Source organism: Trachemys scripta, chromosome 20 (assembly GCF_013100865.1).
Source record: "Trachemys scripta elegans isolate TJP31775 chromosome 20, CAS_Tse_1.0, whole genome shotgun sequence".
NCBI classification, from domain to species: Eukaryota; Metazoa; Chordata; order Testudines; family Emydidae; genus Trachemys; species Trachemys scripta.
The window spans coordinates 12,017,325-12,086,566 of record NC_048317.1 but is presented as its reverse complement, the minus strand read 5'-3'; the positions used below and the strand labels follow the sequence as shown (position 1 = coordinate 12,086,566).

At 55.9% G+C, this 69,242-nt stretch overlaps 1 protein-coding gene and 1 long non-coding RNA gene across 3 annotated transcripts in view; both read left to right on the top strand.

Moving 5' to 3' along the window:
* Window positions 1-13,468: 13,468 nt before the first annotated feature.
* Window positions 13,469-55,365, top strand: LOC117868390 (peptide methionine sulfoxide reductase MsrA-like). Of its 2 annotated transcripts, none has more exons than XM_034754293.1 (6): window positions 13,469-13,620; window positions 30,588-30,656; window positions 31,418-31,537; window positions 40,664-40,768; window positions 45,880-45,986; window positions 53,121-55,365. In XM_034754293.1, exons 1-6 carry the CDS (start codon window positions 13,548-13,550, stop codon window positions 53,295-53,297), a joined length of 651 nt encoding a protein of 216 aa, XP_034610184.1. In that variant the 5' UTR covers window positions 13,469-13,547; the 3' UTR covers window positions 53,298-55,365. The 2 variants fall into 2 exon arrangements, with proteins under 2 accessions (XP_034610184.1, XP_034610185.1); XM_034754294.1 differs by lacking the exon at window positions 13,469-13,620 and adding an exon at window positions 24,337-24,580.
* A 12,781-nt stretch (window positions 55,366-68,146) lies between these two features.
* The window catches only part of LOC117868130, a 16,287-nt gene continuing 15,191 nt past the window's right edge, over window positions 68,147-69,242 (top strand). Inside the window, exon 1 of the long non-coding RNA XR_004643571.1 lies at window positions 68,147-68,210. This is a non-coding gene — a long non-coding RNA (uncharacterized LOC117868130). The remainder of the gene's footprint in view (window positions 68,211-69,242) is intronic.

The following is a 69,242-nucleotide window of genomic DNA, read 5'->3' as shown; positions in this document are numbered from 1 at the left end:
GCGAGGGAAGCTTCCCTTCTAGGCCCTGCTGCTCCCAGGGCTGGATGAAAGACTTTTGGGGTACTCTGCACTATGGAAATGGAGGCCCCCACCTTCCCCGGTCCCAGGGGGGTTGGGAGGCCCAAGGGAGGGGTCGGGTCCTGTCTCCTGGACTGTGACATGGCGGGTTGGATCCTGCCCCGGGGCGGGGGAGAGAGAGAGTACTTGTGCAGCGGTGGCTGCAGTGCCATGGGGCTGGTCCGGCTCCCCTCTATGGTCCATTGGCTCTTTCCACAGCATGCCAAGCAATGCCCCACCCTGCCTCCTTCCTGTCCCTGGCATGGCTTGATGGCTGGCCCCGCCCTGGGCTGTGGGGTGGGGTGTTAATTGGGGCTGGCTGAGGGAAGTTTTGGGTGGGTGGGTTGCTTTTGTATTTTTTTTCCCAATGGCCTCCCTGAGCTGGGGGCCCTGTGCCAGTGCACTGAGTGCACGTTGGTGAGTTTGGGCCTGGACACCCCCCTCCCCTCCCGCCTTCTGGGGGTTGGGGTTATACAGTATCCTGGGGCTGCTGGTAAATGTGCCCCAGGCCACACTGAGTGCACATGGCTGAGTCACTCGGAGCATCACGGAGGTGCCAGAGAGCTGGGTTCATTTTTTTTCTGGGTTGCTTTGTAATTCTGCAGCTGCTTCTGTATGTCCTGGCCCGCGGCCAGGAAGTGCCCAAACACCAAGGCAAAGGCCCATCTGGGGGTACCTCTGTGTGATCTGCCTCGAGGCAGAAAGAACCTGATACCTTGCTAGACAAAATGATCTCACATGATCTACAGCCCAAGTCCTAGACCCAAGAGATTCAGGAGTCTGGAAATGAACCTGAACAAGATTCGTGAGAAGAATGGGCTGGTGGCTAAGGCACTAAACTGGGACCCAGGAGACGCTAGTTCAGTTTCCAGCTCTCCCACAAACGCCGTGTAACACATTGGGTGAGTTGCTCTGTACCTCAATTTCCCCATATGTAAAATGGGGATGATAATCATCCTTCCTTTTTCTGTTTAGACTGTAAGTTTTTGGGGGACTGTCTCTGTGTGTGACATACAGCACCTAGCCTAATGGGCCCCAATCTCAGCTGTGGCCTCTAGGTGTTACTGGATTATTATTAATAATAATCATACCTAACCTAGATGCTCATTCCTCGGTCACAGAGTATCCTTCTGTTATAGATTTTTGGTGCATTCTTTGCACAGCTTTTTCTCTGCATTCACAGATCTGTTCCTTTAAGTTGACCTGCCACTGCCTGAACAAAATATATCTAATGAGATGGCAGAGGAGAGGAATTGATTCTCATCTGCAAAGCCAGATCTTCATGACTCGTTCCCTGCCTCGGCCCCTTTCATGCATGTCTGAAGCAGGATAAAATCCCGCTGACACAAATTCACAACCGGTTTTGCCTTAGAGGTAGCTTACGAGGCAGGGGCATTTTCTTAAGGGGGACCTTGGGTCTTTGTCTCTCCTTCAAATTGCTGAAGAAGAAATCCTGAGAAATGCAGTATTTCCCCTGAGTCCCCAGCCCCTCCATGCCAGTCCCAATGTCGCTGAAAGAATAGAATATAGTGATGCTGGATGTACAGGTATTGGTACATAGAACAATAGCATTTATAGTAATACCAGTGTATAGGCAGAATGGGATGTCTAGGATGCATCCAGAGAATTAGAGGTGTTGGATGAATATGGAAAGATGGATGGGTATTGTTCAGCTGAACAATAGGATGAGCAAGACATTGTGGGGGGATGGTCTTACAATAGGTTTCTTCCTTCTCCTACGTGCAAGATCCTATATCGATAGAAGGCTGGGGTTAGAGCATGCCGGTAGATAAGGCTGCAGCGAATGGATAAGCCTCTCGAAGGGATGTCTAGTGGCAAGGCAGAGCGAACAATGGAGGGGTAGGAGAAGGTGGACGGAATGTATAAGGTTGCAAAGAGGTTGTGTAGGCATCAGACTAGGGCAGGGCAGAAGGAACAAGGGGACATAAAGAGAATGTATAGAAACAGGCTGGCCAGGCAAAATAGGCGGTGACTAGCAGGGATATGGAGAAGGCGCCAATAAATTACTGAACACAAGGAGGTATTACATCCAACGACAATAAGACGCGCATATGGAGAGAACTGTTTCCCTTTGGCTACCAAAACAATTCCTGACAGGTCCGTCTGTACATGCGGCTATAGGTGCGTCTATAGGTATGCCGCTGCCCGCATGAAGAGCTCCATAACCACCAGCTCCCCATTTGCCACTTGAAGCCAGATCAGAGCCCCCCCTGCATCAGCCCCTTCCCAGAAAATCCCACCAGGTCCCCCCACTGTTCCCACCCCGCTTTCCAAATTTTCCATCTAGTCATTGAAACAATAGGGCATTGCAGGACAGTGTATAGCCATTTCCCCCCCCCCCCCAACAACCCCACCCACTCCCCCTCCCCAACGCCCACTGCATCATAATTACCTTAATGTTTGAACTGCAGAGCTCTCCAAGCTGCTGCTTTCTGGCAGAGAGAGAGAGGGGGAGAGCGAGGGAGAGCAGGAGGGAGGGAGGAGGAGGCTGGCTTGTAGACAAATGAAGCCCCAGTGAGAGCGCGAGCTTAGCGGTGAGCTGATGGGTGACATACGGGGGTGTCAGTGTTGCCTTTCGAACCAGAATGAGGCCACCACCGTTGTTAGGTTGTTGGGTCCCGTCCCCCCCCGCACCACCACCACCACTACACACCTGCCTGATGTGTGTGTAAATTTAACCTGTTCGTGACAGGCAGCTGCAGGCAGCATCTTTCATCTCACACCAAGCAAGACCAAGGCTGCAGTATTTGGGGCCCGAAGGGGGGAGAAAAAGCAAAGAGGCCGCTGAAAGCTCTGTTGGCTCACACACTGCACGAGTTTCCCCAGGTCTCAGCTCAAATTCCATGGGATTGTATATTCTCCCTGCATTTGGGGTACATCCCTGTTTAGCAGGGACGACGTTTTTAATGAGCTTGCTCCTGCAAGAAATGGTGATGTTATTATATTATATTTTATATTATCATCACCTACATGCCACAGCCGAGATCTGTGCCCTATTGTGCTAGGCGCTGTACGAACACAGCGTGAGACAGTCCTTGCCCTGAAGAACTTGCAGCCAAAGGGCGGGAGGGGAAATAGCTGCAGAGAGGTGCAGTGACTCACCCAAGGCCACACCAGCCGTCACGGGCACAGCTGGGACTAGACCATGTGTCTCCTGATGCTCAGGGCTGTGTTCTGGATCATGTCAACCCTCAAAAGGTTGGGGGTTTGGGAGCGAGATCTCTGTCTGATCTAATAGGGAACAATACCGCGCCAGCAGGGAGGTGGACTGGATCATCTAGGACCTGACCTATAGGCCACTGAAGTGGCTCGACATCTTTCCATTGATTCCAGTGGTTCTTGGCTTGGGCAGCTGTGAGATTTTGTTTGTTTGTTTGTCTAGATCCAGTGGGCTGGTATAAATCAGAGACCCAGCAGGTCCTCCTAACTCCATCCCACCAGGCAGGCCCCTGTGCTTGGAAATTACCCACGAGCCCCTACTCCTTGTGACAATGCTGGACGCTATAAGATGGGTGTCCCAGAATGCACTGCAGTGGCCCCTGAGAACTGGATGTGCCCAGATGGCTCCATCCATTGTCTCCAGCTAAACCAACACCAAGGACCCGCCGCGCTGTCACTGTCCCTGCAACAGCGTCCTTGCTTCGGCACTGAGCCGGAGCCCACTGAAATCAGCCAGTCTTTCCATGGACCTTAATGGGATCAGCCCCTTAGCGCAGCTGCAATCTCAGAGGCTCGACCCTGATCTAGGGCCCCACGGCTCTGAGCAGAGGAGGGAGCCTGTTCTGTAGCCACTTCCATGGCTCCCCCTGGCCAGAGACTTGCAGAGGGGCTCTTATCACAAGGTTCAGTGGTTTGCTGCCCTGGAGTTGGGAGGCCCGTGTGAATTGTTGAGAACGCTCCTGCAGCTGGAGACGTGACCACTGCAGCTAGCTAGGCCAGGAATACAGGCTCACGCCCCTCTCCCGAACGCTTCTGCTTCTGGCCTCCGCGGGAAGCAAATGAGCCAGCAGAAAAATGTGATATTTCTGGGCTTTGAAGGATGCCGAGCAGGGTTTGGTTCAGGTTTTCCAGGGAAGTTCCTGGTCTGTTCTCAGCTTTAGCGAAAGCGGGAGCTGAATCAAACTCCTCTCCTGTTTAGGGGTATCTGCAACCTGATCCCAGCTTGGGCACTGCCCTCTCAAGAACGGCCGAAGGAAAGCCCTAGATCACAAAATCCTGCCTCTGGGGAAAACGTAGAACCAGATCGAAATGCATCCCACCCCAATCTGGATTTGCTCCTTCTCCTCACCCCCGCCCCTCCAGAGACACTGGGAGTGGCCGGGTCTCAGGAGAAGGCAGAAGGGGGATGGAAAGGAAGAAAGAAAAGAGGAGAGTGAAAAGGAAAGAAGGGAGAGGGAACGGAAGAGAGTAACAGGCGCAAGATGGCAGCTTGATAAAGGCCCTAAATTTTCGGGCAGCGCCCACCCCTGGAATATATACGCTCCTCTGAGCCCAACACGCATTTGCTCCTTCTGTGTTACTTTCTGAGCACGTTGTTTGTGAATAAATTGCTTGCACTGGGATTTTAATTCATTCTCAGCTGCAATAATCACTTGAATTTAAGATTCTCCCCCCCCCCACCTAACACACACTTTTACCCTGCAATTTAATCCACAATGCAATTCCCTATTGATGGCTCCTTTAATGACACAGTTTCTCCCGCTACGCAGCTTTCCCCCAGCCTTTCCTCCCCCGCCGAGCGGCCTTTATGCTTTTCATGTCATTTCAATATTATTGGAGAATCTAATGAACTTGGAGCTGTCTGGCTTGGTTTCCATTGTGTGGGGCGCTCCTCTGTTTCCTTCATCCCCTTCCCCCTCCACCGCTTTGTCTTTCCTTCCTTTTATTTTAAATTGATTTATAGGTACCTCCCCCCCCGCCCCCATTTTATTTATCTGCTTCTTTTCCTCATTTCTTCCTTTGTCCTTGGTTATAACAACGTTGGGGGAGGGGGGAAAGTGAGGGAAGGAGGAAGCATTGGCAAAGGAAGATGGGAATCTCAGAATGTCCTGAAATCAATCCTGCACCCAAAGTTTCTGCAACGGGGGTTGAGTCGGGTTCTGCTCTCCGCCCTGCTGGTGGCAATCCAGAGTAAACTCAATGCAGACGCTCTGGATTTACACCCGGATCAGCCTCCTCTGCTCTGCAACCACGTGTTTATTAAGGAAGGACTAGATGACTCTGGACTCGCTGCGCCGATTCCCACGATAGTGCGTCGCGACGGCTTGTGCTGCTGCTTTTTGGTGCCCTGGGTTTTGAGGCCCAGCCGTAGCAGCGGATAAAGCCCAGACGCTGGTGTAATCGCCTAGCCCTTTCAGCTGTCCTGCTTCTCCTCCTCTTCTCCCCTGGGCATTGCAACCAAACCCTGCAGCCAGCAAATATATTTTTAATGCCCTCTGCATCCTCTTACACCCGGGCTGACGCTCCACTAATGGCAGGCTGCTCCCTTTTGGGGGCTGAGCCAAAACCCACCGGAGTCAGTGAAAACGCAGTGGCTTTGGATTAGGCCCTAAGTCGAAATCCGGCCCATTGGGTGTGCGGAGGGGAGAGCGTCCATCTTTGTAGCTGGGTTGGTGTGTGTGGCATTGCGTGCGTGTATGTCTGGGGGGGAGGGAATGTCTGGTGCTGGCTGTGTGGCGCTGTAGGGTTTGTGTGTATTTCTCTGACCGTGTCAGAGGGTTTGCATGTGTCTGCGTCTGACTGGCAGCATGCACAACACGAGAGGGGCTCTGTCTCCGGGGGGGTGCGGCTGTGTGTGTTAATAGCGAGCGTCCCAATTTCATTCCCTCGCCAGCCCCCAGCTCTCCATGGGGCTGGCTGGGGTGTGGTGAGTGGAGCCCCCCAGCTCTCCGTGGGGCTGGCTGGGGTGTGGTGAGTGGAGATCCCAGCTTTCTGTGGGGCCGGCTGGGTCATGGTGGGGACTGGCTGGAGCTTAGAGCCCCCAGCTCTCTGTGTGGTTGGCTGGGGTGTGGTGAGTGGAGCGCCCAGCTCTCCGTGGGGCGGGCTGGGGTGTGGTGAGTGGAGATCCCAGCTCTCTGTGGGGCCAGCTGGGTCATGGTGGGGACTGGCTGGAGCTTAGAGCCCCCAGCTCTCCGTGGGGCTGGCAGGGGTGTGGTGAGTGGAGCTCCCCAGCTCTCCATGGGGCTGGCTGGGGTGTGGTGAGTGGAGCTCCCCAGCTCTCCATGGGGGCTGGCTGGGTCTTAGAGCACCCAGCTCTCCATGGGGCTGGCTGGGGTGTGGTGAGTGGAGCCCCTCCAGCTCTCCGTGGGGCTGGCTGGGGTATGGTGAGTGGAGCCCCCCAGCTCTCCGTGGGGCCGGCTGGGTCATGGTGGGGGCTGGCTGGGGCTTAGAGCCCCCAGCTCTCCGTGGGGCCGGCTGGAGCGTGGTGGGGGGCATGCCCAGAGTCCAGAGAGATGACTGGAGGGGAGCTCTGATGCCAGTTCTCCCCATTCTATAGTTTGCCACTGAATCTCTCAGCAGGAATGTTGGGACGTGGCCCATAGGTCAGCCCTGCAGCACCACATGGGTAGCTCGTGGCGACCTAAGCGATTGCTCCCACTTACCCCAGGGCTGTGTTTGGCCCGCTCTCCTCGTGCACCAGCTGGGACTTGTCTTTTCAAGGCTTTGGGCTCCTTCTCCAAGATTTCATTTAATTTCTAAAAAAAAAAAAAAGAATGAAATGGAAACAAAGGAGTTGCAAGTGCAATTAATGGAGCACCTGGGGAAGAAAGAGAGGAGCTGTGCCGGGGTCTCTCCCTCCATCAGCAGAGTGTTCTCAAGCACTCACAAAGAGCCCTTATTAATCACCTTTCGACATCAAGTAGGAAATTATAGGACACGGTTACACGCCTTCATTCAGGTGACAACCCAGCCTGGGCCACCAAGCACAGTCATGGGGAAATTCAACAAAGAGGAGAGGAAAAAAAGAGGGCAGGTTTATACAACAGCCTGGGTCCAACGGCTGTTGTCTGAGCAACACTATGCCCTGGAGTTGAAACACGGGAGGGGAAAGTGAGGCAGGGATGGCATGAGCATGGTCAAGGGCACTGCTGGGAGGAAGTTCCCCACCGTAGGGCACTGCTTTGGCAAAGCTCACATTGCTTAGGTCAGTCGCTGGCATGGCACCGCTGGAGGAAGTTTGCCACACCAGGGCACCGCTGGGAGGAAGCTCCCGCTGCTGGAGCGCTAGCTGGCATTGGCAGGTTATGGGTGTGGGGGGAGCTGGCGTTAGATTAAAATTCTTCTTGGTACCAGTGATGGCTAGGAGAAAATAAGCCCTGCGTGGTGGGAGGGCACAGGGGGGAGAGCTCTGTAGGGCTTGAATGGTAAGATAAGGAATCCAAGAGCAGAGACTGACTGGGGGGGCGGGGGGGGTTGAGGACTTCGGAGAGGACAGGGCAGGAGGCCAAGAGGGAAGGACAAGGATTAGAGGCTGAGAGGGAGTTTGAACCAGACTGGGAATTAATGGGTTACGAAACCCGGAGAAGGAAACAAAGCTGCTGACACTAAAGTCCAAGGGTAACCTCTGTCTGGCTGAGCTGCCGAGTAAGCGCATTGGGGAGCTCAGCCCTGCCCCTTCAGGTCACGGCCTTGCTGATGATTGAAAAGTGCCCGGGGATGGTTATTGAGTCTCCAGGGCTCGATGTTCTCCCTTGTTTTTGCTCGCTGGAGCAGTGCAGTGGAACAGCTGCTGGTGCCCTCCTGATAGCGATCACTGGTGGGAGGCCTAGGTGGGAATCCAACCTTCCCCCTATGGGATAAAGCTCTAAATCCTCCCTAGGATACCCCTGCCTCCCCCTCCTGACTGGTCACGGGTCGGTGAGATGCTGCTTCTTTCCCACAATGGGTCCTGGACGGAGCATTTCCAAGCTCAGCCCCTGGGGGGCAGTCAGTCCTTGGCACGAGGTGCTGAAACGGCCACCAAGGGATCACACAAGGTGCTGAGATCCCATAGGCATGAAAGCGGCACTTCAGGCCAGGCCTGGTTCTCAGGGCTAAGCAGGCCCCACTGGGAATGAAGGGGGCGCAGCATCCTATAGGATCAAGCCCTTAGAACCGTGGTCACTTTGTGGTTTGGACATCTGGCTAGCAGAAACTCAACGGAGACCCACCCAACTTGTTTCACATGAGTCTCCAACCGGGCATCAGATGGGTGTGATTTTTGCTCACTACTTTTCTGGGCTAGATTGGTGCAGTTGAGCCAGCCAGACCCCCTGGGAAGGAGTTACCAATACTGAGAGGGTATTATTTTTTAGGGAAAAATGACACATCTAAATTATTTGATGGAGGGGGGGAATTTGAGCTGCAAAATTTACATTAAAAAACCTCAGTGGCACCAATGTATTTTAATTTTATTTTGTTTTATTTATCTGCTTTTAAAGAATCAAGGATATAATCCTGGTAGGGTTGCATTAGAGCAAACAGATGCTTTCAGTCTTAATGGCTTTTACATAGATTAAAAGAACAGCAGAAGAAGAAAGAACAAATGTAAAGTCTCCATGAATGAGAGAGCAAAGTGTGGGCTTCCCTTCTGTAACTGCTCTGAAATGAATGCAACACTGCTGCCGGATTCTACAGCCAGCAGAGAGAGTTCTTAATGGTTTAAAGGTGCAGGACACAGAAACATAATCCTAATATCATGGTGTCAAGTATCAGGGGATAGCCATGTTAGTCTGTATCCACAAAAACAATAAGGAGTCTGGTGGCAGTTGTGGAAGCAGAAAAAGAACTGTCATGCATTGCATCCCCTTCCTGTCAGTTCTTTCTCTGCTTCCACACACCTTAAAGACTAAGGGATTTATTTGGGCATAAGCTTTCGTGGGTAAAAAACCTCGCATCTGAAGAAATGAGGTTTTTTACCCACGAAAGCTATGCCCAAATAAATCCCTTAGTCTTTAAGGTGCCACCGGACTCCTTGTTGTTTTTATAATCCTAACAGTTACCTGGCTAAACACAGCATCATTAGAGTAAATTATTTTGGGATAATCCTGAAATTATGCCAGGATCCACCAATTGTTGGTTCTTCGTAGCTCCAGAAGTCCCTGGTACCTCGCCTGTTAAAATAGAGCAGTTTCTTTTCCACCAAAACACCAATGAATCTCTGTTTATTTTGACTAGGCCTCATCTGGTATTTGATACATGGGCTAGGAATTAAATTAAGGCCACAGTTAGTCTGACGTGCCAGAGGCTGATTTTAAAGAGAAGCTGATGCCTAGTGAGGGGAAATCCTTAATTATAAGTGCCTTCCATGCAGAGGACCCAAAGTACTTCACAAACATGAATTAAACTCACACTACCCTGGGAGGTAGGTAGGTGATCTCTAATCCCTTGCAAAGAATCTAGATTAGTTCGAATCTACCCATAGATCACTGGACGTGGGTATATTGTCCCCATGGGAGAAGCTGAGGCCCAGAGAGAAGTGACTTGCTCAATGCCAAAGAGCATGACAGAGGAGGGGGACAGAACACAGGAGTCCTGGTTCCTTGCTCTAACCATTAGGTAACACCGCTTCTCTGTTCAGTTGCTAGAGCAGGTTTCATTAGTTAGACCAGCTCGCTAGTACACTGCTTTCGAAAGGGCTAAGCAGCATGTCTGTCTTCTGCACCTTCCCTTCCCGGTATTTTCCCAGCAGGGATATGTGCATGTCAAGCCAGCTCTTTGTTTCTTAAGAGTCAATCTGCAGCCCCTTCTGTTGCTTCTTCCTCCACCTCGCATCATAATCCTCTGCTGGTGACATCACTGTTGGTTGCCATGGAGATGATTATGTCACCAACACAGGATTATAATTACTTCAGTAAGCAGCCGGAGCAGCCAGGCTCATTTAAAATTGGACATCTGAGCTGTAAGCCCTTCTCCTGGGTTCGGACCAGTGTGTGGATTGATACCATTCTCAGAGCACGCATCCAAACAACAGGAAGCAGATTTATGTCATGTCTTCCTATACAATCTAACATTATTACATCCAAGAGAGTGCTGAATTGCGTGCAGAATACACCTTTACCCCGATATAACGCTGTCCTCGGGAGCCAAAAAATCTTACCGTGTTATAGGTGAAACCGCGTTGTATCGAACTTGCTTTGATCCACCGGAGCGCGCAGCCCCACCCCCCGGAGCGCTGCTTTACCGCATTCTATCCGAATTCGTGTTATATCGGGGTAGAGATGTATATAAGTAAATACCCTGATATGGTGCTATAGCATACAGATGTCAGGAAGAGGCACAGATTTATGATCAAGAGGCAAAAACGATGGCTGGGTTCCCATCACGGCTTTGGCACTGACTCGCTGTGTGAGCTTGGGCAGATCACCTTCTTTCTCTATGCCTCAGTTGCACCATCTGTGAAATGGGAACAGTGATCCTGCCCGTCTGCACGGTGAGAAATAATTCAGTGCTGCTCATTACCCTCCCATGAACACATGACGCTCTGTGTAGGTTAAGGTGACCAGACAGCAAGTGGGAAAAATCGGGACAGCGGGTGGGGGGTAATAGGAGCCTATAGAAGAAAAAGACCCCAAAATCGGGACTGTCCCTATAAAATCGGGACATCTGGTCATGCTAGTGTAGGTGCTATTGTAACTCTCTGGTGAGTGTGTGTTACGAGACCCCCTCTGGGCTGATCCACAGAGGAGATGAGGTTTTTTTCAGTCTCCAGCTACACAGTTTTGGCTCTTTAGTTCATGCTGTAGTAGCTCACGTTTTTAGCTTTGGAGGTCCCCAGTGAGTTGGCCAACAGGGCAGCCAACATCACACTATCATTCTTAGATGCTACTAATAATCCTCCAGCAATGTGCATGACATTGAAGAATACCTCTGTGAGGCATGGCTAGAAAGGGTTAAACAGCCTGCAAAATAAATAACCCTCAAAAGATATGTAGGGAGAGCATGTTTGTGTTTTTGTGTATTTCCATGTGTATGAGTAGGTGACAATGTAATCAACAGTCCCTGAGGTCTGTCTAATTCAGAGGTCAAAAGAACATCCTAGCATTTTAATTAATTGTAAATGTGGGGTATCTCGGTATTCATCTCTCTTTGAAATGTATAGCAAATAATCTGAATGGTGGAGGAACAAGCAAATTGCCTTATGTTAATTCTATAGCTAAGTACTGGTGACGGACCTCCTTCAAAGTCATCCTAATTACCTTTTGAACTCCAACTTGTCAAAAGACACGAATTGTATAAAAGTTCCTTGGGTCCTGATTCTGTCATCTCAGATCCACTTAGGCTTCGTCAGGGGAAGTTTGAGTCGCAAGACTGAGGTACCAGTTACGCTGGTACGCCCTGAATATGAGATTTGGACATCGGACTATGAACTATTTCTGAAAGAACTCTTTGCAACCACAAAGCTCGCCATCTCTGCTATGAATCTGATCTTCAATGAATTAAACTCATGTCTGTATGTATATTGATTTTTTTTAACCATACTCCCTCTCTCTTGTTTTTGAATAAATTGTAGTGTAGTTACTAATGTTACTAAAGTTACTAAGAATTGGCTGTAGTGTGTATTTAGTTAAGATCTAGAATATCCAATAACCTGCGAGGTAATGTGTCTGATCCTTTGGGATTGACAGAACCTTTTCTTTTATATAATGAAATAAAATTTTCAGAAATCATCATATTTGACTTAGGCACCTGGATGGAGGAGGTGTGAGGCTGGATCACTTTAAGGGAACCGTGTTGTTTGGATTTCTGAGTAGCCAGTAAGGTAATAAAGAAGCTGGTTTATGCTGGCTTGGTAAATCTAAGTATTGGAACATCCACCGGCTTTTTGGGGATTGTCTGTCCCATTCTTTGCAGTTCACCCTAATTGAGTGACCATAGCTGGCTCCCCACTAGGACCCTGGTCACAAGCTCAATGAAAAACAGGAGAATATATTTGAATCTAAGGCTTTTCAAACTGAGATGTTCCTAAGTGACCAGTGATTGGAGGGTGGCGGGGGGTGAGGAGAACTCTTGAAAGGGATTGTCAAACAGCATTGGGCAACCACCTCTGAAAATCAGGTATCTCAAGTTAGCCATCCAAACCATGAGGCTGCAAATATTACTAAAAGAAGAACAGGAGTACTTGTGGCACCTTAGAGACTAACAAATTTATTAGAGCATGCTCCTGTTCTTCTTTTTGCGGATACAGACTAACACGGCTGCTACTCCGAAACCTGTCAAATATTACTAGGCATTTTTGAAAATCTCATCTGAGCCCATAAACTTATGGGCCTGGAAATTCCTCATTCTTCTGGAGGAGGGAAGGGGGATGACCAAAGCTGATCAGGTTTTTAAATCTGAAAATGGCGATGCCTCGAAACCAAAACGGTTTGCGGAAAAGAGTGGGGTTTGGCAAAGGGGTTTTTTTTCTTGACATTTTGGGGGGAAATAAAAAAAACGTTTTGAAATTGCCAAAAGGTTTTGTTTCTAAATGAAAAAAATCCCATTTGTCCAGCTTGAAGCGACTTTTCAGTTCAAAACCGAAGCGAATTACAGTAAAAATAAAAAAAATTGGTCAAAATTGAAACATTTCAAAAGGATCAAACCAAAACAGTTTGATTAACCCAAACCAATTTATTTCTTCAGATTTTCCGTTGGTGAAGATTTCCTGAGATTTTTACTCTTTGTCTCAATTCAGGAGCATTTTTCTGTATCGGGGGTAGGCAACCTATGGCACATGTGCTGAAGGCGGCACGTGAGCTGATTTTCAGTGGCATTCACACTGCCTGGGTCCTGGCCACTAGTCCGGGTGGGGGAGCTCTGCATTTTATTCTAATTTTAAATGAAGCTTCTTAAACATTTTAAAAACCTTATTTACTTTACATACAGCAATAGTTTAGTTATATGTTATAGACTTGTAGAAAGAGACCTTCTAAAAACGTTAAAATGTATGACTGGCACGCGGAACCTTAAATTAGAGTGAATAAATGAAGACTCGGCACACCACCTCTGAGGGGTTGCCAACCCCTGTTCTATACCATGAAAGTCTCCGCTTCCCACCCAGCTCTAGGGACGATTCAACAAATTGTCCCACGTCAGGGTGATAGCCAGCTCCCCTAGACTCTGATCCTGCCATCAGATCCATGCCCAGTCCCAAGGATCCACTCACATGGGTCCAGGGCCAGGATCGGGGCCGCATGGCCCCCCTGGGATCTTTGTATGGACTTCATGAGCTTCCCCCCCCTTCCAACCTCTGCAAATCTTAAGCAGCAGAGATAGTGGTTTGCATATCATCTCCCACAGTCACACTTTAAGTGCATCAGCAGGATTCATTGTGAAAATACACGCGTCTTCCTCAGAGTTTTCCTTGGGGCGGGGAGCCAGTCCCCACTAACCCCGCCCCCTGTACTAGCTCCTCCCCTCTGGCCACGCCCACGGCGTTAGGAAGTTGCTGGCTAGTTAGTTGCACGCGGAGGCTAGACAAGGGGCAGCCCCATTACCTGCGTGCAGCTATGCCGGGCAAAACCGTGCTCCCCAGCCGGGGGGAGGCGCTGCCAGGCAGACCGCAGAGACACCCTGTGGCAGGTACTTTCCACGTGGGCTGCTGGGGGAGGGGTGTCAGTATTGGGGGGCCAGGTGCCTATGGGAGGAGGAAAGGAGGTGGGGATGGGAAAGGAAATTCTCCCCCTCCTCCTGTCTTGCAAGGCTGGCTCCTTCCGGGGGTGCTAAGGAGGTGCAGGCTGTGCCCCGGGGGCCCAGGGGCGGGTGTGGGCTCAGAGAGAGAGGCTGGGAGCTGGCAGGGGGGTGTAAAGTTCAGGGCACGGCTGGTGGGAGTGGCTGTGTGGTAAGGGACTTTGTCTCAAGTTCACGCTCTGTGCCTGGGAAGTGAATCTTGGGGAGCAGGGGGCTTCCTTCCATGCCCCCCCTCCCTCCAGATTGATTCACTCAGCCCAATCCTGCATGGAAGGAGGTGGGGGTGCTTGTGATGTTGTTTTAAAGATACACTACCCTTCCCCAACAACCCCCGCCACACACACACACACTCCCCCTCCCATTGATTGCAGGGTTGTGGGGCTTGCTTGCACACATTTATACTTACAGGCAGCTCCAAGACTTCCCTTTGTCTTTGAGGAGCAGGCCCCGGGAGGGGAGGTATAATTATGTGCCACTTGTTTCATCTTTGGAAGCAAATGGGTGCACTGAGTTGCGAGGCCTCAGCTGATGGGCCAGGTAATGTTTGCTGGGGGGTGGGGGAGACATCGCTGCTCTCCTGCTAAGAGGTGGGGTTTCAGAGCCCCCTCTGCTTCCAAAGATCTGGGCCAGCCAGTGTCTTGGCACTGTGTCTCATGGTCTCTGGTCTGGTTTAAAGGTGACTTGAAAATAACTAGGGCCCAGTTGTACTGGACCCCTGAACTCAGGCAGAGCCCACTGGCTTCACAGGCTCCGCCCACACAGACCTGATTCCAGGCCTAGCCTTGCGCTACGTCTCTTTACTGTTTAGGGGGAGCCCTAAACCGTGAAAACCAATGCAAACCTACGGGCGGCTCAGCGCCCGGCTCAACTGACTGGGGCTACACTGCAGTTTTAGCTCTGATTCACGGCCATGTTTGGGGGTTGGTTTGTTTTTTTGCTGTGTAGACGCACTCTAGGTGTCTAGGGTGACCAGATGTCCTGATTTTATAGGGACAGTCCTGATTTTTGGGTCTTTTTCTTATATAGGCTCCTATTACCCCCCCATGCCATCCCAATTTTTCACACTTGCTGTGTAGACCCCCTCTAGGTGTTCCTCCCTTTTCTATGATGATGGTTTATAATGCAGGGGTAGCCCAACTGTGGCTTTTACAGTTAAAGTGCGGCTCTTGGGACCACCCCCCATTCTCCACTGGGGACCTTTGCCTTGCAGCCGGGTGGTGGGGTGGGGGCTTCTGCCCAGCAGAGAGGGGGGAGCCTCAGGGTTCAGTCCCACAGGACATGCCTGCCGGAGCCCCTGAACTTCTGAAGGTTTCTGGTGGGTCAGTAAGTGTGGCCGCCCCTGCTAAAATGCCAAGGAGCACTGGGTCTGGATGAGGACGCCCTGTGCTAAGCTGTTAGCCAATACATATAGTTAGGCGTAGTATACCCCATGTTAATGGGTATTATGTGCACAGTGTTAATAGGAGATGCACATAGGTAAGTGTTGGGAAGTTGTGTTGACTGAATGTCGTGTGCTCATCCCACAATTCTGTTCACCCACATCAGGCATCCCACAACACTTTGCAACGCTGAAGTCAGCTTTGGCATTAGAAAATAGGAAAGGTGTCAAAAGAGAAGATGCATGAATTGTGTGTCCTTGCCCAGGCTGGGAAGTGCCTCTGCACCCCGCTGCTTTGGAATGTGGTAAACGAGAGAGAAGGAATTGGTAGGAACGGGTGAGCTGGAGCTCAGGTGAAGTATAAAGTGCTTTTAGCTTGTAAGCAACCCTATGATAAAGAAAAGTAATTTTGAGGGTGGATCTTCAAAGCAAACCTACTGGGTGAGGTGAACATGCTGCAAATTGCTTCCCGGAGGGCATGTGTCTCCTTTTTGTATCGTACTGTTTTGTCTTTAGGCAGGAAATTGGCTAAGCTGGGTTATTTGGTCTCGTGAACATTTTTATTATTGAACCGCGAGTGCAGTCAATTAATCGGCTACATCAGCAGCGTTGTATAAACAGAAGAAAAAGACGATCCCTGCCCCCAAGGAGCCTGCAATCCCGCGCGTAACCCCGCAGGGGGCGTCTCTGCTGCAGGAGTGTTGTACGTTAATCGTCAATGTTCCTGTTGTGACCTAACGCTGGATCAGCTGTGTGCCAGCTCAGACAGTCCACGCCCCCCCACCCCCTGCCCCGCTCTTCTCCTGATGGACAAAGGCGGCCTCCAAAAGAGAGTTTTGTTCTGTAATTTTTTTTTTAACACTAAAAATTCAGGTCTTATCTACTCCTGGAAGACTCTATGGATGACTGGAGATCTTGTGTGTCATGCACGAGCGGGGATGTGAGCCTTTTCTTTAGATTCTTGTGAAAATATTTTGTTTAACTCCAACGCCTTAGAAAAAGGGTTAGAAATTCATCATCCCTATCTTTTCAGAGAGAGCTCACCGATTCTAGCTCTACGCCATCAAATGAGTCCTCCAAGAAGACCAGATTTGCCATTCCTGATATTTCTAGGGTAGAAAGCAAGCAGGAAAGGAAAAAAACAAACAAACAAAAAAAAACCCTGTTGTTTTTTAATAGAACAATCTGGACTGCTTCCAACATAAAGAAGCAAAACAGGGGCACAAGGCCATGTAACTTTCTTTGCAGGGCCCCTTTAAGAAATGCCCCATAGGGCTGGGTTTTCTGAGCTGCTGGCCCATAAGATTGCCTTGCAAAGAATTAGGGGGGGAAAGGGTTCCCAGTTACCTTCCAGTGGTGGATTAGCCACTGGGCCAACAGGGCCTGTGTCCAGGGACCCTGGCCAATTGGGGGGCTCCTGGAAAAATGGGTGGACCTGCACCCCGACCTTCTCGGTGCTCCTGACGGGGAGCGGGGTCAGGGTGTGGGGGCTTGCTGCCCACCTGGTGCTCCTGCCAAGGACTGGGGCACACCAGGCAGGGCAGGGGTTGGGGGAGACTGCAGGTGGAAGGAGTGGGCAGGGGCCCTCACTTGTTCTGGCCCAGGGCCTCCCAACCCCTAATCCTCCTCCGACTCCTTCATTCACCCCGGTTTCTCATGATCCAGCTACTAGCCATTTTTCTCCTGAAGCACACTGGGAACTCAAACAGGTCCTAGGGCTGAAAGGATCAAGCAGCGAGGCTCTGATTTAGCAGCCGGGGCAGGGAGAGGCGTAAAGATTCGAAACATGCCCGACTTACGTAGAACGAGGCGGTTACATTTGGCGTGGACTCGCTAGAAGCATCTCACTGACGCCTCCCCCCAGAAGCCTTGGGGCAGCCCTGTGATCCTGGCAGATCCGAAGCGGCAGGATCGATTTGGCATATGCCAGAGGTCCCAGCTGAGGTGGGCCCTGTTGCCCTAGGTTCTGTACATACAGATTGAGAGAGCGTCTCTGCCCCCAGAGAGACTGCAGTTGAAATAGACGAGGCAGACGAAGGGTGGGAGGAAGGATGGGGGTATTGCCCACGGTCACACACGATGAGACTTGCAGAGCTGGAAATTAAACCCAGATCTCCTGAGTGCCAGTCCAGTGCTCACCTTCCATACACATTGCCAGGGAGACTCATGAGTGCTCATTGTCACTGGGCTGGCTTGGCGTCCTGGCTCCCAAAATGCCCTCCTGTCGTCGTGTAGCTTGGCTGTGGCATTCTTCACTTCCTGTCCTAAACGGCGGTGTGCAGTCAGACTGCTGCCACCACGGTGATGGGGCGGGAGGGGATGCCTGGGGCTGTTTCGATACCAGAGCCGTAGGGGAAAGGCACTGTGTGAGCTCCTCCGCCCTAGGCAGGAGGGGGCGCGCCACGGGGCCCTGCTGAGGCTTTCGACAACAACGGGAGAGCGATGAGTCTTGTTCGTATGGTGTGCCTGGCAGGATGAACGCTGCAGCGACTAGTCTCCTTTTATTGCCCTTTCCCAGCTCTCTCGGAGGCTAGGCAAGAAAGTTGGCAGGCAGGCCAGGAGTCCAGGCCTTGCTGAGTCACTTGGCTCTGGCTTCTTCCCAGAGCAAAGAGCTCCCTTTTCTAGCACTAGGATCGGACGCTTCTGGCACTTGGGTGCCCCCCCAGAACAACCCTTCTCTCCAGGGCAGGGCCGTAGCTAGGAGTCTACCCCTTGCACCCGTTCCATTGCCTGCAGCCTTCCCCGCATCAGACCTGCCAGGGCACCCAGGGCCTGATTGGAGGCGAAAAGCCCCCCCGCTGGCTACCGCCCCCAGGAAATTACAGATCAGCCTTTGCTATTGCCATTAGCAAAGGCTGCTCTGTGTGACGTGGAACAGGGTCCGACGTGGCCGGTGCCAATGTTCGTTCCTGTGCCGCTGGGCCCGCGCCCGGAGCTGGAGGTAAGAGAGCAGCACTGAATCTGCTTGTGTCCTTGGCGCCTTCCCGGGGGTGCCCCATTAGGAAAGCGGGTTCCGTGTGGTGAGTGGTTGGCTGCTGGGCCCTGGCTGAGACCCACTGAAACTCATTTCATGTATCAGCCCCATTGGCTGGTAACCGCCCTGAATTGCTAAAGAGCTGGGGACTCAGAGCGGGGTGTGTGGGGGAGCCCAACGGGAGGGGAGGGCAAAGGTGGTTGTCTGCCCAGATGCTGCCTGTGCGGGGGGGCTGGTGGGACCCTGATGAAAGTGAGTGTCCCTGGGCCTCCTTTGACTTCCAGCAGCTTCCCTGGGGACGGCTCTGCAGCCTGCAGTGCTACAGCCTTGCCCTTGCCCTCCCTCCCCCCAAGTGCAGGCCTGCTTACATTCCTCCCATGCCAGGGACTTCTCTGCCTTGGACCCTGTCCGCAGCTGGCGCGGTGTCTGGGGCCAACCCCACAATCCATCTATTCAGTTAGCAGCCCCGCCGAGCCATCCGCTGCCCCCCTCCCTCGCTGTGGGGGAAGGATCCTGGATTCCCACCCATGAGCTTATCCATGGGGGAGACCTGTGGGAGGAGAGCGCTGGCTGCATGGGGGTGGGAGCAGAGCCAGTCAGCCCCAGGGGGAGGCAAGGCTGGGGCTGAGGGCAGAGCAGGGCAGGGGAGAGCGAGGCTGTGGCCAGAGGTGGTTCTTTGGCCCTATGTTCAATCCCCTCCCTGGTAGGGTGGGGGAGAGGGCTCTCGCCCACGTCTGTACCCTCCCAAAGGCTCTGGGAGTCTGGAGGCCCAGTGACCAGCCCCGCAGTGGATTGTCAAGGGAGCGTGCCTGGGGGGAAGGAACCAGCAGGAAGCCCCCAGTGGTGCTTATCCCCGGGGGGGGGTGTCCCGCTGAATCCCCCCTGCGCCACGGGGCCTGTCCGACGTGCCTCGTGCTATTAGCTCACCCTGAGCATCCAGGCGAGAGAGGCTGCCTCCCATGTCCCCGCCCCCCCCCTTCGCGCTCGGTCGCCCCCGATTGTATTCTGGGCTTGTGCCGGGGGCTGTGCTGCGGAATGAGGCCCCGCCACCAACAGGGCTCCCATCATGCTTATGGGGGGAGAGGAGGGTGGGCTGTGCTCGCCATGGCAACAGATGGTGTTGCTAGGATACAGCAGAGGAATGAAAGGATGAGAGGGATGCCCAGAAGCCTTCCTCCCTGCCCCCTCCGCCTTCTCCTCCCCAGTGCTCCCCACGTGTCTGTGGAACAAGACTATTCAGGAGATGCTGCCCCCCGCCAGGCCGAGGGATCAGGGGAGCACAAGGGAGGGGGGGTGTACGAGAGCGCCACCAGGGGGCGCTGCCCTCCAGTGCCCATTAAGCCCTGTTGTTGTGGCTTTCTGGGGGAACGGGTCCCTGTGCTGCTGTGACATCTGGCTCCATGCGGTGCGTGAAATGGGCGCTATGTGTGGGGGACAATAGAGCACTGGAGCTCGGCCACGCCCCCGGGGAGGGTGGGGGGTTTCAGGTTTACGATTCCCAGAGGCCATTCCGAAAGCGTCAGGGTGCGGTTCTAAAACCGTGCCCCCTCCCCGACGTGTCCGGGCACGTCTCCCGGGCGCCGGGTGAACTCTGCCCCCTTGGCAGCGAGGCGGCTTTGATGTCTTCGCTTGCGATGTTGGCAGCGTGCCCTGGGACCGTGTCTCTGGCCCCGGCGTGAGAGTGCTTGGCCTCCTACCCCACTAGGCTATTCAGATTATTCCTATCCGTTTGTGTTGCAGTAGTGCCTAGAAAGGCCAGTTGTGCACCCGGCCTCGGTGTGCTGGGCACTGCACACTGGTTATTAGGTGTCTCACCCACGTGCCTAGCAGCTCCGGACCTGGACCAGGACCAGGAACTTGTACTAGGGCTGCACAAACGCGGAGCCGAAAGGCAGCCTCCATCCTACGGAGCTTATAATACACGTGTGAGACGAGACGGCAGGTGCGGACAGGCCGGGAGCACAAGGAAAGAAACCCTGGTGTCAGGGCCTGGCGTGACTAGGGCATGAAGGGGCATTGGCCTGTGCTAGCAGCATCGACTCTGACGCGTGCAGAACCGGTCGTGGCGAAGCTTCACGTCGGGCTGCTAGGCTAGGCGTCAGGATGCAGCGTGCTCGCTAACACGTCCTGCTGACACCCCCCCCCCCTCCAATCCTGGTAAAGACGGACCTGAGGGTGTGTCGCTCAGTGGTTAGAGGAGGGATCTGGGAGTCAGGACTCCTGGCTTTTATGCCTAGCACTGCCACTGTTTTGCCAGGGGGGCTGGGGGGTGTTGTCTATGTTGCCCTGTTGCTTTCTGTGCCCGAGGAGTTTGCCCTTCTGCAAATGTGGATTGTGAACTTCCCCCCACCCCCCTGTCTCCCCACATCTCCTTCCAGGATTTGGGCAAGGCTTAACCTGGCTTGTGTATAATATGATGTTAGGTTGCTGGTGAGCTTATTAATAATACATACATTATAATTAGAGGGGCAGTGTGGCATGGTGAAAGGAGCACTGGATTGGGTCTCAGGAGACCTGGGTTCTGGTCCTGGCTCTGCCACTGGCCTGCTGGGTGACCTTGGGCAAGTCACGTCCCCGCCTCGGTGCCTCAGTTTCCCCACCAGTAAAATGAAGATAATGACTTAACTATGCTGAAGATCCCCAGGCAGGAGCCCCATCCCGGCATGTGTCAAAGCCCTTCCCACCCAGCTGTGTATAGACCCAAAAGGGCTGGGCAGGGTCAGGCAGGTATGTCATGAAGCTAAGCAGCAGGTCTGAGTGGAAGTGGACGAGCCAGGCCCTCTTCCTGTGTGGTCTGTGGTGGGGTATTAAGAGGGTTTCCTTCTCCCAGCTGGCAGCAGGGGCTAGCGCGGGGCAGACAGACGTGAAGGCAGCCTGACCTTTGGCCTCGGTCTCTGGCAGTGGCTGAGGGGAAGTTGTGCAGCCCTGCTCCCTGGAGTGGGAGGAACTCTACCCAGCTGGAGCCACTGGTTCTGGGGCAGGGTCCTTACCCAGGCCCCTCCCCTCTCCCTAGCAAATGAGGAGAGGGCAGCAGGTTGGGGGCTGGGCTAGCGCCAGCCTGGCTCTCTCTTAGAGACCAGTTTCTCCAATCCCTGTGTAAACTGGTCCCCACAGCGAGTTCCCCCAACATCACCCTCTTCCCCATGATGCTCTTTCTACTCTCCCCCTCGGTTGTTAAATCAGAAGAAATGGGGGCGGACTGATCTCCCTGTGCCTGGGATCAGAGTAGGACGCCCCACTGGGAGTCAGATTAACTCTAGTGTGTATGGCCAGCACCTAACATAATGGAGCCATGGCTTTTGGGTTTTTTTGCTGGGGCTACTGTAATAGGATAATAGGTACCGATGGGATTTGGGAAGGGCTTGACTTAGGTAGGGGAGTGAATGATCTGTACCTCCCAGCGCAGGGTGCTGGCTAAGCTCTGGGGTTTCCTAGTTGATGCTTCAGGCCGGGAACTGGTGATGTGTGTGGGGAATGGGGATGAGGAAGGGATGGCTGCTCTGCAGGGAGCCGTGGGCCAGGTGTCTTAGGGAGGTGGGGGAGGAGAGTTGGGCCGACCCTCTGGTCAGATGAGTTGTGGCTGCTGCTGGGGGCTGGAAGTGAATGGAGGGTGCGGGAGGCAGGATAAGGCAAACCCAGGAAGCGTCTCCACCCCGCTGCTCCCTTCCATGAGTGATGAGACCCGAGTCCCGTTCGGTGTGTGATGGTCCTTGTGGCCTGCTGCCCCAGTGGCTAATCGCGGCCGAGTGGGGGGGCTGGCAGGCCCATTCAGTGCCTCGCGGGCTGGGGTCTGCCGCAGAGCAGCTGGCTTCTCCCTCGATCACGCTCGAGTGAATGGGGCTGGGGGTGTGGAGGGAGGAGCTGGGCGCTGGCCTTCTGTCCCTGGAGACCTCTGTTCCCTTCCTCTTGGGATCACGAGGGGAAATGCAGTTGGTGGCCCCCCGACCTCCTCCCGGGGCCTGGCTCCCGCTCCAACGCTGGAGGGGCTTCGTGTGGGACTCGTGCCGGAACAGAGCCCCCCTGCCTCGCAGATGTTCGCCCACGTTGGAGACCCCCCGGGCAAAGGCAGCTCCCCTATTCCTGCTGCCTGACGTGCCGGGGAATCTCCTCAGCCAGGGAGAAGGTAGGTGAGGGTGGGCGTGGCAGTGCCTGGCTGGGCCTCCAGCGCTGCAGGTGCCCTTCATGCTGATGCCCTAACCCCGCCATTGCTGGCCAGCAGGGGGCAGTGAAGGTGTTATGCTTCTGGCTGTCTCTCTCCGAGGCTGTATTTGCTGCAGGGCTGTATTTGCCCCAGGCCCCACAGGGCCCTCCCATGAGAATATAATATTCTATAATATTACAACTTTTTTTTTATGGAAGGGCCCCCGAAATTGCTTTGCCCCAGGCCCCCTGAATCCTCTGGGCGGCCCTGATCTGCTGTGGTCTGTATCTGCCTCTTGTCTTGTTTGGGCTCCGGACTGGTTGCCGGGGAATGTCCCAATGATGCTCTTTGCCCTGATTACTGTATCCCTGGCAATGGGGGGTTGCTTTCCCCCCTTCCCCCAACTCGGGCTGTTTGTCACAGTGGCTCTGTCCTGTAACCCAGTGCGTTTCCAGGAACATAGGAATGGCCAGGCTGGATCAGAGCCCGGGGTCCTGTCTCTGACGGTGGCCAGCCCCAGATGCCTCGGAAGCAGGTATAAGCACCCCGCAACAGGCAGGTACGGGATAATCTGCCCCCTACGTTAGGGCTCATCCTAATCCCCACTAACTGGAGAACAGCTTAAGCTCTGAGGTTTAATATCCCTTCCCCAAATTGTGTCCTCATAAAAACTATCCAGCGGGATCATTATTAGTCATCCACGTCAATGTTCATTTCTGCCCCTTTTCCTAGTCTTCACCTCCGCCCTCTGCCAACCCCGGCAAACACAGTCGCAGCATTACCAGCCCCAAGCGTCGAAGAACAATGCGGCAGACGCCTCCAGAATCACGAGCTAGGCTTTAAAAATCGTAGCTATTGAAAACCTAATAAACGGTGGAGGTCTCTTTATTTGTATTCCGGCACTGGAGTGCGTGCGCGCGTGTGTGTGTGTGTGTCTGGGTGTGTGTGTGTCATAGTTTTAATCTTTTCTCCACACCTATGAGGGCTAGAAACTGCTTTTTTGGAGAGCGCAGAGAGTCTCATATCATCCCAGGACTGCAGGATCTGGGGGTTTAAGAAGAAACACCAAATGTGTTGCAAGACTCGGGATAAAATCCTGAGAGTTGTCAACACTGCAACCAAAAGCCAGTGAGAGATGGGAAGGTAAAAGGTGCTGGATAACGTGGCCGACGGGTGAGAATCCAGGAAGGCTGGGGATGGAAGGACGCTGCCACGTACTGCAAGGCCAAAGTATTAGCCCTGAACGCGCAGCCCTTCAATGAACGCAAAAGCTTCCATGGTTTTTAACTTTGGGGGGAAATGAGCTTCTAGAAAGCTCCCTGAAATACAAGCAGGCCTCAGCGCTGGAAAAGCAGGCCCTGTTTGTTTGAGTTTTTTTGCTACAATCCTTTTTTATTTAATAACAGACGATGCTGTTAATAAGGCCAGCAGGATAGTAAATAGATAGCAATAGAGATGCTTTCACAAACAGGGTCCTGCCTAAGGTGAATCACAGGTGAGTTGGACTGGGTGCTATTTTCCTCTTCCAAAAGGTTTGTACCTTCCCTCAAGAGGGTGTGTGTGTGTGTGTGTGAGAGAGAGAGAGAGAGAGAAGTGGGGCCTTTTGTTCCCGCCCGTGGAGTTGGCGTTCAGAGGCGCATGGCTTGATGCTCAGAGATGAACTGCGGGGAGAGCGAAGCGTTCGGTGTCTGGGACCCATGGCTTCCATCTCTGCAGTCGTCTTTGTGGGAGGCTGGGGAATCCGTCAGCACCAGTTCCAGATCGGGGGGCGAGTGGGGCTGTGGCAGGATGAGGCTGCCGGGCAGTGAGCTCTGGTGTCTTGTGGTGAGCACGGGCTCCTGCCTTGGTCTCCTTTCACTCAGGAAGGACCGGCAGTAGCTTGGCTTCTCCTCTCTTTAAATCCCCTGGGTGGGTCTGAGCCCTGTTCTCAGAAGTCACCAAGTGGCCTTCCTCAGAGGTGAAACTTGCATGTCATTTTTCATTCCTTCTCTGTCTCTCTCTTTCTCTCCTTCTCCCCCCACCCCCTCTTATTTTTTTCCCCTCTCCCTGTCCCATGATGCTCTGCACCTCAGCAGGCTGGTGCCATATAAAAGAGTGGCTGCTTTTGCTGCCCGCGGATGTTCTCACGATGGCAGGAGGGGGGGAAGAGCCTGGCACCGCTCAGATGCGAGATCTCCAGTTCCTGTCAGCCTCCTCCTTGCCTGGTCTTCTGTCGCCTTCTTTCTTCCTGCCCCACCCCCTCTCTTTGCCCCCTTCCTGACGTTCAGAAGCTCCCGGAGGTGGTGGGCACAAGGCGGGCATCTCGGAGGGGTCCGACAGGCACCGGCCCGCGTGGTGGGGGGGAGGCCCGTGCTCAGAGGTTGGTAAACTGCTGCTTTTCTTTCTCTCGCTCCTTTTTTTTTTTTTTTTTTTAAGTAAACTAGTTGCTTTGAATTTTTGATTCTTCCCACTTTGTTGGCTCATGCCCTGGATCTGCAAAGCAGGGGGAACAGCCGGGGGGGGGGAGAGAGGAGGGGTTGGGGGACAGAGAGACACTAGGAGTTGGGATGGAGGTTGGCAAGGAAGGCGTGAGACAGAGGGAGAGAATAAAGCTGGCACAGGCTGGAGGGCTGCCAGGCTGCTTGGCAGCAATGCCAGGGAAGGCTGGGGTGGCTCGGGGCTGATGGTGCGGTGTGCAGGGAGGGGGGAGATGCAGGGGGAGGAGAGATCGAGGGTAGGAGGTAGGGGGAAGTTAGGGGGGGCTCAAAGCCCTTGCTTTTTTGGGGGGTGAGGGAAGATGATGCAAACAAATCTCGCCTTCCCACATATTGTTGGTAGCCATCGATGGCTGTGTGTGATATTTTTTTTCCCCGTGGAGCCGGGAGTGGTGTTTGGGGAGCGCAGCCCGCTCCTGCGCTGATTGAATTGAATCCGGGCCAAGGAAATTATGTAGCCTGCCTGTCCTCCTCGGGAAAGGGGAGAGAGCCAGAGCCAGGGAAGGAATCGTCTGCGAGCTGCCAAGCCGCCCGGCCGCGCTGCCAGCGAAACGCCTCGCAGACCCGAGCCCGACTCTGGGCTTTTGTGTCTCTTCCCCTCCCCGGCCCCCAACTCTCTCCAGTCTATTCACATTTGGCTGCTAAACCTTCGGAGTCCTTAGCAGGTAGCCAAGGGCAGCTAGGAAAATCAGGACAAGACATCCCCACCTCCGCGGCAGCTATGTGTTTTGGAAGCAGAATAAAATGGCTCCAGTCCGGGTATGTGATCGGAGGGAGCTGGGGCTCGGGGTGGGGAATGGGGCTTGGGCCTCCTTGTAAGGGGCTGGGTTGCGTGAAGTCAGGATCTTTTCTTTACATTTGGAGGGTGCTCCCTTGTGCAACGGGTGGTGATCACACGTCCTGAGCTTAAGGTCCCTGGAGTCGCCGGCGTGGCCCTTGCCCTGGGCTCCGAGGTCTAGGAGTCTCCCTGGCTGTGTCCTGGCAACCCAGGTGGGAGTGGGGGCATGGCGCGGGAGGTTGTGGCTAGAGCTGGGGAGCGTTATGTCTGCTAAGGTGGGATGAGGGCCATGGAGAGTCATTGTTCCACCTGACGGGACGGCTGGGGAAATACACAGACACTGGGCTCATCAGAATAGCCTTGCGGGCGGGGGGGGTGGGGGGCAGGCTCCATGTTTAGCAGGGACGGGATGGACAAGTCTGATAAGCCCTTCTAGGAGCGATCGGCATAGTGGATCTTTCAGGTCAATTGAGAGCTCAATGTCGGGGCCTACCGGCCTTCTGTAGGGCCCCCTCCATGTAGAGATGGTCCCGTCTGGCCCCTCTCCCATGCTGCACCCATCTGCCCGTCCGGGGTCGCTCTCGGGGGCTGCAGAGTGAGCTGGTGGGCATGGCCCCGGGAGAGGTGGGGGTGTGATTGGTTTATTCCCTTGGGATGGGACTGTGAACCGGTGCTGGCTCTTACTATCCTGCAGCGACACCTCCCAGAAGCAGGGAGCTGGTAGGGGGTGGGCAGCAGGGCTCCCTTAGTGACGATTCCCATAGCCCACCCCACTCGGTTCTGGCGGAAGGTCTGTTAGGAGAGCGTGTGATGCTGATGCAGACACAGTGTTAAGTGGATGCTGGCAGCGGTCTCCCCCTCGTGCGGAATTGCTTGCGTTGCTGCTAGGTTGCTTGGAGCTCTGCGTGTGGGTGTGTAAATCCGAGAACGAGGAGATCTGGGGAGGAGGAGCCCGGAAGACATTTAAAGCAAAGATCTTTTCTTCCAACCCTTTACTGGATGAAAGGAAGGAAGGAAGGAAGGCCGGTCTGGAGGGTAACGCGCTGCAGCGGGGGAGCGGGGATCTCTGGGTTGTGCTCCCTGCTCTGACACCGACTCGCTGTCTGACCGGGGGCAAGTCACTTAAGCCACTTTCTCTCCAAAAGGGTCTCTTAATTTTGGGTGCCCATCATGAGACCTCCTTGGGCCTGATTTCTGAGCACATGCTGCTTCCTTCAGCTGTAACGGCGGCTCAGCACCTGATGAAAAATCCGGCCCAATTATCTTATGGCCGGCACCCGAAACTAATGGGACACCTTTGAAAGTGTTGGTCTTAAATGTTCCATGCCTCAGTTTCCCCATCTAATTTGTTCCCACCATGGGCCCATGTAGGACAAACTACATGCTGTGTGACTGCTACAGGAGCAACCTGCGTTCACATATTATCCCTCTGTGAAATCAAAACGGGGACTTGCCTAGTAAAAGGGGTTCCTTTCATATAGGGAGGTCCAGACACACGTACCCTCCAGAAATATGGCCCTCCTGTGCCATCCTAACATGCATGCCCTTTTCGCTGGTGTGGCAGGCTTCCATTCATCCATCTTCGCCTGCCTACAGTTGACGGATCGCTGATTGCTTTGCTGTGTATTGAACAACTCTTCACCTGGTAGTTTTCACTATCTGCCCTCTTGTGCACACCAGCTCTCTGTAGGACTTGGGGGCAGAACAGATCCTCAGCTGGCATAAAGCTAGGAACCCCCAGGCTCCAATCTTTTCCTGCGTATTGTGCCAACAGGGTGGCAGGCACTTTGCAGATCAGTAAGAGTGGCTATCTGCTTCCTAGACCTTACTCGCCACCAAGACAAAGCAGGGATGGTGGGGCAGAGGGGGGAAGCCCATGTCACTGAGTGGGGAGGTCAAAAAGCCTCTTGTGTTGTCCTGCCCTGTCCAGATGTGGTGTTAAGCCCTGATGGGGTGGGAGAAGTGGGTTGCCTTGGAGCAGAAGGTGGAGGCATATTGCAGTGGAGTCAGGGAGGGGGTTGTAAGCAGAATGGGATGGGGGAGGCAAGGACTGGGCAAGGTGCTCTGGACTGGGGTGGGGCTGGTATTGATTGTAGTGACCAGACCAAGGCAGGCACGAGGCCAGGCTCCCTGTTCCCAGTGGAGATCCCTTTACTCCATTCCTCGAAAGAGTCTCACTTCAGCTGGTCCCCACACAGCTCTAACCTCAGGCGGACTGGCGGGGAGCACATGCACGCTGCTGCCTGCAGATCTGGCTCCCAGAGGTGCAAGTCTCTGGCGGGAGACGGGCTGTGGGTCTGGATGTAGAGCAGGGCGATTGCTTGTGGCTCTCTGTGAGCGACGCTGCCAGAGAAAAAGGAAACCTAGGTCTCGGAGAAGGATGCTTTTCCTCGTGACAGCAGCTGCTCAGTGGCTGATCCTGGAAACCCTTCCTGGAGACGCGCTGCTGGGAAAGTGGGAAGGGCTGGGGGAAAGAGATCGCCTGTGTGAACAGTCTGGGCCTGGACTAGTATGGTGGTGGGGAGCTGTGCGTTGGGCGTGAGGGGCAGCGGCAGAGCTGGGGTGACGGGACTGGAAAAGAAGGGGGCTGTGGGTTGGGCTTGAGGGGCATTGGCAGTGCTGGGGAAGTGGGGGAACAGGACTGGAATAAGCAGGTGCTGCAGGCTGGGAATAGGGGCATTGGCAGAACTCGGTGTGTGGGGACGGGAGGGGAGGGGCAGGGGGCCAGGACTGGAATAACCGGGTGGGCTGCGGGTCGGGATCGGGGTGCATCCCAGAGCTGTGTGTGGGAAGCCAGCGCTGTGTCTGCCCACACTGGTACCATCCAGTGCCAGGCAGCTCTATCCTCCTCTGCCTTGTACCGGCTCCACCATAAATCTTCTGAGTATCCTTCAGTCGGCTCCCGAGAAGCGACCTGCCCCAGTGGCTGGGGGAGAGAAGCCAATTCTGCCTCCCCATAGACAGACACCCTTCTCCCCACAGCCCTGTTGAACGCCCGCCGCTCTCCTGCCTCTGGGAGCAGCCCGGCTCTTAAAGCCGAAGCAGCAGGCCTGAGGCCATTAAGCATGGTGATCTCCTGCCTGCTAGGAGGAGCTTTTGGCTTATGTGCCATCCTCATCCCATTTAGAGTGCATGAGCTGAGCTGTGTTAATCTGCCAGGGCTGTCTGTGCTCCTCACCCTGGGAGGCCCCCGCTAGGAGCATTAAGGCTGTGACGCTCAGCTGATCTCTCCCAGGCTGTCTATGAACATAGATTCTCCCATCTGTTGGGCGGGGTGGGGGGGGCTCTCTGCACAAGTTGTCCTCGCTTCTCGGCCCCGGGAAGATACAAAGGCTTAAAATAGAGCCCTGGGGAAGAGACAAAGGAGCAGATCAGGGCCATGCAGGCTAATCCCCAGCTGGCACTGGGGGCGTTGGATAACCCTATAACACGTCCGGGATTAGCAGGCAGTTGGGACCGTGGGGCTGATGCCCTGTGCGGCAGCATCCGGGCAAGCAACCTAACTAGTTTTAAGATCCATGGAGCTTGATTTGTGGATGGGGTGGCCTGCCACACGAGGGGACTGGATTCTCTGACCCAGGAGGTCCCTTCCGGTCCTGTGGTTCCGACGATCTTCTCCGACCCCCGATGCCCATGAGCCTGTGGTTCTCTCTGGCTCTTGGCTAACAGCCTATGCTAGCCCCACACAGGCTCTCCTGAAGTCCTGGCCAGGGATCCAGCCATTGTGGGATGGATGGCGGGCTATGCTACACCCTCTCCAAACACTCTGTTCAATGGGGCATCTAGATAGAAGGGACTAAAGGCTCGGACCCCTGAGTCCTTAATGGAATTAACTAGTGTTAGGAACCTCCCAACTCTGCTTCCCCTTCCTGTGGTTCCGTCTGCTGTTTAGACCCTGGGATTCGGGGGTTTAGATGACTCTGAAGGGCTCTGTTTTTTCTGTGCTCTCCTGGCATCTTTCCATGCCACTGGCCTTATAGGAACGGCTGAGTTACGAAGGTGAAATTCACCCCTGTGCAGCAAAGGGCCAGGATGGGGGGTGCACAGATCTTGAGTCCCACTTAACGCCTTCCCCATGGGGCTTGAGGGGTGAGTTTCACGCCGCCTGGGGGGCTGATCATGTGTGCAATGGAGCCCGGGCGACAGGCAAAGAGAAGCTGCTGCGTTTCCTGGGTCTCCATTGCGTACCCACGGCCCGGCGTGTGTGTCCAGTGGCTGTAACAAAGGCGGCTCCTGGGCTCTCATGCCAGCTGAGCTGCTGGTGGTCTGCCTGTCCTCCTGAAGGAGGGAGAGTTCCTGGACCTTGTGAAAACTGGGGAATGCGGGGGGGGCCTCCCTGAAAGCCAGGTGCAAGAAATGAGCTGAGATTTCCTGGCAGAGCGGATCTGAGTGCAGACAGCGTACTGCTCAGACCCGCCCCGCCAGCCAGCGGGTAGAGCCGTGGCCCCTGCCCCGAAGAGCCGGCAGCCACCCCAGAGGCGCCCAGCGGAAGCTGGATGGAAACGGCGAAGGAATGGGGCTGCTTAGGCGGTGGGTTCGTCGCGATGGGCCAGGCCCCAAACGTCTCTTTGACCGGGCTGAGCAGGGCTGAGTATGCTCTTTGCGCCTAAGGACTAGGAGCTCGGGCGGGCGGGGATCGAGGCGGGGGGAGTCCACAAGACCGTCTCTGGGCGAAGCTGGAGAACCCCCTGATGCAGCACAATGAATGGCGCCGACGGGTCTGGGATCAGCCGCTGCTGGTCTCGTCCTGTCAATCTGGGACGCCTCTTGGGTCTAGCTGGGGGTGGGGATTCCAGGTGCCCCCCTCGGGCAGGCAGCTAAAGCTTCGGTGGCAAGCTTTCAGTACTTCGATGTGGCTCGGGCACTGGGCTAGGACTCGGGAGACCTGGGTTCTATTCCCGGCTCTGCCCCTGGCCTGCAGATTGACTTTGGGCAAGACACTTCACCTCCCCATGCCTCGGTTTCCCCATCTGTAAAATGCGGGCAAAGATACTGTCCTCCTTTGGTAAAGTGCTTTGAGATCTTCTGATGGCGAGCACTGTATAAGAACTGGGGATTATGGCTATTAAAGACTTGGCAAAGGGGCTCATCCATGTCTGTCTCTCCTCCTGCAGCCAAGCATGCCGTCAGCGGGAACGCGACGCTCCCGCCGTTCCCAGAGGGAATGCAGATGGCCATTTTCGGTGTGTGGTTTGTTCCCTCTCCCTTCTCTAACTTGGCGGTGGGGAACCGGCTGGGTGAGAGCGCGGGCTGCCCCCTCCTCCTTCCCTCTAGAACTCGGGCCAGAACGGCAGCCGTCCATTGGGACCAGAATGGGCCGTCTGGGGGGGAGGATGAACCATTGAGGTTGGAGATGGCGGGGGGGAGGGGGGAGCTCCCCGGAGTCTATTCTCCAGCCCAAGAGCTGAAGCTGCCCCCTCTGTCCTGTGGATGGTGTTCCACAGCCTAGATCTCACTACCGATAAGCAATTGCTGAGTCTCAGTCCACTTCCTCACCTTCATTCATCGCCTCTGGTCAGCCCCTCCACCCACTGCCAACAGCCCCTTCCTGGCGGGCCCCCGTTCACAGTCCTGAAGGCTATTAAGGGCCAAGTGGGTTCCCCACTTTCAGATCAGTGGGAGAATTTGATCTGATCGGAGACTCTGTAGCACCCCGCTGGTCGCACGCAGCATTCACCCACCTCCTCTGCAGACCCTGTAGGTGTCCGCGCTGTTAAAAGCCACATGTTGAACTAGGGACCAACCCCGGCCGTGATGCCTGGGCGTGGCGTGCTCATTGAAGTCAATGGCCGTTGCGTATGGGTGGCCTGGAGAGCAGGAAAGGGACCTGCCCCAAAGCAGGTTGTGTCCTGGCAGGGTTGGGCTGAGGACGAACTGCTGCTCCCTGGTTTCAGATTAAGCTCTTTGCATTGAATTCATCTTCTCGATCTCCTGTTCTTTCCAGGCATGGGATGTTTTTGGGGAGCCGAGAAGATATTCTGGAAGTTGCCGGGCGTCTTCTCCACCCAGGTGGGCTATGCAGGAGGCTTCACTCCAAACCCCACCTACAAAGAAATCTGTACAGGTAACACCTCGCTTCTCTTCTACTTGGGGAACTGGCTTCCTCCATAACACGGGCTGCAGGACTTCCCTGTGCAAACGAGAGCAGATCTTTTAGGAGAACATCCCATCTTGATTTTTAAAATGGACGGTGATGGAGAATGACCCTCGGGAAATTGTTCCAGTGGTTAATGACTCTCACTGTTAAAAATGTTACTCCTTATTTCCGGGCTGAATGTGGCTCACTTCAACCTCCAGCCATTGTGTCGTGTTAGACCTTCCCTGCGAGATTGAGAAGCCAATTAGCAAATATTTGTTCACCGGGAAGGTTCTTATAGACTGTGATCAAATCACCCCTTAAACTTCTCTTTCTTACCTAACTAGATTGAGCTCTTTGAGTCTATCGCTATATGGCAGATTTTCCTAATCCTTTAATCCTTCTCGTGGCTCTTCTCTGACCCCTCTCCAATGGATCAACAGCCTTCTTGACTTGTGGGCACCAGAACAGGACACCGGATTCCTGCAGCAGTCACACCGGTGCCAAATACAGATGTAAAATAACCTCTCTACTCTTACTTGAGATTTCCCTGTTTATGCATCCACAGATTGCATTAGCCCTGTGGACCACAACGTCGCACCGGTCATTCATGTCCAGCTGATTATCTACCCCCTACCCCCTTTCCCAAATCACGGGAACCGGCAGAGCTCCCCCGGACTCGGAGTCCCCCATCATGTTCATAGGGCCTACGATCTGTGTTCCTGGATGGATGCATCTGCATTTAGACTTATTCAAATGCATATTGCGCCCAGCTTACTAAACGATCCGTATCGTTCTGGATTAGTGACCTGTCCTCTTCGTTATTTATCACTCCCCAATTTTTGTGTCAGCTGCAAACTTTATCAGTGAGGATTTTATGTTTTCTTCCAGGTCACTGATAAAAATGTTAAGTAGTGTAGGGCCAAGAACCGATCCCTGCGGGACCCCACTAGAATCACACCCACTTGATGATGATTCCCCGTTTACAGTTGCATTTTGAGATCTATCAGTTAGCCAGCTTTTAATCCATTTAATGTGTGCCATGTTCATTTTATACCATTCTAATTTTTTAATCAAATCGTTGTGTGGTACCAAGTCACGTGCCTTACAGGGGTCTGAAGTATAGTACATCAACGCTATTACCTGCATCAACCAAATTTGTAATCCCGTTTAAAAAAAATATCCAGTTAGTTTGACAGGACCTATTTTCCATAAACCGACGTTGATTGGCATTAATTATATTACCCTTTTTTAATTGTGTTAATTGAGTCCCATATCAGCTGCTCCATTATGTGGCCCAGGATCAATGTCTGACTGACTGGCCTATAATTCCTGGGTCATCCCATTTAACCTTTTTAAATATTGGCACCACATCAGTTTTCTTCCAGTCTTCTGGAACTTCCCTAGTACTCCAAGACTTATTGATGATCCTACACGTGTCTATACAATGCCATCTGTCTCAGTGCTTTACACACTGTACAGTTACTGCTGAACTGCAGCTGCTTCTGGGGTAGAACATGGCTGCTGTTAACAGCGTGCAGCCACGGGATGGCTCAGGATAGGAAGTGTAAAGTGCTGGATTCAGTTGAAATTGCAGTGAGAATTTAGAGCGTTAGAATGGAATTGACCAGTTCAGTTTGGTTGGGACATAGTGGTTTATACCCTGTCGTAGGATTTTTAATAATCATGGCGTGAGTGGAAGGTGCATGTCGGGATTTCTGCTTTGTCTCCTCCAAAAGATGGCAGCACAGTGCCACCTAGTGTGAGGGCATAGACTCCGAAGGAGAGTGCCGTCTGATGAATTGCCAGCCCTGTTTCCTAGCACTTGGCTTTCCCTTGGAGATCTGCCATCCGTGTTCGGCTCGGCTCCAAGCCGAGAACTGATGGGCGAGGAGGTAGGCTCCAGAGTGGTAGAACTACAAGTGCAACATTTTAAGTGGTGGCGCCAGGCTGTCAGGGATGGCATGTAGGTGGCAGGAGAAGCAGCCATCCCTTCTGGGCTGCCAGCGCGAGAGTCTCCTCTGAGCCGGTGGATACTGTCTCGCTGACCTGCCAAACGCCCATTTCCCCAAGTGTGACTTCGGTTCAGTGAAGTCCAACGGGGCCAGTTTGTGGCTTTTCGCTCCCCTTCCCCAGAAGCTTATCCAACCCTAATGCGAAATGCGGCCTCTCAGGGCCCAGCTCTCTCATCGCTTTGGGACAGTGCTGGCCTTCATCTGCTGTGCAGAGGGGTAATAGCTTTGCTCGCCCTTAGTGTCCTGTCTTTTGAAGAGGCGGAGGGATACCTCTTGCGAGAGATGTGCCCTTTTAGGAAGCTCTCAAACGTTCAGCCGGGAGAGGAGGCCGTTGTCCTGTTCTAACACGGCCCTCTGGAAACAGGACCTGGGATGTGGTAAAGCAATAAACGAACATGAAGCCAGGTTGGCCCAGCTAAGCCAGTCATGCAGATCATGGGGGGGATGTTCAAGATGGTCTGATGGAGTGACTCAAATAGAAAGGCCTGGGACACAGGAGGTACTTGGGTCCGGAGCTACTGGGGCTTGCTCCGAAGTTTGGGGGTTGGGTCAGAGGATGCTTCCCATTGAAGCCTGAGCTGGGCTGTCTTGGGGAGAGGCGGCCACTCAAGCACCCCCAGCTTGTGTTAATAAGGCCTCGATTATCCGGTTGATGAGACCGTCAGCTGAGGGCTAATGTGAACCCCCTCTAACCACGGAGCCAGGCTCTCTCCGGGCCCAGTCCACGTGGGGCGGAGCCATAGGGGTGGGTCCGGCTGTGACGTTTCCTAAATCCCCAGGGTGATCAGATCCAGGGCCTGGCTCAAAGGAGCAGCACAACAGACATCCCCACCCCCAGGCTGAATCCCATGGTGCCTGCCACGTTCTGAGCCGTGGGCCCCCTTCCCCAACAGCACCTTCTGAAGCCCATCGAGCAGTCAGCGGTCACAGGCTGGACCGTGCGATTGAGAAGCCAAGTGTAGGACCTACATCCCAGGCTTGCGGCTGCTCCCTTTGAGATTAGCATGTCCCGTTGGTGACTGTGTGCCCCCAGTGTTTAAGTGAGTTGGAGGCTCGGGGAAATACCGTGGCTCTCTTGTTCTGAGGTCCAGAGATCACTGTGTACAATACCCTGGAAGCAGGTACCCGACGCTGGGCTTTTGAATGAGGCTGACTGGATGAAATCTAAACTCCTTGCACGGGGGGAAGGAGGGAGGAGGTGTTTTTCTGGTGGTCTCCTTTGCAAAATGACTGGAATCTGACCATTCAACTCCGTGACTGCTTTCCCCTCCCCTGAGCATCACCCACTCAGCAGCAGGGCTAGGAAGTTAATGCAACCCGCGTGCGACTTCTGGCTCTGCCATGACTCTCCATGTGACCTTTCTCCAGGCCTCAGTTTCCCCATCTGTCAAGTGGGAATGATACTGACCCAGTCTCTGATTTGCTTATGGCTTTCCCCAGCCGTAGGGTGCCTAGCCCCCTGTTATCCAGAACCTCCACTAGATTCTAGAGCCACTGTCCAGAGCAGCTGTTAGCATGAAATTGAGGGGGGGGTTGTTAACGAACAGCAAGAGGTGCTGCAGTGTGGTGTGCTAATGGATTAGCCTTCCTAATAAATCCCCCCTCCCCGCCCACTTCCCCTTCTCTCTCCAGCCCCGCCCCCTGAAACTCATCAGAAATCTGAACAGACGGTTTCATGTCTTATCTGCAAAAACATTCCGCACGCTGGTGCGGAGGATTACCTGTCTGCAAGAAATATTATCCACGTCTGTCGTCTCAGTTCTAGGTATTAACATAATGCAGTGGGGGAGGGAGCGTCTTATCCCCCCGCACGTAAGGAGCGACTGAAACGACTGCGCAAAGCGGAGGCGGTGTCCCTCCGGGTACAGGGGCACTGGCGGGAGTTTGGCGGGGCTGGGCAGGTCAGGTGAGCTGGTGTGAGGGCGTGGGTGAACGTGCAGGCTGCTACTGCTGCCAATCCAGCCCAGGTTGGTGACGGTCAGCAAATCTTTGTTGCCCAGTGCCCTTTGGTAGCAGGTGAAATGAGTTTGCTAGGTCTCCATCCAGTTCCTAGCGGGGTGAAGGCTGAGATCACAAAACGCACCACTGCAACGGGTGCTGTTGGCTCCCTGAACACCTTGTTGGCAGGTTGAAGGTTCAATAGGTTGAATGATCCAGGCAGGTGGTGCTGGGGCTTGGGGGACAGTGGGCTGGGGTGCTGCAAAGGACCTGTCCCTGCTCTGCCTGCTTTGTGGGGGAGAGAACCTCTGTCTGCAAGGCTGTCAATCCAGCACCTTTCCCCAGCCCCGCAACTCACCCGCTTGTTAATTTCAGCTGAGAGAATATTCCCTTTGGGAAAAGTCCCCCGTCGAAGTGAATAGAACATTAGAATTCTACACAACGGATTAAAAAAAGAAACAGCCTGTGGGAAAGATCTCATCTGCCATTAAACTCGGTCGGTTGTAGAGTAATTTCTGCAGCCTCCAAATGACTTCACCCCTGCTAAATCTGTTAGGACTTTCCCCATAAGGGCTTATGTAAGCCAGTGTCTCAGATCTTGTAAAATCTGGTGGGGGCGTTTATGCTCTGCCATCTCTACCCTAGCCCCGGTCTGTGCTGAGCTGGCCACGAGGAAATGGACCGTAGTTACCAGGCGGCTTCCAAGCTCAGGCTTCATCTGTACTGGTAGCCGGAGCTGGGGAAGTGGAAGACAAATCCCCTAGTTTGTTGCCCTTCTCTAGCACTTTCTAGCCAAAGATCTCCATGCCCCCCAGCTGCTAAAGGCAGTGAACTTGTGCAGCCGGCCCAGGCCAGATGCATTGTTTACCTGCTAACTGCGCTGCTGGGTGTTGGGACTCCCATCCAGGAAACCGCAGCCTCGCTCGGCCCACTTAGCCTGAGGGCCCGTTGTGCTGTCCCGGTCGGCAGAGAGAGCGGACGCTCCTGTGGGCGGATCGTGACCCTCTCCGGTAGGCGGTGGAGTGATGCGTAGCACTCCTGCCCATGGGGCATTTGCCGTACAGTAACCACCGCGCTCTGTGTCCCTCCCCCCCCCCCCATTTCTGCCCCGTCCCGGCAGCACCATCCTTGGAGCAGGGAGTAGAATCCGAATGTTGCCAATGAACGGGAACGTGGCTGGCTCTGCCGCTGGCCTGGAGCAGCGGAGCAGTGCAACAGGACGTCTCTCCTGCCCAGCCGGTGGGGATGCTGGGCCCTGGTCCAGGGAGAGATGAGGGAAGATTACTTGGGGGTGGGGGGGAGTGGGCAGGAGCCCAACCCACAGGGTCATCAGATAGCTGAGAAGCGTGGGTCAGGATGGTTGTCTTGGGTGGAGAGGTGTCCGCCCTGCCCCTGTAGGGAGAGCTAGTGGCTGATCCCAGAGAGGCAGAAATCTGGAGATTTCCTGAGGAAGGTACGGTCAGATGCAAGGTTCAGAATGATCTTTCTGGAGCAAAACAGCCCTTCTGGAGGGGAGGGAAGTATTGATGTTCTCTCTCCCCACCTACCCCCCCAACACCTCCCCGGCTTTGCAACACTTGGAAACCTCTGCTGCTCGGTGGCCTGTGGTGGGTCCCTAGCTCACCGGCATGGCTCTGCTGTGCATCTCTCCCTGGAGATGCTTTTCCTCTCGCCAGCTGGTTGGCTGAGGCTACCAGACGGCACTGGCCTCCCTCTGTACATCTCTGTGCTGGGCAAAAGCGACATCTCAGCGCAGCCTGACTCCCGGGCTTCCCCCTTCCTTCCAATGCAGCTTGAGCTGGGTCGGGGGCTCGGCCTTGTGAAGTGGGGCCGGGTGAAATGTACCTGCCAGGCAGCCTAGGGGCTGCATTGCTTTTAAAAGCCGTTTGCAGAGGTGAGGCCATTGCTTGGCACTAAGGACACGGCTGTGGCTTACCAGGCTACAGGAGTTTGATGGAGTGCTAGCATCCCTGGCCACTGCACCCTGGACCGGGCAAGTCATGCAGCTGGGAGGTACGGAACAAAAAGCCATAGTGAAGTGCAGGGCCCCTTGGAGTCAGGAGGCCTGGCTTCTGCTTCTGACTCTGCCACCGATTGGCCGAGTCGCTTTAGCGAAGTCACGCCACCTTTCTGCGCCTCAGTTTCCCCCTTTGCAGTGCGGGAGTACGAGTCAGTCAGCTTTGTGATGCCTGCTCAGATCCCAGGATGCAAAGAGCTATAAATGGTGGACGCTTCCGGCTGCTGGGTGGCGAAGGAAAGCGAGCGCAGTGGGAATGGGGAGATCCTGTTTATAAACAATTTGAGAGACGGCTGAGCGCTCCTTGTGGCTTTAACTGCCAATGCTAGCACCAGCCCGGCTGCGTCGGAAACACCGCAACATCTCTGCTGCTGCCTTAGCCGGGCTTTTCCCCCTCTGGTGTAGCAAAAGTGGGGAGTTGTTGCCTGGAGAGCAGAGCTATCGGCTTCAATCACCTCGGTAGATCACAGAACTGGTTGACGGCAGCCGTTGACGCCATCCGGCATAACCATACCGGGGGTTGGGCAGGGGCCGGAAGTTCCATTTCACAGAGATTTTGAGACTTTGGCTTAGTTCTGAATCTGAGCAAAAACTAGAAAAGTTGAAGAAAAAAATTGTTTGGACAAAATCAAAGCATTTTGTTTCCATTTTAAGGGGTTTAGTTTTGTATTGTGTATATTACACAACAAAATATGTGACCTTCTGGTTTATATTGTACTAGCCCCATTGTGCAAGGAGCTGTACAAACAGTTCCTGAAGCGCTTACAATCTGAATAGGCAAGACAGACAAAGGGCAGAAGGGGAATCAGTGGCGCGCACAGAGGTGATTTGCCAATGGTCAGTGGTGGAGAACCCAGGGCGTCTGAGTCCCAGTTCAGTGCCCCACCCTGTGACCAGCAGTTCTCAGCTGGGAGGTCTGCGGCCCCCTGGGGCTCCTGTGCAGGTTTCAGGGGATCACCAATCTAAATCAGAGAGCAGGGTTAGCATTAGACTCGCTCGGGCCCAGGACAGAAAGCTGAAGCCCAAGCCCTGCCACCCGGGGCTGAAGCCAAAGCCTGAGAATTGTGGGGTCCCCTGTGGCATGGGGGTCCTGGGCAACTGCCCTGCTTGCAACCCCCCAAGGCCGGCCTTGGCTTTTATATGCAGAAAACCAGCTGTTGTGGCCCCAGGCAGGTCATGGAGTTTTTCTAGCATGTTGGGGAGGCCTCAGAAAGACACAGGTTGAGACCCCCTGCTGGAGCCCCACGCTGCCTGCCCTTTAGATCTGGACCCTACGAACTGATCTAAAGCAGACTCTCTGTCTTATGGAGTCTGACACACACCTGGAGAGTGCTGCCTCCATGCCATCTGGGGCAGACTCGCTAGCCACAACAGAAGCGAGAAAGTGAAGTCCCTTTTCTGGGCGCAGCCGCCGGTCGGTTTCTCTGCTGCAGGGCGGTAGGGTTTGCACAGCCAGGGCTGTGCCCCTTGGTGGGGGCTTACACCGGATAATAGGTCCTAGCAGCCAGCGGCGGCTGCCCGTCCCCGCCCCGGCTGCTGGCACGGCTCGCTGGGCTGTTTGTGTAGCTTCCCTGGGCTCCCCACGCACCCCTTCCTTCCCCAATTTCTATGCTGGTCCCCACCCCCCTTGAGGTTGCTGATGCTAAAAAGACCAGTGTCATCTCCCAGCCCCTCAGGGAGCGGGAAGCATCCGTAGCAATAGCAATCTTTAACTATCCACACCCTTAACTACTGAGTGTCCCAAGCACAGTCCCCACCAAGGAGAGGGTGCAGTCTAGTGGTTAGAGGAGGAGAGACCAAGATTCAGGCCTCTTGGCAGGGCTGGGAAGGGAGCATGGCCCAGTGGTTGGAGGAGAGGAAGCTGGCTTCTGTTCCTGTCTGGGGGGGGAAGGGGGTGCTGTTGCTGGTAGAGCAGGGGGATTGGGAGTCAGGACTCCTGGGTTCCCGTCACTGCTCGGGAGGACAGTGTGGTTTAGAGGTTAGAGGAGGAGACTGGGTGTTGGGACACTGTGATCTGCGACGATTCTGGCTCTGCCACTGACTTGGGGTGCGACCTTGGGCGAGTCACTCCCCTGCTCGGTGCCTCAGTTTCTCTGTCTGTGAAATGGGACAGATGCCTACCTGCCTCGGGTGCTGGAAGGTAGGCCCCATGCCTGTGATGAAAGGTGCTATAGAAGGGCGAAATGGACTCATGGAATGGCTGCTGTGATCTAGCCGGTGGTGGTGCCATTAACTGGGGGGTTGGGGGGAAGGGTTTCTCTCACAGCAGCCATCCAGCGATTCCATTTCACCCTTCTAGAGCTGTTGTCTGCAGATTTGAGGGTGTGTCCCCTCCCACACACCGTACCGCCATCCTAACATCTCTGGCCCTGCGCTCCCCTCCCTTTGGCCCTGTCTTGTGATTGCTGGGCGCCAGGGCCTGACAGTCCAGTGAGGTGCAGTCTCTCACCCATGCAGCTCCCTCTGGCCCCCCTGCCATTCCAGGCCTGTCCCTCCCCTGCCCCCCCCCCCCCCCCCGGGCCACCTTCTGCTCCAGCATTAGCCCCCTCCTGAGCAGTGAGCATGGATGACACCACATCACGTGATGGGCTCTAGGCATAGAATTGACGGACTTCTTCTCACCTGAGCCAGAATTGGCGTGGGGTGTGAAAGGCACAGCTCACCGCCGCCGAGCAGCGTCCCCTCTCGAGCAAGGGGCGCTTGAGCGCTGGGTAGGAGCTGAAGCCAGACGAAGACGGACCGGAAAGAAGGCGCACGTGTCCAGCCGTGAGGGCAATTGACCATTGGTTTCCCGAGGGCTGTGGTGGATTTGGATTCTCCGTCACTGGCCATTTTAGAATCAAGGTGGGATGTTTGTCTAAAAGATCTGCTCGGGGGATTATTTTAGGGGCGCTCTCTGGCATGCGTTGTATGGGAGCTCTGACTAGTTGATCCCAGTGGTCCCCTGTTGGCCATGGAGCCTGTGAATCGTGGTTCAAATTGCTTTAAAACACAAAGCTTGGAGGACCACAACACAGGCCGTCGCTCAGCATCTCGGGCTAATTTATCACGGGCGAGCGTCCTCCTGCAGACGGATTCCTGTGGCCGGGGGCAGAGCCACTGCTGAGAAGAGGGGGCTGTTTAACCTCTCTCCTCTCCCCCCAGGTCTGACCGGACACGCGGAAGTGGTCAGGGTTGTGTACGACCCACAGAAGACCAGCTACGAGGCCCTCCTCAAAGCCTTCTGGGAGAACCATGACCCCACCCAAGGTAAGGCTAGGGGACTCTGTGTCCGTAGGGTCAGCAAGTGGTGCCAGAGGCAGACGCTGTAACCACCTGTGTAGACTCGGGTTTTTGGCTGCAGCTCCTTTTCCCCCCCCCCCCCCTCAGCAGAGATGGAACCTGAGCCATCTTCATCCCCCATACCACCGGCCTGGATCTCTGCAGTGCTCTTGGGGCTTCGATCCTGCCCCTAGGGGGCGACAGGAGCTTAAACCCATGTGACTCTTGTCCGCATTGGGTGGTTGGGGATGAGAGAGATGTTCTCTGCTCACGGTGGGTGTTGCCTGCTTCCATGGGCAGGGAAGACAGAGATGTGTGTAATCACAATCAGGGCAGCCCGACACCAGGCCTGGCCAGTGACGTGCTGCCTGGAGAACTAGCCCCGTTGTGCCAGGTGCTGCGCACACACCTAGTGAGAGAGTATCTTTATCCCCGTTTTGCAGATAGGGGAAACTGAGGCGCAGAAGGATTCAATGCCTTGCCCAAGATCTCATACGGGGAGTCTGGGTTAGGGCTGGGGATTGAACCCAGATCTCCTAAGTCCTAGTCCAGTATCTTACCCACAAGCCCTGACTCTCCATCCATGGGCTGCATTGGAAGGGAAGGACCCTCTGGGACCCACAGCCATTGCTTGGGGCGGGGTGGGTCTGTCTGTGGGCCCCCAGGCAAAGCTGGGTGGTTCCCTCCCGCTTTGAGATCCAGCGCTACTTAAGCCAGAAGGGATCATCACGACCATCTAATCTGACCGCTAGAAGTCACCGTGTCTTGGGGGGGCCGGGGGCACACACTGAGGAGGGATGCCGCATGGACCAGGTGCTGCTATTAATCCCTCTTCTGACCAGGCCTTCCACATCTTTCTATTGTAAATCACGTGGTCTCATTCCACTGTCCACAGCAGTTCCAGCTCCACCCCCCACCCACCCCCAAGGGTTCTCTGTCTCTTTAAATGTCTCCAGCCCCAGGATCGCTCTGCGGCACTGATGGGGATGCTACAGCTGACAAGGGGCCTCTGGAAGCCGGCGGGGGGAGGGGCTCAGCTGCGCAGAGGTGGGGGTATTAAATAAAGAGGAGGCAGGGAGGAAGGACTGTTTGAAACCCCCCTCACGTCGGCGGCGGGGAGGGAAGGGGGAGAGGCCAGGCTGGGGCCCTGTTGTACCGAAGCGTAATTTTAATGAGGAGATTAGCAGTCTCTGCGTGTCGCTGGCCGGCTTCTAATTGCGTGTTTGTGTTTTAACGGGCAACGTGTGCCCGTGCCGCGGACGGGCAGTAGTGGGGAGGGGGCGCGGCCGGTGCCACCTACAGGCCCCGAGGGAGGCCGGTGGTTTGTGTTCTGAGAGGGCCCGGTCCAGAGCTTGCAATCGACAGGAGAAAGGGTGGGAGAAATGGAGGCCATAGGGGGTATGGGACTTGCCCACAGTTTTACCCCGCACAAGACCCTCTAACTCCTGAAGTAAATGGCCCAGGCTTGGCTCTGCCACCTTGGTAGCAAGCTGGCTCCTGACCAGGGCTGGCTCCAGGCACCAGCGCAGCAAGCAGATGCTTGGGGCGGCCAAGGGAAAGGGGCGGCACGTCCGGCTCTTCAGCGGCAATTCGGCGGCGGGTCTCTCGGTCCCTCTTGGAGGGAAGGAGCCGCCGCCGAAGAATAAAGCGGCAGTGGTCGAGCCTTTTTTTCCTCTTTTTGCCATTTGGGGCGGCAAAAATGCTGGCGCCAGCCCTGCTCTTGACCATAGGCCCCCCCGGCCCACCGAACTCTTAACAGGCCTGGCTCAGAGGGCAGTCCTGTGCCCTCTCGTGCCTTCCCCCCCCCCCGTCTGGGAGCCTCCTGGGGCTGAGGCCATGGGGGGGGGGTCGCTTTCCCCCCATCGAGCCAGCTCCGTGCTGAGCCGTCCCCACTGGGCGCCGAAGTTACCCACACAGGTCCCCGCGTTCCCCCAGAGTTGGGAGGCGCCGAGCAGTTGCTCCCATGGGGTCCCCAGGTCTGGGTCCTGCTGTAGGGCAAGCGTGGGGCCTCTGGCCCCAAACAGCTTCTTTGGCCTCTGCACTCTCTTTGCCTGGCTCCTTGGCTAGCTCAGGGTATTCCCATATGGTTTTGTATGGCCACCCCTTCCTGCTGGCTGCAGGCCCAGTGCCCTCTGTACGGACTGCTGCCCTTGGAATAGCGCCTCGCAGCTCAGCACGTGTCCCCTGTATTCAGCCACTCACTCTGTGGAGTTGGGCCCTGAAGCCGTTGGGGTGGAGTGGGAGAGGAGATTGGGGCCGGTAACCCTCTGAAGGAACACTCAGACCCCGGGCTGGATTTACAAGCCCTTGGACAAGATGCACTTGGCCTCAAAGGGCCGCAGGGGAAGGGGTGTGAATGGTCACACGTCTAGCCTGAAGGTAGGGTGACCAGACAGCAAGTGTGAAAAATTGGGATGGGGGTGGGGGGCAATAGGCGCCTATATAAGACAAAGCCCCAAATATCGTGACTGTCCCTATAAAATCAGGACATCTGGTCACCCCAAGCCTGATGCAGCCCCTCCTGGCCGATGTCCCCGCTCGCTATAGCATTGCTTATCCGCGGCACTAAGTGCACATCCCTCAGTTTCACAGATGGGGAAACCAAGGCACAAAGGGGTGCAGTTTCTTGCCCAAGGACATGCATGGTAGAGCTGGGAATTGTGCCATCCCAATGCTTGGACTCTCCCAGCACCAGCAGCTCTGAGGTGCTCCCTGGGCCATCACCCCTGGCTCTCGCCTCTGCTGCCCCTTGCCTGCAGCCTCTGCGGGGAGCGCCCGCCGTGGGACCAAAGTCCTCCCAGAAGGAGAGAGGCGAAGAGGGATGAGTAGCCCTGGGCAGGCTCCTCCTAAACACCCCCTTTCCATGTCCTGTGGGGACCAATTGGATCTTTATTCCCCCCCCCACACACACACACACACACACACCCCACCCCACCCCCAGATGAACTGGACTTTCCTTGTTTAACCAGATCACCCCTAGCCATGCTGTGGAGACAGGATATTGACACGCCAGCACTGGGAGAGTTTAATACCCATCCGTGGCTCCGAACGTCCTTCTCTTAGCGTGTGATGCCAGGAGCCTTCCAGCTACCACCAGCCTGACCCTCCTGCTCACCCCCTGCTCTGACTCCCTTCTCCGTGCAACTCTCATCTCTCTCTGGGGCAGCTGGACTAGCGGGGGCGGGGAACAGCTCCACTGTCTGATCTCCCTCCACCCTGTGCTGCCTGGTAACAGAGCCTGAGCATGGCATGATGCTGCCTTCCCTAGGCCCCTCCTGGCAGCTTGAGGGCCCCTACGGCCAGTCCAGCCCCTCCTCCCTAGAGCATCTGGCTGAGAGGATGCCCATGGGGCCTCCAATCCCTCCTCTGCCCCAATAACTCCTAGCCCCCCTCCAGTGCGGCCCGTTACTGCACCCAGCGCCATTCCCAGTGAGTGGCAAACCTGAACACCGTAATTTATGCAGATTAATAACCGGCAGCAGCCACTGGGCTGACAAGGAGCTCAGAGGGTGCCTTAGATTTGTGTACAGCTGTGATTAACAGCCCATCCTGTGATGGGAATAGTAATTGGAGTGGCTGTGGGAGGGGGGGTTGTGGTCAGCCATGCCACTGATTTGACTTCCTGGCCCGGGCTGAGTTCTCCCTTTTGGAGTTCCTGGTCACTAGAAAGATTGGGTGGAGGCCGCATTGAGTCCAGTGGAGCTCTGCCGGTTCCCGCTGGCTGGGCGTCTGGCCCCACCGACTCCGGGGGAGCTCTGCCGGTTCCCGCCGGCTGGGCGTCTGGCCCCACCGACTCCGGGGGAGCTCAGCCAGTTCCCTGGGATAATGCTATTTCCCCTCTTCTGAAGTGGGTTATGGCAGGATTCTCTGAGCACCTGGGGCCCCTCCCAATACTGGAGGTGGGGGGCAGCGGAGCTGATGGCTGATACTCTGCTGGGACCTGGGAGGAAGAAGAGGATGAGGAGGGCTGAGACGGAGAATCCATCTCAGGGTGAGAGAGGCTAGGGGCTGGATTGGGAGGAAAAGCTCCTGGTGGCCCTGGGTCCTGTTTAGCCTGACTCTGTCCCCCTTTCGCTAGCACTGTGAGGGGTGCAGCCCATTCGGGGCGGGGGGTGAGGGAAAGGGAGGTTCAGAGCATGGTAAGACTGGCTTGTGTGTCTCCTCCCCCTGCAAAGAGGCAGGGCCTAGTGGGACTGAGAGCCGGGAACTCCCTGCTTCCAATCCTGCCTCATCTATCGACACCTTCAGGGAAGCTGCTTCCCCTCCCTGTGCCTCAGTCTCCCCCAGCTCACAGGGACCCTGCTGACCTACCCAGTGGTCAGTTAAGCACTCAAACGGTGCCCCGTCCACCTGTCCATTCGGTCTCCTGATTGGCTCTTCAGTTGATGAGATGGGACAAGCTATGAGGGTAGACCAATGGCTGGTCTATTTGGCCATGTCCTTCAGGTTAAGGATGCAGGGGGGACTCTGCCCATATCCCTTTTCTGTGGATAGGAGGCAGCTGGCAGGGGGTGCCAGTTTAGCACCACTCAACAGTGCTCTAGTCACTTACGCTAACCTCTGCTGCTGCATCTCTGGAGGAGCGTTCACGCAAGGCGCAGTGGTTAAGGTACTGGACTGGGACTCAGGGGATCGGGGTTTAATTCCTAGCTCTGGCACAGATTTCCCTTGGGCAAGTCAAATCTCTTTGGACCTCAGCTGCCCATCTGTAAATTGGGGATAATCCTTCTTTTGTCTTGTCTAGTTGCAAGCTCTTTGGGGCAAGGACTGTCTCGTTAAGTGTCTGTACAGCGCCTAGCGTAGCTGGGTCCCTGATCTCGGTGCTGTCGTAATAATGGACGCGCCTATCGACGACTGAGACAGTGTCATGGTTTGTTTGAATGGTGGAGCAGAAGGCTGCTATTGAAAACCAGCAGCCCGCCCTGAGTCAAAGGAATCAGACAGGTTGTGCCAGCAGGGATGGGGTTAGCCCTTGAGTTCAGTGTGAATGCTCTTTTTGGGGGGTTAAGGTTAAACTTAGGCGCCTCTCTTTGGCGATCCTGGTGTGCCTTCTCACGGGGCACCCTCTGTCCCCTAACGTGCGGCTGGCTGTCTTTCAGGCATGCAGCAAGAGGAGGATGTGGGCACACAGTATCGTTCGGTCATCCACACGTTCGGAGCCCAGCAGAGTGATGCTGCCCTGAAGTCGAAGGCGATATATCAACAGGCAGGTTTGGAGCAGGGGCTGTTCCTCTGGGATGGGGCGGGGCGAACCAGGCTGCTTAGCGTCTCTTACGCGTTCTCTCGTCCCGCGATGAGCGACGGCTGGGAGCTGCTCTCAGCATTCCACTCACCTGCAGGTGTAAGGGGATGCTCTTCTCACAGACTTACTGTCCCCAAAGATCTCCAGCTCTCAGTAAGGCAGGGGGCCTGTGTAGGAAATCAGTGGGGGGGGGTTTCCATCCAAACTCTGACCTTGATCCCAAACTCTGCTCAGCATCCCAGAGTATCCAGGTGTTTCCGCTAAAATGGGCGGTGAAATAGTGAACCATGTTGCCATGTATATCACCATCAGTAGGCTCCAGAGTTAACACAATGTGACTAGGGAGCTGTTCGTATCTCTCAGCGGCTGTTTCAGACTGCTTGCCAAAGGGCTGGAAAAGCTTTGTTTGCAGCTGTCAGGCCTAGAAATATCACTTGTTAAAGCCCTGGGAGCGCCCGCTCTGCAGAACCCGGCTGGAGTGGCGTTGCTGTAGTGTGCTGGCTGTATCGACCGTCTGCGCTGGGTCTGGGGCCGCTGCTGTAGTGCCGAAGGAGGCTTCTCGAGCCAGGGCTGCTTTGGACCTTGCTCTGTGGGTGCAACGAATGCCGGGAGTCTCCCTTGGTGGGGGGATGGGGGAGCTGTTCCCCTTGCTTCTGCTGTGTCGGTGCATTCCCAGCTGCTCCCCCTCCCTGCTGTGGGTAGGCTGTGCCCTCTGAGCTGTGTCCTGTGGTGGGGAGGGACGGGAGGCAAGGCCTAGTTAGTTAATTACCCCGGCAAGGCCCTTCCTGCTTTTCTGATGAGGAAGGGGGCTGGGGGAAAAACCAGTTTCCTTGGCAACCTGCCGCCACGGCAACTGGCAGCTGGGGCTGGGAGGGGGCCATGGTCATTGACTGAGACAGGTGCAGCATCCCCTGAAAATGATTCACTGCCTTAAGCGGTTTGCCCCCAGCCGCCGTTGCTGGGACAATTAAAGGCGACCTGTTTAAATCCTCACGTGCCGGGCAGACGCGGCGCGTGCGTGTGGGGAGAGCACGATGGGTTGCGGGCAAGGCTGGTGGAGTGAGTCTCTAGTGGGCTGCACAGCCGTGGGCTAGTCAGTTGCAAGATCAAGGGGCTGTGTTTGCAACAGCGGCCCCTGCGATCTCTGCTGGGCGCTGAGCTGTGCCGCAGACTCTTGTGGGTTGAGCAGATCCTGCGGCGGCAGGGCACCTGGCCGGGAGCCAGGGGAGCCAAGTTCTAGACCTGGATGTGCCATGGACCTCCTGTGGGATTGTGGGCCAGGACTTGTCTGAACTAGCATTTTAGCCACGGGCACAAACTTACAGGCACAAACTTGCAGCTCTCCTCGGACTGATGCTGGGGCAAGCCACGCTGGTACAGATAGTGCTGCATCTATGAGAATCCTAGGGGCCTACACTGGTGTAGCTACGCGGGGGCCTAAATCTAAGCATAGACAAGGCTGAAATCACTGCTTCTTGGTGCCTCAGTTTCTAACGGGGGGGGGTGATCCCTACCCACTCATTAAAGTGGGTCGGGCTCCACTGATGGAAAGAGCAAAACGAGGGATTTTACCCCCTCTCCAGACAGTGAGCCTTAGCACTGCTCTACCACGTTACATCTCCCCGGGGCGGGCTCATCCGTCCAAGCAAAGGTGATCTGGGGTTTCCCATTCACACGCAGCAGTACGGGTGACAAAAAAACGAGCTGTTCCCATCTCCCTGCCCCTCTGGGAGTGAGTGCGCACCGCATGCCTCCCCCCCCCCGTCAGCCGTCTGACTGCTTCATCCAGGTCAGGACGTGGGCTGACTCCGGCGGGTGTTAGCAGCCCCCCGTCCCCTGTTCTATTGTACAGCCGAGTCCTGGCTCTTCTCTAGAACAGGGACACGCCGGGGAATCGCCTAGGAGAATTGTCCGTCGGTCCCTTAGTGGTTAAGCCACATAGACACCTGCCATAAAATAGATCCATGTAGGACCTGATTCTCAGAGGTGCAGAGCGCCAGGAACTCAGGGGGCTGCTCGGCGGAGCATCAGCGCTCATGAAAATCCAACCCATGCAGTTATGGCCTTCCTGAGTGGTGATGGGCTGAATTCTGCTGTTTCCACGGTGACGGCGGGCCCGGCTCTGAGCCGCCGCGCTGGCACGGATCCAGCGTCCCTCCATCTCCAGGGGGTTACGGTGGATTTCCAGAAGCGTGACGGAGATCAGAATCCAGCCACGTCTCGGGGATCCCCGGTGACATGTAACGAGGCTCTGTGCCAACAGTTCTGCTTCCCGCAGCCTATTAGCCATGCAAAGATATTCCCCGGCAGGGGGGGAAATATTCCATCGCCCCATTCCCGAGGCTCGGCCTGGGCCTGGACTCAGTGACAGCAACAACTTTGCATTTATTAATGGGACTAAGGGAGCTGAGCAGTGTGGTTGGCAGGTGCCTCCTGGGATTCTGGCTCCATCGCTCTCTCCTCGCCCAGATTCCACCTTCAGTGTGAGGAGAAGAGCACCCAGCGTAGCACTGGCCGTCTCTCCCGGGACAGCCCTGGGGCATCTTCCTCAGCTGCCGTGGTGACAGGCGTGCTGCCGATGGCCTTCCCCGCTCCTGGGTTCTGTTCGTGGCTCTGTGACCTGGGGCAAGTCACAGCCCCGCTCCGTGCCTCAGTTTCCCCAGCTGTAAAATGGGGGTAATGCCCCTGACCACCTCTGTCATTCTCTCAGCTCTGTGGATGAAAAGCGCTAGATAAGAGCTTACCTGGCCTCTTAGCCGGCCACTAAACTCAGCCTCCCTCCCTGTCCTGCATTTCTTCCGCAAAAAATCCCCAAAGCCCCCACCTAGGCAGAGAAGAGCTGGGGCCTGACCTGATCCAGGCAGGAAAGGGACACGGATCCCATGGCCATATGCTGCTCTAGAGGCCAGGGCTGAGGCATGAGGCTGAGGGACCTTGCCCCTGTTCCGGCGCTAGAGGCTGTGGCTCTCCAGGGCCCGCATCTCATCTCTGCGTGGGCTGCCACCAGCAGGGGGTTCGAATCCCCCTCCCTTCATTTGCAGTGGCCTGTAGCTTGGGGCTGCTGCTTGCTGGGTTGCCACCACGGCTCCTCCCCCAACTTCAGGCCCTGCTGGGTTCCAGTTAATTAACTGGGCCTCCTTATCGGCTCCCACACCCGGCGTCCCCCCTCCTGCATGTGAATTAACTCTGCCCGCCGATAAGCTGCCTTGTTCTGGGCCCCGGAGAAATGCAAGTCTCCCCCCTCTCCCCCCATCCCCTGGAAAGTCTCCAGTGCCACCGACTCCTTTAATGCAATTAACGATGCGCCCCACATCAAAGAGCTGGCTGACTGGCGAGCGTTGATGGGAGCCACGAGGGGCTTTCCCCCAACTGGAGACAAACCCCTCCTCTTCTCCAGTATCCTCCTCCTAGTAGATACCTGCGCCCTGACATAAACCCCCCTTCTCAGCACCTCCGCCCATCACGGCTTGGCTCAGCGGGTGATTGACAGCGGCCCTGGCAAGCGGCGTTCCTCCTTTTCTTGGAGCAGCCAGTTCAGCCCTTTCAGAGGTAGCTGTGTCCAGGGGCTAGAACTCGGGGCTGGGCGGCTGGAGATCTGGGTTCTATTCTGTCTCTGCCATAAACTGACTCCGGGGCATCTCTGCCTCCGTTTCCCCTCATCTGCCAAATGGGGATAATGGCCTTTGCAAATAGCCGATAGGAATGGGTGCCCTATTGTACCAGGTCCTGTATGGACATAGTTCGGTCCGGAACCTGCCCCAGAGGGCTTGCACTCTGAGAATATGTCTACATGCGCAGTAAGCCCGAGCGGGCGTGGAGGGGCCTGGCTGAAGTGTCCACACTGCATTGGAAACCTGGGTTTACAAGGGCTGACCCTGGTGCTCTCGGTCGTGCTAACAGGTCCGTGCTGCGCAGACCTCGTGACTCAGGTCTGCGGCTTGCCCTGTGTCCACATTGCAAAATGACAGGGCTTAGGCCGGAGTCAAGAGTGGGATTTGGGCTCTGATCCACCCCCTAGCAGGGTCCTACAACCTGGGTCCTGAGTGCTTGCTGATCCAAGTCAGACACAGCTGTGTGTGGCTGGAAGTGGGGCTTGGGCTCAAACTGGGTAGACGTATCCTGTGGAGACAAGCAACATAGGAAAGTTCAGGGGGAGCAGAGCTGCACCTAGAAGTATCCATGCTCTATAAGAGGATTTTCACAGTAAACACTAACAGAGGTCCTCAGGTTACACTCCTGGCCCCTCCCGCCTTCTGCTGCTTTGATTTGACTAATTCTCTTCCGATTTTGGTATGTTTTCGCTGCAGCAGAACAGACTCCCCAGCCCTCTGGCAGGAAGGCAGTGTGATCTAGTGGGTAGAGCAGCTAAGACTTCTGAGCACTAGCCAGGGAGTTTGACCAAAGCACAGATGCTGAGAATTGGGACTCCTGGGTCCTATTCCTGGCTCTGTCGCTGCCTGACCTTGGGCAAGTCAGTTTCCCGCTCTGTAAAATGAAACTAACAATCCTTAGCTCCAACCCAGGGATGGCTCGGAGGCTGCCCTCATGTGGGCTAGAGAGAGAGAGAGAGAGAGAGAGAGAGAGAGTGCTCGGGAGACCTGTTAGTAAAGGCCTTTGAAGTCCTTGGATGAAGGGGGTGATCAAGGACCAAGTCATTCAGCATAAAGAGCTGCACAGCTGGGACTGGTGGCGCTTGTGGGGTTACTGGCTCCATGGAAGCCAGCTGGAATACTGGAGATCTAATATGGAAACACTCCCCTATGGATGTAGGACACGCTTCTCACTTAAGGGAAGAATGGTGGTTCTCAAGATTTTTTTCCCCTTCACCCCTTGCCCCACATAAGCCTTTGTTGGAGAACTGAGCTCTGCCCAGTAAGTGTGGGGGCACTCGGGTTCTTAGTGCCGGGCTTGAACCAAAGACCTCAGGATCTAAAAACATGAGTCGTTCCTGCCTTCGCTAGGGGCTAGGCCCCTTGGGTCAGAAGAGCAGCTGCAGTAGGAGACTCATAAACATCTTAGGTGGGCCAGCCACTAGAGGGAGACCGAGCCCAACATTCGTGTACGGTGGATTACTAGAGACTGATAAGTGAAATACCCACTCACCCACCATCACGCGGGGGGCGGGGGCAGAAATTGCTAAGGATAGCGAGAGTCCAGTCACAGCCTTGGGAGCCCCTGCCCATGGTCACCGAAGGGCAGGCGCTGGAGGAGAAGCCGGATCCCCAGGTAGTGATGTGGAGGGGCAGCTCTGAAGTGCGCATTCACCCCTGCAGTCGCGGTAAGGGACCTGCCTCCGTGCGTCTGTCTAACTCTGAGGCCAGACCCCTGTCCTGGCCCTCTCCCAGAGAGCCCAATGCACAGAGTCGCACCTGTGGCTTAGCCAGCGGACCGTGTTGAGGGCTAGGATTTCAGGGGGCGTATCCCAGGGGCCTTAGCGCCTCGGCACCTGGGGCCGCTGTAAGAATTAGTTTGTGATGTGATGTGCGAGAACTTGTCTGTCCTTCCCCGGGCGGGTGCAGACGCATGTTCAGCCTCCCCCATTTCAGCAGCGGCATTTCCACCCTGGCGGGCTCCTCACTTCTGTCCGTTCCAGGCCGCAGGTCTGCTGGCTGAGCGGCTCCCGCTGGTGGGGGCCTGGCCGGTGCGGTGGAGCAGGCGTTCGGCGGGACGCTGTCTGAGACGCAGAGGGGTTCGTTCACGGCAGGCTGGAGAGGGGCGCCCCAGGGACGCCCTCCCTCGCCTCGTCTGGGTGGCTCTCTGCTCAGCACGCCTGGTGTTTTGCAGAGCGGGCGTGGAGGGGCCTGGCTTGGTCTGAGCTCAGACCCTGCAGAGGGGGGTTAGTGGTGGGGGTGAACTGCTCCCTTCTCACCCCACAGCCTGCCCTGCCCTTCCCCCTCTTTCCTTCCCTGCTGGGATCCCATGAGTCCAGCCTCCCCCCCCCCACACACACACTCTGGGGTGACGGATCTGCACCAGGGGCTTTGCTCACATAATGCCTCTGTTTGGGGGTGTTAGCCGGGTAGCCGCCAAGCCAGGCTTAGAACCCGTTAGGGAAATGGGTATCTTACAGCCCCCTTGTGGCCAGTCTGGTGTACTGCCACCCCTGCACAGTTCCCATTGGTATCCAGTGTGGGCCTAGCAGGGCTGGAGGAGACCCTCAGAAACACGGTTCTTGTCCATTGGCTCGGCGATGACAGCGGCTGCCTAAGGAAAGGGGGTGGCGGGTGCAGCCCGAGTCCTACATTTCTTCTCTGGCAGCCTGGCTGGTGCTCATCGGCTCCGGTTCTGTTATTCTGACACATGTTCACGGTGAGCCCATCGCTGAGGCGTCTGGGCTGGACGGGCAGGGAAGGTGCTGTGGGAGCTCTAGGTGGGTAGGGTTTGTGTTGGCTGAAGAGGTAGTTTGACACGAACACCTCAGGTCTCCCAGTGAGGCTAGCAGTTGCTGGCAGGTCTCTTCCTAGCCCACTCCTTCAAGTTCCTGCTCCTATTTTTAAGGTGGCTTCCTTTTGGGGGACTTGCCTAGCGGTCAGAGCAGGGGTCTGGGAGTCAGGACTCCTGGGTTCTATTCCCAGGCCTTCTTCAGCTGACTCGTCCAAGGCCATATACCAGTGTAAACCAGGGTTCACACCTGCTGCCTGCCTCCCCGGGGTGCTGCAGGGCTTAACTGCTGCACGTTGCTGGAGCTCTTGTTGGCCAAGAGTGTCCCTGAATGGAAGGGAATAGAAAACGCTTCCCGCCCCTCCCCCCTGATCAGATTCCCTCCCTGCCTACTGCGTATGCCCAGCGCCAGTCCCCGTGCCCCCCGCCCCTGCTCTGGGAAGGGGTCCTGGTGTCAGGGGAAGCAGTAGCTGCTGTCATTTCTCTCTCCCACTAGCTGCCCCTGGAGTTTGCCGGTGGTGTCCCTGCTGCGGTTCCTTTCCCCAGATCACATCACCGCCTCTGTCCCAAGCTCCCGGACTGGACCAGCGGGGAAGCCTGTGAGCTTCCCCCACAACGCCTGTCAACCTGTACGCCTGTCTCCTGCTGGGGATGCCGCTTGCTCCCCTTCCAGGAGCGCTAAGCTTGACATCCTTTCCTCCTGTCTCCTCCCGTTAGGAGCTGGCCAAACGGCAGCTGGGGCCCATCACCACTGAAATCCAGGCAGCCGGGGAGTTCTATTACGCAGAGGATTACCACCAGCAGTACCTGCACAAGAGCCCCAAGGGATACTGCGGCCAAAAGGGGACCGGCGTGGCCTGTCCCATCCGCCCCGCAGCTGAACAAGAGTCATGAAGGGAGTACGGCTGGGAGCCATGGCGATCAACACCCACGAGCAGTTGCCATGGGAACGGAAGCAGCCTAGTACCTCATTTTAAGCGCCCATCGGGAGCGCAGGTGGCTTTTCTTTTCCCGGCCACCTCTGGACCCAGCTGGATGGCCTGATTCACAGACGTGACGGGTTCTACACTGGGGAAATTGCCCTTTGAGTCCCTTCCTGCCCTGCGTTTCTGGATGGTTACCATAGCGCTGGGGATGTCCAAGGGTCTGAGCCCCGGCGAGGCACCAAGGTTCAGAGATCACCCCTCGGTCCTGGTCGCTTTGCGGTTGCCTCCAGGCTGAGGTGGGGGGTCTTGCCCTGGTCCCGTTGGCCCTGATTGAAGAGGAAGCCTCCTGGAGCTAATCCTGCACAACCACCAGCCTTCTGGCTCCTTGTCCTGATCTGCTCACACCTACGCCCCCCCCTTCCCTCCAGAGCATCCTCTGGGGTCACTCCGATTCACTGGGAGGCTGGAGCATAGGAGAGGGGGGTAACTCGCTTGCTAACCGCCTGGAGAATTTCCTTGCCACGGCCATTACAGCATCTGTCACACATGGACCAGCGGGACTGGCCGCGGGATGGGGCAACCTCGGCACCACAATGTGAGGCAAGGCCAAGAGTTTTGCTGCTGGATTTGGGGGGGGTCTGGACAGACTGGGGATGCAGGGACCTCGGGGCAGGCAGCAAACGCTCTGCTCTCTCCACCTGGCTTTGCTAGACCCCCCTGGGAAAGCTGCAACCCGCCCCTGCGGCCAGCTGGAGCCTCACCCCTCAGGTTTGGTGGAGAAGGAGCTGGGCCATCGCTGAAGGTGGTTGAGGCCTCCCCATGGAGAGAGCGGGGACCTATTAACTTGCAGCCGTTAGACTCCAGGCCAAGAAGCCCCCTCTTCTGGGGCTTAGCCCTGGCCTCTAGCCTCCCCCTCCCCCATCACCCTTGACAATGATACCAAAGCACCAAGTCTCCCAGCTCCACTGGTCTCCTGGATCCCCGGTGGCCCAGAGAATGAGACTCCCCAAGCAATGGACACAGGTGCAGGCCGGGTTAGCAACCAGCAGCCCTGCCCTTCCCATGAGCAGCAGGGTTTGTTAACGTGCTCCGGGGGCCAGCCGTGAATGGGGGGCGCTTGTAATGGGCTCTGCCCCAGGGGGCTGGGAAAGCAGTCACTGAATCCTGACTCGCTGTCTCTGGGCTCCCTTTGGTGCCTGGTTCGACCTCCTTCCAATCTGAACCCTACCAGGGGAGGAGAGACATCTCGTGGGCTGCTGTCTGCTCGCCTGTCCTTTACTCTCTGCTCTCCCACTGCCTGGGGAGCGATGCTAGCCTAGGGCTGTTCCTGCGCTCCCTGCTGGGGCTGCCCTAACTCATATGGTCCTGGGGGTCCCACCCCTCCGTCGGGATTCCCAGCCAGTGGCACACCCCCCAGCCACTTATTTCACTGACGGTTCCCCAGGAACCTGCAGTTCCCCCACCCCCGCATGTCAATTGCTTCCTCAGGGCCTGCTGGTGCCCTCTGAAGAGTTTGCTCCTTGCCCCTCACTGCAGTGATTGCCAGCCTGGCCTTGCCCTCTAGCTGGGCGGGAGATCAACTTCTTCCCTACGTCTGCCTGGCCCTGCGTCCTCCCTGAAGCCCCTGCCGGTCTTTCTCACCCAGCCTGCTCCGTCTGACAGGCTGCCCTGCCCCTGAGCTCCCATCACATGCTGCCCTGCCCATGCCCAAACCCACCACCCGGAAGGCAGATAACTAGGCACAGGTGGGGCTGAGCCCAGCTCCCCTTAAAGGGCCAGCCCCCCTCTCTCCCGCCCTGACAGCAGCAGCCACCACCCAGTCTGCACCAGCAAAGAGACCCTGTGCTCAGCGCCAGGGTTGCCTACTGCTGGCGGGGGAGAGGGCGTTGAACTCCCCTGGGCAGAGAGGTGGCGTTTAAATTGACGCTCACCCGGGTGAGGCCGGCCGTGTTCATAATTGGCCCCGTGCCATTTTGATCCTCTGCAATGATCCAGCGTCTCCTGGGCTGCGCTGAATAAATGAAGGGATCGATTTATTGACGGCAGGGGCTCGTGTTGTGTCTGGGCTGATGAATGTGTTGGTGTCTCTGCACTGATGCAGCTCCTAGCCTGGGTTGGGGATTGATGGGGGTGTGGGGGGCGGGGCGTGATGTTACAGGGGCTTGGGGTAAAAGGGCTAGTGTACAGCAGGCTCCAGCAGTCAAAGGTGCTGGCTTGCTCACCGCTCCCGTGCCTGGTGGTGCAGTTACAAGACGTTGCCCATTCAGCGCACAAGTGTGAAGTGCCCATGGCTTTCATGCTTGGGTAGAGAAAGGGGGAGTTAACTGGGCGTCAGATGTAACGAATCCTTGATAGCTCTTGATCTCTGCACCCCTTCGCCGCTAGCAATTTCCCGTTAGGTTCCTCCTGCCCTGAGAGCACAAACTCCTGCCTCTAGCGCCAGTGGTGAATCCCCATTAGCAGTATAGAATCTATGACACGCCCGGTGGGAAGTTCTCATTCTGTCCAGCAGAGGGCAGTAGTGCCCAGTACAGTCCGTGCGCCGTGACGGCTCCCCTGCGGCGCTTCCTTTCAGCAGCGAGGAGCTGTGATTCTTGGCCGGGAGGCCGAACTGGTGTGTGGGAGGAGGAAAAGAGCCATAAACCCGACCACCCACCGACGCTCCCTCGAAAGTCTGGCGGAGCCTGTCTGCCCTGAGTCTCCGTGGAAGTTACCTTGGCCGGGGCCCAGCAAAAGGGGACTCCCCCTGCCTCATGTTTCATCCCAGGGGGACACTTAAAGCACCACTGCAGTGCAGCTGCCACTCGCTGTAAAGCCCCGGAGAATGGGGGACCCATAGGGCCAACCCCCCCCCCAAAACTAGGCCAGAGGCCGGCCTCTTTCCTCAGCACCTCAGTGTTGATCTCCTCCTCTTTGCCTGCCCCATATCTTCCTCTCTGCCTGAGACCAGCTTTCCAGGCCCTGTCTGTGAGCGGGCAGCAGAAATCCCAAGGTCACGTCCACACAGGAGTGTCATATGGCTCCGGTCTCACGTGCAAAGGCCGCTAATGGGGATAGGGGTTGGGGAGAGAAGTAGGGGCGGGGATGGATTATTTGGAGGGGGAGGAATCTGGCCACGGCTGGTTTTAAAATAGAGCCTGTCCTTCTTGAATCGGGGCAAGTGATTGAACCGTTCATTGCCCTGGAATTCGCCTTGTTCATTTGGGCTCCGGCGTGGGCTCCCCCATGGCGGTGATGTGGGCACACTGCCAGCAGGTGGTGCTGTTACACTGGTCACTCCGCTCAATGCAGCCACGGCTAGCAAGTCACGCAAGTCCCCCCCTTAGAATAAGCCGGCCCTCCTAAGCATTTGTAGGCGATGGGATTTATTGGAGTGCTTTAAAAATAAAACACGGAGCTCTCGCCCTGCCCCTGAATCAGGCTGTGGAGGGGGCAAAATGGCTAAGAGGCAGAGGCTTTCAATAGAGGCCTCTTAATTGAATTCCGATAAGCAGGGGAGTGGGTTTTGCTTTGATTTGGGGTGGGGGCGGGAGATTGGCTGGCTCAGAATTCATCTTCATTAAAGCCTGCCGTGTGCCAGGCTTCGACCGGGAAGGTGCCCTGCCCCTGGCATCCTTGAGCAGCGGGCCCGAGAATCCAGGCCTAAGTTTTATGTCTGCCATAAAAATGATATTGACTCACTTTGGTCTGCCATGTATCTGGACGGAGGGGTTTCCCTCCTCCATCTATAACCGGCTTTAATACAGGGGACAATCTCAGCCAGATTTCTGTGCCCATCTACACTACTTTCTGTTTCTAAAAGCTCTCCTAGCCTCCCCCCCCCCAAGAGCTCTTAATGCTTCTATTCTGTAGAGTGGGAGGACAGGTAGTTCCATCCCTGTAGCCTCCAAAGGGTTAATCAGGTTATTTATCTTTCAGCAGGTGCAGCTAGTCCCCGTGGAGTAGACGCTCAGGGTGTGTGGGCTGGCTTGCATCAGTGCTGGGGCATGTCCCAGCTGTGGCTGTGACTCACAGGGTAGGTCACCAATGCAGGGAGTTGGGTGGGTTTCAGCCTGGCTTCCCCCCCGCCAGCGGTGGTCCTCTCGAAAGCCTCCTGCACAACGGAGCGTTTCTGCTGCACAAGGGTCTCTGGGTGCCAAGGGCAGGGTTGGAGCAGGTCAGCAGGGAGGTGTGTTGGCTATGCCGGAGGACGGAGGCTTGCCCAGCACTCAGCTGTGTCCTTTCCCTACCTGTGGCACCACAGAATAATACCTAGCTCTTCTAGAGCCGCTCTCAAAGTATTTTGCAGATGGGGAAACTGAGGCATGGGGAGGGAAGTGACTTGCCTACACTTAGCCAGCAGCAGAGCTAGGAACAGAACCTAGGTCTCCTGAGTGCCAATCCAGTGCGTTATCCACTAGCCAGGGGTTCTCAACTTTTTTGTTTCTGAGCCCCCACCCCCCATGCTATAAAAACTCCATGGCCCACCTGTGCCACAGTAACTGGTTTCCTGCATATAAAAGCCAGAGCTGGCATGAGTGGGTACCAAGCCAGACAAGTGCCTGGGCCCCGCAAAGCTAAGTTCTCAGGACTCAGCTTCAGCCCTGGGTAGCAGGGCTCGGGGCGCTGGGCTACAGCCCCATGTGGCGGGCTTCAGCTAGTCACCTAAGAGGATAAGAGCCTACTACAGTGAGCAGCTAGTAGAGTGTCTCCCTCAGCTCCAGCACTAGAGGCATAAGCCATCAGAGATAAAGATCCCAGACTCTATTCCTGCCCAGGGAGCCATGGGGGTGGGGGGATATTGCCCTTAGAGATGGGAAAGCCCCTGGGAGGGTGTTTCCCAGGACTTTAGTTTAACTGTCTGATGAGGACCATTGTCGCATTTATAACCAGTGAACCAAACTCCACCTCCACTGAAGTCAGTGAACTTACAGCAGGGGTGAACTTGGCCCGTGGGCCTCTCTGTCCGTGCCCTGCTGACCTCTGCTCCCTGCTTTCATGTCCTTGGGGCTGAGCCCACGCTCCCCCCGCCCTCCCCCCAGCTGTCCGGCACGTGCGAACACAGTGCCATTCGAGCCTGTGTTATGAGTCCCGGCCAGCTCCCTTGGGGCCACTGCCTGCCTCTTGGAACAGGTGGGAGCGTTGGCGGCGCCAAGGATTGCTGATGCCTGACCCCACCCCTCCAGGCCTCGTGGGAGCAGGGAATGGGTGGCCATTGGCTCATCTGATATCCAACAGCACCTGCCCTATGTGCCACAGTGTCCCTGAACCCAGGAGGTGGGATGTGGTGCTCACACTGCCCGGGGGCTGGGGACTTGCCCTGCACTTGCTGGAGGTCAGCTTTGCTGCCCTAGCCCCAGGGCCGGTGCAAGGATATTTTGCACCCTAGGCAAAACTTCCACCTTGCGCCCCCTCCCCCCAGAGCATAGTTTATTATAAACTGTCAAAAATGAATACTGCATAATGGGGCGTTGTTCATTAGAATTCATCCAAGGGGGTCAGAGGAGATGATCACAACGGTCCCTTCTGGACGGGGGGAACCTATGAGCAAGGAGGAGGCTGAGAATGCCCCCAGCTCGCAGGGTCTCTAAATGTTCCCAGGCTCTGAGTACTTCGCTCTCCGGGGGGGCAAGGAGGGCAGAGCCGGGCTCTCCCAGGGAGCGGGTGAGGATCTCCCTGGGGATCAGGGCCGGCTCCCCGCATTGGTGTTTGGAAACGGCACCTGCGCCAGCCCTATCCCCTCCATCGCTCTGTGGGGTTTAGTTTCACTTTCCCTTACCCCAGGAGGCGGCTGGGCCCTGCCCCAGCCGCAGCGCATTGGAGGGCGAAGCTCACCTGAACTCAGGACCGCGTCCTACCTCCCCCAATGGCTCCGTCCCTCGGCCGCGTTGGTCGCCGCGCCTGGCCGGCTGCCTCCTCCTTGCTCCGCCGCAGGCTCCCACTGACTGTCCTGCACGGCGCCCCTTGCTATGGGGGCGGGTTTGTTATGGAGGCCTCACTCCCCGCCCTGCCCCGCTCAGCTGATTCCCGTGACACCGGACACCGCTTTTTGGCACCCCTAAATCTTGGCACTGTAGGCAGCCGCCTAGTTCGCCTAGTGGTTACACTGGTCCTGCCTAGCCCCCTTGCCTCTCCCCTCCCTGCCCCGGCCCAACTGTCACCTCTGGGTGCTGAAGGGCCCAGCAGATAGTCCCTGCCGTCAGTGCAATCAAAGGCAGCTCTAGATTTCCTCCCTCATCCCCACCTGCAGTTGCTCAATTCCTGCTGTGAAGCTTGTTAGCTGGGCCTTGAGGCCCCGGCCTCTCCACGTTTCGCGCCCTGCTCTGGGCCAGGCCTTGTAAATCAGCCGGGCCTCCCCAGCCACCCCCCCCCCACACATACACACACTTGCTTAGCCCCCTGCCTGCTGACGGCCCCTTATGGCTGGATCTCAAAGCATTTACAAAGGAAGCGAAGGACTGTCTCATCCCCACTTGCCAGGAAACCGAAGCACGCAGCCAGGAGGGGACTGGCCCGTGGTCACACCATGAGTTGGTGGTAGAGCAGACTCCAGGCCTCCTGTGCTCTGGCCACTGACCGACGCTTCTGCAGCGCCGATGTCGGTGAGAGGGGCGTGATGGCATCGGAAACAGCGAGACCCTGCGTAGCCCCCGGTCCTGAACCCTTGGGGGAAATGGAGTTTGGGCGTGTAGTGGAGCAGAGCAGGGCGGGTGTCTGGTAGGAGGCCAGTGACTAGTGAAACAGTCCCTAATCACAAAACCCCCTTTTCCCTGGCCTCTCCTCTCCCCCATAGTGAGGGGGGATTTGATAGCAGCCTTCAACTACCTGAAGGGGGGTTCCAAAGAGGATGGATCTAGACCAGGGGTCGACAACCTTTCAGAAGTGGTGTGCCGAGTCTTCATTTATTCACTCTGATTTAAGGTTTTGCGTGCCAGTCATACATTTTAACGTTTTTTAGGTCTCTTTCTATAAGTCTATAATAGATAACTAAACTATTGTTGTATGTAAAGTAAATAAGTTTTTTAAAATGTTTAAAAAGCTTCATTTAAAATTAAATTAAAATGCAGAGCCCCGCCCCCCCCCGACCGATGGCCAGGATCCAGGCAGTGTGAGTGCCACTGAAAATCAGCTCGCATGCCGCCTTTGGCACGCGTGCCATAGGTTGCCTACCCCTGATCTAGACTGTTGTCAGTGGTGGCAGATGACAGAACAAGGAGGAATGGTCTCAAGTTGCAGTGGGGGAGGTCTAGGTTGGATATTAGGAAAAGCTTTTTCACTAGGAGGGTGGTGACGCTCTGGAATGGGTTCCCTAGGGAGGTGGTGGAATCTCCATCCTTAGAGGTTTTTAAGGTCAGGCTTAACAAAGCCCTGGCTGGGATGATTTAGTTGGGGATTGGTCCTGCTTTGAGCAGGGGGTTGGACTAGATGATCTCCTGAGGTCTCTTCCAACCCTGATAGTCTTTGATTCTATGATACCACAATTGTACCAACCCCCCCGCCCCAGCCCCATTCTACAGGCCATCCGAACGCCCAGCTGGGTGAGTGCGCCTGGCCCCTGTTACCCTAAGCAGCTGAACACCTCCAAGCCTTTACTGTATTCATCACCCCAGGCCTCCTGCGTTGTGCCCTAGCCTTTGGGCCACCCTTGCTTTATGGCTGACGGGCGCAGCTGCCCATCCTCGATCTGCCCTGTCAGTGCAGCGGGTGTCTGGCACCAGGCGGTTCCTTTCAGAATCTGTAAAGGGTCATTTCAAAAAGACTCCATGGTTGCCTTGGCTTCCGAATTTGTCCTTGCCCCATTGGCAACAGCCGATGGTTCTCTCTCCTCTTGTGTCTCTGCACCAGCCACCAGTTCAGAACAATTGCTGACGGGTGTCCTTTAAATGGAAGAAGAAAAGAGCACATGCCCGCCCCAGGAAAACAGCCTGTCAATTGAGGTTAGAAGCTCAAACGCCCCGTGCTGGTTGGAAACTCCAGGTGATTCACAACAGGAAATGTGTGTGTGTGAGAGAGACAGGTGCACGAGAGATGGGAGGAGGGTGAGTCAGAGCCTGCGGCCAGGAGGGGCGATGGGAAGATCTGCTGGCATGTAGCTCTCTCAAGGGGTGGGTAGAGCACCTGGGCTGTTTTACTGCGTGTAGGGAGGGGCCCCACTGATCTGGCTCCAAACTTTCCCCTGAGGGCAGCTGAGCAACTAGCAGTGGGTGGCTGCTTAGAGAGACAGTGTAGCCTAGTGGAAGGGGTCCAAGCCTGGAGGTCTGGGGTCTGTTCTCTGACCTTGGAAAAAGTCACCTCCTCCTTCTGTCTGGTCCATAGATTCAAAGACTAAGGGACCAGCCAGTCTTTTCTGGCACAGCTAACCCTTGCCTGGATTGTAAAAGGAGAATTCACCACAACCACGAGTGGTGACCTACCCACACTGTTAGATGTACACCGTATTTCACCCTCTGCCTGTCTTGTTGGTGGCATGTGAGCTCCTTGGGGCAGGGAGTCCTGTGGCACCTTTAAGACTAACAGAAGTATTGGGAGCATAAGCGTTCGTGGGTAAGAACCTAACTTCTTCAGATGCAAGAAGTGAGGTTCTTACCCACGAAAGCTTATGCTCCCAATACTTCTGTTAGTCTTAAAGGTGCCACAGGACCCTCTGTTGCTTTTTACAGATTCAGACTAACACGGCTACCCCTCTGATACCTGGGGCAGGGAGTGTGTGTCTGTACAGTACCTAGCGCAATGGGTTGGAAGCTCTGGGTGTTGCCAAATGACTGAGGGAGGCTCCAATGAGCCCAGCATTGGGACTGAGTCTGGAGCCGTGGGGTGCTTCGATTCAGGGTGTGGTCGTGTCTGTCCCGGGAACGCCACAGGAAGCTGATGGACCCGGCCCTCCCAGCCCAGCCAGCTGCATGGGAGGTGGAGATGGAGCTAGTATTTGACCCTGGTTTACAGGGAAGCTCCCTAGAAAACTGCCTGTCCATCCTCCCTCCACAGCTGTATTGTTTGATCGTAGCCCTCCAGGATGGCAAGGCAGCTGCGGCTGGCTCCTTGACCTGGCCTCTCTTCCCACACCCGGACGTTCCCAGGGGCCAAGTGACCCAGGCACTGTGTTTCTGGAGGAATGGCCCCCCCCGCCACGTCAGCCCTGGCTATGTCGCGGGCGGGGGGAACTCTTTGACACGGTGACCATATTCTAGCCATCGAAGGCACCTCCGGAGCTGCCTCGGGCCGGGCGAGTTGAGGCAGGCGTTGGGGCTGCAGGGAGACCCGGGGCTGCCGCTCGTGCTGCAGCCAGAATTTCATGGTTTAAACTCTTGCTTTAATCTGAGTCTGCAACGGGAACTCCGATCCCTTTGAGTGGCTGGGGGCGTGTGGGGGGGGTTCTGTTTAAAGCCTGGAGGAAGATGATAGACCAATCGCAACGGCCAGGCCTGGCACACGCGGCTCGATCTCTACCAATGCGGCTGGGTCCTTCTGAGTCGCAGGCCTCCCGGCGCAGCTCGACCAGCGTGCAGCAGGCACTGCTGGGCCAGTCCCGGGCGTGCCCGTTGGGCTGAGCACCACAGGCCCCCTGCTTTCTAGTGTCAGGCTCTCCGAGTCCTCGGCCAATGCCCCTTGACCCCGCTTGGGGAAGTGGGCGTGAAGGCCGGGCCTGTTCAGCACACGCTGTCCCTGGGCGGTGTGTCTGTCTCTCATGCCTCTCTTGCTGCAGCTGGCGTTGTACATTGGGGGGGGGGGGGGGGGCGGGGAGGGTGTTAATGAGGGAACAACAGGAAGCTTCAGTCTTTTATTAGCTGCTGCGCTTTGCAGCTGGAGGTGAGTAATCTGATCTCTGCGGCGTCCTGTTTGCTCCTCTGAGCCCCGTTCCTCCACTCCCACTCACCTGCCGCTGGACCAGCCGCGACCCACACCCTCCCCTCCCGCCCACGCACGCCCCTCCCCTCCCCGGCGCTCCCCGGCCCCCCACGTGCCCTCGCACAGCTGCCACAGTTACCAGGAAAGCAGCTGCCGGGGCTCTGGCGAGCGCTGGGCTAGCGGCAGCGCCTCGCTGACGCCCACTCACGTCCTGTGTGGAGCCGGCACGGCGGCAGCCCCCCCTTTCCTGACGCGCTTCTTGTTTCCGTGCGACCTGCCCTCGAGCCGGTGCAGCTCAGGCGCGAACTCAGAGGCCCACCTCGGCGCGCTCGCGGTCTGAGCAAGCGGCCGGGGCCTTCCTCCCACGCGGGGCTTGGCCAGTTGATGCCCACGTCAGAGACCGTGTGGGACGCTGCCCCTTTAAATTGGCATTCAGGGCAGGGCAGAACCGAAGGAGCATGGAGTTGGTTCGCCTCTAGGTTCAACTTCCCCGGCTTGTGACCATCTGGGGACCCGGAGGGGAGGAGGCTGGTGGCGGCTCAAATCGGTGCCGGAGGACGGGCGTTGATGTTGCACATTCCACCGCCGATGGGTGCTCGTTGGCGCCCCGCCATTAGCACAGAGACCAAGGAACGAGTGTGGGCAACGTCCCGCGTCCCCCCACATCGGGCGGCACAGCCACCGATTGCTGGATTCTAGCTTGGCGCAGCGGCCGGTGGGCAGGGTTCTGCTCAGTGTTCCCCCCTCGGGCCCTGGTTGTTCTCCGATGACCTCCCATGCCCACAGGGGCTGGAACTGGTTGCCAGGATATCCAGGGTTTGCAGTTTGGTGCAATGGCTCTCAGCTCCCCCATTTACAAATTGTTCCAGCCCCCCTGGCCCTGCCTGTTTTTTGCATTCTTTGCCCCAGTAATTCCCTGATCCCAGTTCTTTCATAGCGTTCCCCCTCCTTACGTTTTTGTGGAGGGGTGGCTACGGGGGGTCTCTTTGGGGGCCCCCCAGCCCTCCAGGGATCACCCAGACTGCCCTCTCCCCTCCGGTTCATTCGGGGAGGCAGAATGATAGGGTCCAGGTGAGGGAAGCTTCTCCCACCCACACCTGCTATGGGGAAGTGACCCTCACTCTCCAGTGTCAGCTCCACCCCTTTGCACTGGCCTCGGGGTAATTAGGGTACATTTAAAAAAGAAAAACCTCAGCTGTGTGGCGGGGGGGCGTTTGAGCCATAGTAGCAGAGCACAATGCTCTACAGAAAGGCTTTGTGGGCCTCCCCTCCTGGTCTTCCCTGGCATTAACACAGTCATCCTCCCAGAACCCACCTGGGGCAGATAACTGTCACCTCCAGCTGGGGAAACTGAGGCACTGAGCGGTGACAGGACTCCCCCAGGATTGCAGGGGGAGTCACGCGCAGGACACAAATCGCTTGACTCCCAGCCCGCCGGTTTAACCAGTAGGCCATGCTTCCATGGGACATCGTACCCACCTGCGAGGGGAGAGATGGGCAATGTACCAGCCTACAGCCCGGAGCAAAGGGAGAGCTGTGTTGTCGTGCCCCATGCACTTCCTGCCTGTATGTCCCTTTGCCCTCCCCTTCCCAGGCGGAGGGGGGCTGCCCATGGAGAGGTGGCTGGGTTCTCCTCCAATGCAAACACTGCTGCTGCAGGCTGTCTGGCACCGGCGCTCAGTGGGGCACGGAGCAGCGGGAGCTGCAGCCGGGCCGTGGCGTTGAGGGTATCTCAGGCCAGCCTTGTGCCCAGCTACACCCTGTCGGGTGTTGGAAGATGAGGCCAGGGCCAATTCACTGTGCAGGTCACCACATAAGGCAACCTTTGCCCAATGACTCTCTGGGACTGAGAGGGCATGTGCGGCTATTGCAACTGGAACAAGGCATTGGGGAGGAGCCGGGCTGTATTCTCCCGGTCCCTTGCTGTGACTCCATCGGCCTACCCCTGGTGATTTCAGCTGCTGTCGGCCCTCAGCCCCTCCCCAGCTCTCCTCCAGCATTGCAGCGTATTGCATCACCACCGACCCCCCCAGCTCTGCGCGTGGAGACAGACAGCGCTCGCTCACAGACGCTCTGCTCCCCAGCTGTGCAGGGATCCAATCTGATAAAGGAACCCAGATGCTGCCAGGCGGGTGCCGAGAAGATGCCGCTGGGGCCTGTCTCCAAAGAGGAGCTGCCACATTGCAGTAAGCGTGGGCAATGCCGGGGCAAGCTGCTTCCGGGCTGCCCTGCCAAGTGGCTCAAAAGGATCATTGTTACAGGAGCTTTGTCACACTAGGGGCCCATTTTGCTCCTTGGCCTCTCCGTATTATTATTTATATTCCAGCAGTGCTGAGAGATCGGGGCCCCAGTGCACGAGGTGCTGCACAGACACGGAGTGAGAGCCAGCCCCTGCCCCAAAGAGCTTCCGTGGGAGAGGGAATGAGTTGCCCAAAGCCCCTGGCAGAGCTGGGAATAAAACCTTGGTCTCCTGGTGCCCAGCCCACTGCCCCCTCCACTAGACCCCCACTGTGTGCTAAAGTAACTAACCAGGGGGCCCATTAATGCCATGTGTTTTTTTCCTTTTTTTAACGTTCACACCTGTCTACTAGGAAGACGCTGCTCGGAGTCCGCCCAGTTCATTGTTGCTGGGCGTGGATCGGTGGCTCCGTATTCCACTAGCAACCACCGAGGAGCCTGATTTCCTAGGATCCCCCCTCCCCTCAGTCACTATGGACCAAATCCTGACCTTGGGTCTTTGGCAGGCTGGTGCTGCCCTTGCCTGGCAGGAGTGTGAACCCCAGGCATGGCCGTGCCAGTGCTCCCCAGGCACAGAGCCCATCCCTCCCCCTAGCAGGGCTCTTGGAGGTGACATCTGCCCCTCAGGCCTGGGGAGGGGCTCTGGATCCCTTACAGCTACCAGTCATAGGGGAATCTTCACAGGGGGCACATGCCCAAACAGCATAGTCCTAACTAACAGCTCCAGACTGGAGTCAAACCACCGACCCTCTCCAGGAAAAGCCGGGGGAGCCCTCCCCCCCAAACTACCCACTGAAAGCATCAAGCCCCCGCATGCCTGCAGTGCAAACCAGCCATGCACCTGTCTTACCCCATCAGGTGGTGATTGCTGTTGGCTTCCGGGCACTCAGCCCTACACCTGTGTGACTCAGAGCAGAATCTAGTTATGTGCCTCTTGGGCTTCACAAAGCCACCAAGGACTCAGATAACCTTCTCTACGCTGGGAGATGACCCATGGCAGGCAATAGGCATCGATTCCTGGAATTGAAAATGGTTTGGCCGCCACAGTAGACAGAGGCTAGGGTTTCTGTTTTAAAAGTGTAGCCAGAACCCTCGTGTCTTAGGGTGTGTCTACACTGCAGTCAGGGGTGTGATGGCTGCAGGTGCAGACAAGCCCAGACTAGTTTTACCCTAGCTGACTCGAGCACCAATAGCAGTGATGCTACGGCAGCCCAAGCTGCAATGTGGACTAGCCTCCCAGTAAGCGCCCAGGCTCTCGGGCGGGCTTGCATGCAGCGGGCCAACTCCCTCGCTGCCTTTTGCAGTAGTAAGGCTGTTAACCCCAGTGCTAATTTCCCCTTTGAGTAACGTATCTTCCGCCCACCCAAAATTCCTGCTAAAACGTCAATTGGTGGCAGTCGTCTTCGCCTCCTGCCCCAAATGGTTGGGTAAATCCAGGATTGCTGGCCCCAAGCATTCGATTCAAAAGTGATGAGTCAGGCTGCAAAAGAAAAAGAAAAAAGACCTTGGCTTAGAAATCATGAGAGTGTTGTAGGCTAATAAATGTCACAATGTAGTGGCCTTGTGGGGGTTTTGTGTTGGTGGAGAAAAACTTGAAAACACAAAGTTAGAAGCTCTGTTTTTTTACTGGAAGCTGTGATTCTCACATAATCACGTGACTCCAGGAGCTGGGTCTTGAAGAGAAACTCCAAGTAGCATGAGACTTGCGATACAATTGCTAGAGCTGGGTGACGGGGTGTGCTCCCCCCCCCACACACACACACATGGCCTGAGCAGGTTAAAAAGGGCCAATTAACCTGGTAGGCTGCCCCTGGGGGAGAGCCAGGGTCTGATTAAGTCTAATTGATGATGAAGCCCAGCTGGGCAAGGGCAGGCTGGGGTTTGTATCAAGCCAGGAAGTTGCGAGGAGGAGGGTACAGGGAGGGGTTCTCCAGACACTCCCTAGACTAGAGACACGGGGAGTTGGCTAGGGACAAGGCGGATTTCTAGGGGAAGTGTAAGTCCTGGGATCTGGCTCTGGACTAGGGACTAGTGAGAAGCTGAGATGGGTGAAGTAGCCCCTGGGAGCAGAGGAAGCTTAGGCTGGTAAATCCAGAGATGAGCCAGGAGAGGGAGAAATAAGGTAGGAAGGCGCCCAGGGAAACGAAGCCCTGGCTGGGATGATTTAGCGGAGGTTGGTCCTGCTTTGAGCAGGGGGTTGGACTAGATACCTCCTGAGGTCCCTTCCAACCCTGATAGTCTATGATTCTATGAAACAGCTGCCAGACCGAGAGAGAGCTAATCCCCAGCCCCAAGGAGGCGCCCCAGCAGCGAGTGCAAGCTGGCCACGCTTTGAAATGTCTCTGTGCACCATGAGCTGCTGTCACCTTGCTCAGCACCGTGCCGCCTAGCAGCCGGCTGGGGCGTTGTCCTCTCCTGACTATCGCCTGCTGAATCGCTGACGCCACTTCTGGCATCAGCGTGTGCTTTCCTCGGAGGCCTCCTGTCCAAATGCCGTGTAACCAGATGGGGCGTAGGGTGCTCCAGGCACTGAAATCTGCATGCGGGCTCGTCTTTGGAAGGCATCATGTGAAGCTGTGAGTCTCCACGCTCCCAGCTGGCTGGATCGCTGCACTTTTAAATACCCATGAATGGAAAGGACGTGGGCAGATGAAGACGGTACGAATGGCCAAGGCGGAATTACCATCGCCCTGTGTGTCATTAGAGACGCCTTTTCGATCTCGCATTTCAGGATGGCTTAAGTGGCTTACAGGAAGCGGTCTTGGCTGCATGCCCTTCCATCTCTACATGGCCTCTTTGATTCCAGCCGGGTTCTTTGGTGAGTAGAGACAGACACGTTGTGTAGCTCGGGTCAGGGACTTGCCCAAAAATGTCTGCTTCTCTGGATGCCTTGGGTGTGTCTGATTGGGTCTGGAGAGAAGGCTTGGTTTGATACCGCTTTCCTCCAAAGCAGCTCACACTTGTGCCACCAAATCAGTGAATCCCAGGTGTATTTTTGCACACCCCTGACCGACAGAGCTGTGCCGACAACACCCTCAGTGTAGACACAGCTGTGACAGACAGGGCAATTTCCTGCAATATCTTTGGGAGATCTCACTGTATTCAGTTGATCTATCATTGGGGGTCAGGGGTCATATATAATTCCATGGGGGGAGGATTGCCAAGAGCCCCCATGAACTAAGAAGGAGGGGGATTAGGCAAATTCACTCAAGTTGTAACCACTCCAGAGAGGTACCACCACCTGGACAGGCTGCATGTACTGATTCAAACTGGATTCTCCGGATACCAATACACAAAGAAGGGACTTTGGGATAAATGCGGTCTTTTTGATCCAGCAACCAGACAGGGCCTTCTGTCCTAGAGGGGCCCGAATCCTCCCTGGGAAGGGTTGGAAGGACTTGGGCCTAGTGGGGCCCCATAAGACTGGCAGGTGACACTTGGTGCGCGTGTCAGAACTTCTCTTGGTTTTAATATGTTTTCTCGGTCATGCTTTCACCTTAAGAATAAATGTGCTTGCTTAGAAAGGGCTTTGTGGGGAACTTGTGACTGCTGGCAATTACAACTGTGTGTGGCCTTTGGTGAGAATGCAAAGCGCGGTGTCTCGGCTTGTCTGGGCAGTCTGGCTCGCTGGGGATATCGCAGTGTAGGTTGATGACTGTGCAACCTGGAAAAAACCTAGTCAGGAGGGAGAGAGACGTGAGTCTCTGCTCAAGAGAGGTGACGGCTGAGGAGCCGAAGGCCTAGAAGAGGTGCCCTGGAAGGGGGACTACGGACAGGAAATACAGGTGCAGTCGCCCTGAACTGTATGCTGCTGTGTCTATCTATGCTGACATAGCTCTGTAGTGTAGAC

Bases quoted from the DNA above. Each gene is read 5' to 3' on its own strand.
- LOC117868390 (XM_034754293.1), top strand. From the start codon at position 13,548: ATGCCGGGCAAAACCGTGCTCCCCAGCCGGGGGGAGGCGCTGCCAGGC. The intron at 31,538-40,663 runs GTAACACCTCGC...CTCTCCCCCCAG, and splicing joins CTACAAAGAAATCTGTACAG to GTCTGACCGGACACGCGGAA. The intron at 40,769-45,879 runs GTAAGGCTAGGG...GCTGTCTTTCAG, and splicing joins GAACCATGACCCCACCCAAG to GCATGCAGCAAGAGGAGGAT.